At 47.0% G+C, this 71889-nt stretch overlaps 1 protein-coding gene across 2 annotated transcripts; it reads left to right on the plus strand.

Moving 5' to 3' along the window:
- Nucleotides 1-21246: 21246 nt before the first annotated feature.
- MED10 (mediator complex subunit 10) lies at nucleotides 21247-32669 on the plus strand. Of its 2 annotated transcripts, none has more exons than XM_054018196.1 (5): nucleotides 21247-21410; nucleotides 22405-22488; nucleotides 23776-23878; nucleotides 26984-27090; nucleotides 27475-32669. In XM_054018196.1, the coding sequence occupies exons 1-4, from the start codon at nucleotides 21289-21291 to the stop codon at nucleotides 27077-27079; spliced, it is 405 nt and encodes a 134-aa protein (XP_053874171.1). In that variant the 5' UTR covers nucleotides 21247-21288; the 3' UTR covers nucleotides 27080-27090; nucleotides 27475-32669. The 2 variants fall into 2 exon arrangements, with proteins under 2 accessions (XP_053874171.1, XP_053874172.1); XM_054018197.1 differs by having other exon boundaries at nucleotides 21248-21410; nucleotides 28223-32669.
- The last annotated feature ends 39220 nt before the right edge of the window (nucleotides 32670-71889 follow it).

Genomic DNA, 71889 nt, shown 5'->3' on the forward strand with positions numbered 1-71889 from the left:
TGGCCATGGGGAAGTTCAGGCTTGAAATTAGACGAAGGTTTCTGACCGTCAGAGGGGTGAAATATTGGAACGGCCTTCCGAGGGAAACGGTGGGGGCGACGGACCTGTCTGGTTTTAAGATTAAGTTAGATAAGTTTATGGAGGGAATGGTTTAATGATAAAACATAGTAGGCAAGGAAAACCAAGCAATGGTACGTAAATAGTATAATGGCCAACAAGGGTCAGGCTAGAGACTCTTGCCTACATGCTCGGGGTATTACTGATCGCCATATTTGGGGTCGGGAAGGAATTTTCCTCCAGGGTAGATTGGCTGAGCCTCTGGAGGTTTTTCGCCTTCCTCCGCAGCATGGGGCAGGGATCACTAGCAGGAGGGTCTCTGCCGATTGAAGTCACTAAAACACAGGATTGGGGAATTCAACGGCAGAGTCCAGGGAAGGGTCTTGTGGCCTGCAGCATGCAGGGGGTCAGACCAGATGATCATAATGGTCCCTTCTGACCTTAAAGTCTATGAGTCTATGAGTCTATGAGACTGTTGAGAAGGCTTTTACGAGGTTTCTCATCCGGGCCCTCTGTTCTGGGCAGAAGTGTTCCCCCATCTGTACAGGGTCTGAGGCCAATGTGGTGGGCACTTGAGGCCCCAGTTCTGGCTTAGTGGGTAAAGGGGCAAGAAATAAACCTTCTTGCTCCTTCAATGATTTTTAGAAGGTGAACCTGATATACCTGTGGGGGTTTCCTCTTGTTGGGCTGCCTAATCTCATAGTTAACTGGCACAACTTGGTGAACCACTTCATAGGGTTGTTGCCATTTCTCAAGTAACTTGCACTCCAGACTTGGGAGCAGAAGGAGTACCAAATCACTCAGTTTAAATACATGCACACATGCCCCTTTGTTGTGGGCTCACTCCTGGGTCTGTTAAGCATCGAGGAGTTTTTCTTTGGCAAAGGCTCCCAGGGTTTCAAACCTTTCCCAGAGCTTCAGCACATACTGTAGGACATTCTCAGTCCAAGGAGTCTGCCCTTCATGCATCTCTCAGACCAGATCGAGAATTCCCTGGGGTTGTCTCCCATACAAGAGTTCAAATGGTGTGAACCTAATAGACAACTGGGGGACTTCCCAATTAGAGGGGAGGGGATCAGCTGATTCCAATGACAGAGGTCCAAAGGCATAAACCATTTTTAACATCTCCTTCAGGATCTCGTTGAATGATTCAACCAGATCATCAGTTTGTGGATGATAGACCAATGTGCATACATTCTTTATTTTTAGAAGATCACAGACCTGTTTCAGCAGCCTTGATCCATGAGGATCTCCTTTGGTACCTCTACTCAAGCAAAGACTTTCAGCAGTTCTGCAGAAATCATCTTTATATTGGTGTTGCACAGTGGGATTGCTTCAGGATAGAAAGCAGCATAATCGACTATTACGAATATGTGTTTGTACTTCTCTGCACTTCTTTCCAAGGGGCCAATGAGGTCTATTCCAATCCTTTCAAAGGGGACATTGACAATGGGGAAGGGGATGAAAGGGGTTCTTCCTTCTTCCCGCCCCCCCCCCCCCCCCCAGTCCCCTGCATTGGTCCTACTAGTTGGCATTCAGGGCAGGAACACCACAACTTTTTAACTTTCTGGTGCACTCAGGCCAAAAGAAGCTATCTAGGCTGCCTTATTCCAACAGGGGGAGGCCCAATCCAGAGCTTCTCCAGTAAGCAAACTGATCACTAGTCCTACCGTGGGATACATTCAAGGGCAGAGCTGGAAAAGGAGACAGCATTGGTTCAGGAACTCCCTGAAGTCATGGAGGTCCCCATTAAAATGTTCAGTACTGCAGGGCTCAGTTCAGAGGAAAGTGGCTTAGCCTAGTCCTGAAATACTGAAATTTCCTCCTGGGAGCATAATAGCTGCTCATGGAGTGTGTGATTTTCCACTAGGAACTGCACCACTTGGGACTGCAGCAGATGGTTCTCAGTTTGATGTTGCATGACCCGCTCCTGGGGATCCAGTACCCCATGGGTCCGGTGGTGATGGTAGACCTGTCCCTTCCATATTCGTGTTAAAGGGTCCCACAGAGGGGGTCAGAAGTGGGTCTGGGAAAACAGATAGAACCCTGAACAGGATTCTGAATTACTCCTTTTGGCCCAGGATTCCACAAAAAATTAAAGACTTCTGCAAATCCTACCGCAAATGCCAACTAATAGGACCTAAAGGAGTGAGAAAATTCCCTCTTGTCCCACTCTCTTTGACAGCATCCCATTTGAAAGGGTCAGGATGGACATTATTGGGCCCTTAGAAAAAAGTGCAGCTAGGTAAAAGCACGTATTTGTTATAATTGATTTTTCACTAACCGCTATCCTGATGCAATCCCACTGTGCAAACCCAATTAAAAGACTATTGTAGTGGAACTGCTAAAAGGCTTTCTCAGAGTAGGAGTACCTAAGAAGATCCTCACTGATCAAGGCACTGTTGACCTGAATTTATGGGCTAGTTTATTATGGCTCACCACTGATTTGATCAGAAGATATTTAAGGTTCTTGTCCCAATTCAGGCTACAGGGATAGAGAACACAGAGAGTTCAATATCGTGAGAGGACTCTCGGGATGTATGGCAAGGACATTTATACTGAAGACAATACCAACTTGTTAAGGTCTTTATTAAAATGAATGAAAGAAGAATACATGTTACAAAACATAGAATCACAAAGAAGTAATACAATTCTATGACCCCTGGTGGTAAATATCTATTCTAAAAGACTATTTAAGATAGCATACTCACACCCTTCCCTGAAAACCTGGTAGTAGGAGACAGAGAACCAACCTCATCTCTGGCATGCCCTAGGAACTGATTGTTCAGGCTTCCCAAAGTGGTAGGGATTAGGTTTGAGTGTTGAGTAGCTAGGCTGTATTGCGAAGCTGAGCTGATAGCTCGATAGAAGATAGGAAAAAGCGACCACGCTGCATGGTTGTTTGCCCTCTTATAGGGTCCCGGTGCTGCCCATTGCCAGAATCTAGGCCCAACCTACCATGCCCAAATCTTATTTCCTCACCCACATACATCTTTGGGTACACTTACTCTATAGGTTAACATATTATGACATATACTCATACATATTAGTATTGATCATCTCATTCCCGAAACCGTTACCCGTGGCCTAACTCATGACTTCCATGTCCTGCAGTGTGCCCTGCGGTTACCAGTCTGCTACAGATCTAAGGTAAACAGATTCAGTTCTTTGTTCAGTTCTTTGTTCAGTTCCCCAAAATAAAGGGGGGTGACCGGTAGATCATTTATCTATGCCAAAGGTTGCAAACACTCAGACTAACTCTAGCTAATCATATAGGATACAGGCCTGTAGGTTACTTGCATTACAGCCAACTATTATGGATAAATCTTATGAACAACATAAACAAAACCCAAGAAAATACTATGATTTGCTAATAAGAAGATATGATAACAAAATAATATGAATCAAACCAAAAGAAAACATATTGTGCAATATAGCAAGCTAGTAAACTGGCCTTATGGGCTACAGCACCAACCTTACATCTTAGGGGCTGAAAGAAGTATACAATCTACTAACAATAAAGTCTTTATGTCCGTCTATCTATGACCCACAAATGGATGATCTGGTTGGACAATTCAACCAGACCCTGAAAAGAATGTTAAAAAAAATTATTGCTCAGGATCCCTGACATTGGGCTCAGCTGATCCCTCTTCTGTTATTTGAGAAATTCCCCAGTCATCTACTGGATTCTCCCCATTTGAACTCTTACATGAGAGACAATGCCAGGAAATTCTTGACCAGGTCCAAGAGATGTGGGAGGAACAATCTCCTAGGAAGAGGAATGTGATAAAGTATATTCTGAAGCTTCAGGAGAGGCTCAAAATCCTACGGTCCTTTGCCACAGAAAACCTCCTTAGTGCACAACAGGCCCAGGAGCAAACCTATAACAAAAGGGTGTATTGGTGCATATTTAAGCTGGGCAATCAGGTTCTTCTTCTACTTCCAAGTATATAGTCTAAGTTACTTGCCCTAAATGTCAAGCCCATACAAAGTAGTACCCAAAGTTGGGCCAGTAAACTACAAAATCAGGCAGCCCAATAAGAGGAAATTAACCTAGGTCTACCACGTTAACCTTCTGAAGCCATGGAAGGAGCAAGAGAGGTTATTTATTGCTCCTTATCCCCCTGAGCCAGACCCAGTCCCCAGGTGTCCACTTCATTGGACCCAGACCCTATACAGATGAGGGAACACCTCTACTCAGAACAGAACGCCTAAGTGAGAAGCCTTGTAAAAGTCTTCTCAACAGTGTTTGTCTCCCACCCAAAGTGGACTCATCTCATGCAAAACCTATCCAAACATAACCTGGGTACCTTGTCCAGGAGAACCTATGGTCATTCCCTTCAAGAATATGGGAGGCCATGAGGCAAGAGGTCCATGTGATGTTGGAAACAGAGGCCATTGAAGAATCCCGCAACAAATGGTGAAGTCTGGTTGTAAGCCAGATGGCAATATCCAGATTTGCATAGACTTTAGAAAAGTCAAGCCATCTCCAAATTCAATGTTCACCCATGCCCCGAGTGGAAGAACTACTAGACTGGCTAGCTGAGACCTGATATATTACCATGTTAGACCTAACCAAGCGATATGGCAGATCCCATTCACATCAGAATCACAAGAGAAACCTGCCTTTGCCATGTCGTTTGGCTTCTATCATTTTAATACTACGCCCTTTGGCTCCATGGTGCCCCAGAGATATTACAATGGCTCATAAATCAAGTTCTTCAACCACATAGCTCATATGCCTATTTAGATAATGTGGTCATCTACAGCTAACATTGGGAGGAAAATCTAGTACAAGTTGCTGATGTACTTCAGTCCCAGCCCTATGGACAAAGTCCAGGCCCTCAAAGCCCTACCCCAACCATGAAGAAACAAGTTTGGGTTTTTTGGGGGGTTCATAGATTACCCCTGCTGATTTCTGCCAGGGTTTTCAGCCATAGAAGCCCCCCTCACAGACCTATTTAAGGACAGTAGCCCCAAGAAGGTTCACTGGTCCAAGGCCCATGAAAAGTCCTTTCAAGAGTTGAAAGCCTACCTGTATGAAAGCCTACCTGTTCTGTCCCAGCTGCTCAAAAGAGTTCATTTTGCAAAGCCTAAGAAGTGGGACTAGGTGCAGTATTGTCCCCGAAAACAAATGGAGAGGAACACCCTGTACTATATTTGAGCTGCAAACTGTTCCCTCAGGTGTGGGCATATATTCCGTGATAGAGAAGGAAGGATCCACCATGAAATGGGCCTAGGAAATCCATTCAAGCTTACAACCGATCATGCCCCCTTAAGGTGGTTAAATGCCATGAAGGACATGAACCCCCAGTTTATGTGCTTGTAACTGTCCCTCCAGCTGTACGCCTTTCAAATTCAGCACAGAGCAAGAAAAGCTCTCCAAAATGCTGATTTATTTCATGGAAAGCATGGGAGAAGGGGTCAATCAGCTGGCCCCAGTTCCCAGATGCCCTCTCAAGGGCAAGAGTGTGCAATGGGTACACAAACCCCACACTGGAGAACTAGGGTTAAGGAGCTGCTCTGGGCTCAGCCAGCACGGCCCCACCATATCTGGAAGGCATATACAGGCTGGAGGAAAAGCTTAAAAGGGGAGAACAGCTCACTTGTGAGCAGACCTAGGAAGAGAGCAGACCTTCAACCCTCCGCGCATGAGGAAAGGGCAGCCTGAAGGCCTCTCCCTGAGAGAAGGGTGGGCCAGTTCCTGATACACCCTGAGAGGGAGTAATTTCCCACTATCTCTTATTTATTCAGTTCATTTGCATTAATTCCTTCTGCTTTTTGTTCATGGACTACCCTGGAAGGGGACAGACTTGAAGTGACCTGACCAGAGGGCCAAGTCACAGGAAGAGGCAGGTCACAGCAGAGGTGGTGCAGCCACCAGCAGATCCCCCAGTAGAGAGAGAACTACTATGCTATGCCCAGCAATGAGGAGGCGCCTGCAGTAAGTTGACCCCTTCACAGTGTCCAATCCTTTTTGAATCTTGCTAAATTCTTGGCCTCAAAACATCCTGTGGCAATGAGTTCCACAGTTTAATGATGCATTGTGTAAAAAAAGTATTTCTTTTTATCAGTTGAATTTGCCACCTTTTCATTTAATTGAATTTTCCTTTGTTTTTGTGCTATGAGTGGTGTTGCCAACTCTCGTGACTCAGTTGTGATTTTAGCCCCTGCTGGAGCCAATTTCGTGATGCTGTGAGAAGCTCCAGTTTTCATGGGATTTTTCAGCCCTACCCGTGGAAAAAACATCCACTGATTGGCTGCCTTCCTGGGAAAGAACAGCCTGTCAGAGCTGCTGCAGGAGATAGGTTTAGCTCTCCCTCCTCTCCTACCCCAAAACTGTGGGCTCCTGAGGAGGGAGGCAGAGAAAGGGAACATTTTCACAGAAAGACTCCAGCAGCTCCAGTGTCTCTTTGCCCTCCTCTCCAATCCTCCTGTGAAAAATGTGTTGGCTCCTTTCTGCTTCTCTCCAATTCAATCCCGCAACTCCAGGTCTTAGAAGGGAGTGAAGAACCCATGGAGCTGTCTGCCTCCTTTTAAGCCTGGGAAGGCAGAGAAGAGGAAACCTTGGCAATGTACTGCCCCAACCTGGCTGAGGTGCAGGGTGAAGAACCCCAGGAGCTGCAGGAGGAGCAGATGTGTGGGACAGAAGAGGTGTTGAGGCAGGTAGAATTGATGTGTGTTTGCGGGACAAAGTTGATAGCTGATGTGGAGCCAGGGGTGGAGGTGCATAATTAAATGTTGCTGAGATGGGGTTGGGTGCACACATAATTAATTAATTAGAATATTTGCTTTTGATGGAAGAATTTAGAGAAAACTACACAAGAATAACCCCATGAACTTTCACTCCCTCCAGAGCCCATTGTGTGGGTATTTCTGCAAGAGTGGTCGATTGGGCCATAGCAATTAGCAGTGAGTTTTCACTTCTCAGCATTTCAAATGGCAAAGTTTTATTGTAGAAAGAAGCCACTGGCTATATTGTATGCTTCCTACTTTCATTAGTTTCTGTAGAATAGAGAAACAGAGATATTCTAAAAAAAATATGAATAACAATAACAAAGGAAAAATACAAAGGTAAAGTAAAAGTAGTGCAAAGAGCTACAGTGTTATCCATAACAAAAGGAAAAAACAGGAATATTGTCAAACTATGATCACCTGGTATTTGTAAATGATGCTAATTATTATATAGTATTGATTTTTGTTCAGGAGAAATAAAAGTATTTCTCAATATTAAGTTATTTACTTGATAAATTTAGAATGCTCAAAGCCAGTGCTAATTTACAGAAGGTAAGAATTATACATCTTATTATTGTTCACAACTTTTTGTAGCAAAGGCTACATTCACAAAAGGCCATATGTATCTAACTGTTTCAATTAAATTTTTTTAAATTGTTTATTGAAAGTGGAACATCTTCAACTGGAGAGACCGAGGGAGCCCTGCATCCGACTATCCCATTGTCCAGTGGTTAAAGCACTAATCTGTGATGCTATAGATCCCTGTTCAAATCCCTTCTTCCCCTTAGGTGGAGGGGGGACTTAAACCAGGGGTCTCCCACATCCCAGGTAAACACACTAAACACTGGGCTAAAAGTTATGATGGAGGGCCCTCCCAGCTTCCTGCTGAAATGGCATAGGCACCTAGCACTAAGAGAAGGAGGTGTTTCCCTGCAGTACAGACTTAGGGGGTTATCTCCAAGAGAGACGTTGGACTTAGCGCATACCCATCAGCTTGGCATATCCCATTGGCTAGTGTAGGCAAGGAGCCGCCTACAGCATACTGGCTTTTGTGAATCCCATGAGGAGGGGGCTACCTCTTCCAATTAATTGTATAGGGATACTAGACAGTAACTCAGGTTTTGTGAATCCCAGTGATTTTTCTAGGTTCCTAAAAGTTAGGCGTGGCAACTTTTTGGCACCTTGGTGACTGTGGTTGATAATTGTTGACTTGCTTGGAGTAAAGATGGGAGTGTATTACTGAGCGGGTGTGTGGGGCTGAGAAGTTGATGCTAGGATTTACTCTATATTTTCTGGTTTTACTGGTTTACTGTAGGCTATTTCCTTTTTAGCAATCTGAACTAATTTTAACAAATTTGTTTGTATTGTTGAACTATGCTGACATGGTAAAAGTTTCGTAAATATGATTAAGGTTTGTAAAGTTTAAAGTTGTCCACAAGTGCCCCCTGTACTTTGCCCTTCATACCCTCACTGTTCCTGTCACAAGAGTGTCACAATAAATTTCTTAACGTTTGTGAGATTGAACTCAATTGATAAAAACTCAAATTGATGAGGTACTCTCCTCACAGTAACTCTCCTGAGTAACAGCTCCCACTGCTCCCTCCATGGTCACTATGCTGTTTTGAGGGGGAAGATAAGAAGGTGGAGCTGAGAGGAGCATAGTTCCCACTGCTTCTCTGGCAGCCATCCCAGCTGAGGAACAATCTGGGGTCTCAGTCTCACAAATCTAGGTGGTTCATCAAGCTGACTTACAGAGAGGAGAGAGTGGACATGATGAGGAGGCCCATGGGACATTTATGGAAGTTGGGATCTATGAAAGGGGCTATGGATGAGGATGCGGGAGAGAGAAAGCAGAGACCAAGGCTGTGTCTACACTAGAAACTGTGGTGGAAGTGAGTTACATCAGCGTACAGCTGCCAAAGTTTGTATACCCTTTGAATGGTGTATACTTACCAGCTTGCGCTGGAGCTGCACGTATTCACCAAGAGTGCTTATGCAATGAGCCCAATGGAGGGGTGTTCTAAATCAGAGCAATAAGGAGAGGCAGAGGCCATCTAGAGGCCAAATTATGTTTTATCTCAATCAGCTGGGGTAAAGTTGAAATAAGTTAAGTGGAGAATAATCAGAAGTAAATCAGAGTTAGTTGTTTTAGCAGCAATTCCCACTTAGACTTAGATTGTAAACTACTAGAACTATTACTCTTATCTACTGTATATTAATTATTATCTTAATTAAACTCACTTTATAGGTAACAATGTACATGTATAAAAAACATAATTTTGAATTAGAAAATACAATGCACTAGAATATAAACCCCACTGCTATATGTTCACTTTTCAGTTTCACAGTTTTCAGCATCTGTCACCCCAGAGTCTGGAGGAAAGGTTCTTAGGATGTTTTGTTATATCTTCAGCTATCCTTTTGTACAATATTTGTTTACTCTTTTGAGTTCCAGCATAAATAAAGACATATTCCTTATGTGTTGGTTTCTTGATTGAACAATTATTCCTTCACTCCTTTCTGGCTTACATCCTCTTTGTTCTCTGACAATTTCTATATTCCTGTCGCTTCTCATTCTCATATACCTTAATATGCTGTCCAGAAGTTTTGTTTTACAGTCCTAATTATTTTCTTACTTTCGCTCCAGCTTATTTCTTCTTTCTTAAGTCTGTTTCTCTTTAATTACAGTTTATATTTTATTATGGTTTATTTCTTTCTTGCTTTACTTTTCTTACCATTTTCTGTTTTTCTAATAATTTCTTAGCTTACTTAGAGACTCAAGTTGTTTTTCCTCTTGTTTAACTGTACTGTTCTTCCTTTAACTTTTTCCTCTTTTCCCTGTATACCACTGTCTTTCCTCTTTCAAGGATGAGGCTATCCCTACTTTTCCTACTAAATGTCTTTGCTGTCCCTCCTGAACTGGACTTTCTCTCTTTCAGCTCTGACAATGCAACTTGCCCCAGGGACCCCTATCCATTGGCTCCCCACTTACTGCATCCTTTCTTTTCTGGTGCTGCTTGCTGCCTGGCTCTCTACTGCACCTTCTCTGTCTCCCCCAATGCTGCGCAGCCTCCCTCAAGACTTCACCAGCTGTTTCACCAGCTGCCTGTTTGGTATGTTCACAGCAGCACTCTGGAGGCTGAGGAGGAAGCGGCCAGCTGTTCTTCCCTGTTTCCCCCTCCCCCCCAAATAAAAACCACCTGTCCTGTGTTCGAGCTCACCCTATTTCAACTGCCCTATAATCCCTGGAGTTCTCTGGGCCACTCCCCACTCCAGAGCAGCTGTTCTGTGCTCCCCCCTTTAAAAAAATCTTAACACCATGAGGCTGCTTTTGAGAAGCCAATCTGTGCTGTTCCCATTTCTTTTATGGTCCAACAGCTGCCAGTACAGGTCGGGCATTACACTTGTGTTGATGTAAATTGCAGGGGTAGGGATCCCAGGGTGTCATGTTCTGCTGTTCAGTGCAATGCCTTTTGGGACACTTCTGCAATGCATTGTGGGATAGTAATGACTCACCCAGGGCTGTCTGGGAGGTAGGGTCAGGTTCCCAGCATGTAACCTTCTCCATCCCATAATGCCATCCTTATCTCATAATTTTCACTCTTTTAAAAAAAATCCCACAAACCCACATGGAACTTCTCAGTGTCTGCCATCTCTGACAGAAGCACTGAGTCCACAGAATTCCATACTATTCTTATGAATGTTGCAAATACAGAGCACACACTTCTCCTGGATTTGCAGACTCATAGGTTTATTGCAACACCCATGGACATGAGAAGGACTTTGAGGATACTTTTCTAAGGGACATAGCAAAAACCAATTCAAGGTTGTTGTTGGTGTTCATAGAGCAGCTGCAGACAGTTCAGTGCCACTTCCGGGCCTGAGAAACAAGCACGGACTGATGGGATGACATTGTAATGCAGGTTTGGGATGACAAGCAGTGGCTGCAGAACTTTTGGATGCAAAAGTTCACATTCCTGGATCTGTGTGCTGAGTTTTTGCGAGCACTATAGAACATGGACACCAGAATGAGAGCTGTATTGACAGTAGAGAAAAAAGTGATGACTGCACTCCAGAAGCTTGTAATGCTAGATTGTTACCAGTCAGTGGCAATCATTTTGGAGTTGGAAAATCCACAGCGAGGCCACTGCCATGCAAGAGTATAGGGCCATTCATTGTCTCCTGTTATGCAAGACTGTGACTCTTGGAAATGTGCAGAAAATAGTGGATGGATTTGCAGCAATAGGGTTGCTGAACTGCAGTAGGTTGATAGATGGCAAGATATTCCTATTTTTGCACCAGCCCACTTTGCCACAGAGTACATAAATACTTTTACTTTTGCATGGTTATGCAAGCATTGGTGGCTCACCAGAATGCTTCACTGATATCAATGTGGCCAGCTCAATGAAAGTGCACAATGCTTGCATCTTTAGGAACACAGCACTGTTCAGAAAGCTACAAGGAAGGACAATCTTTCCCAAGTGGCAGATTGTCGTTGGCAATATTGAAATGCCAATAGTGATTCTGGGGGATCCAGTCCATTCCTTGCTCATGAAGCCACACATTGGCCACCTCAAGAGCATCAATAAAAGATTCAACTACGTGGTCAGCAGGTGCAGAATGACAGATGAATATGCTTTTGGTAGATTGAAGGGACACTAGCAGTATTTACTTACAGAATGGGATCTCAATGAGAAAAATAACCCAATGCTTCTAGCTGCCCATTGTGTTTTGCATAATATCTGTGAGGCAAAAGGGGAAAAGCTGCCGCCAGGGTGGAGGTGAAGTGGCTATCTGCTGACTTTGAGCAGCCAGACACAAGGACTTCTACAAGAGCCCAATGTGGATCTATGTGGTTAATGGAGGGTTTGAAGTATTTTAATGGTCAGTCATAATAGTGTTCTATGCTGGAGTGCTACTTGGCCTGGAGGTTTTGGTGCTGCTAAGACAGGGGTGGGCAAACTACTGCCCGCAGGGCCGGATCCGGCCTGTGAGCCGTTTTAAGCCTGCCCGTGATCTCCTACTGGGGAGTGGGGTCAGAGGCCGCACCACACGGCTTGGTGCCACTTGGCTGGGGTGCTGGGTCAGGGGCTGCACCACGTGGCTCAGCCTGCTCTGGCACTCCAGCTGGGATGCTGGGTCGGAGTCCAGACCAAGTGGCTCGGCCCCACTCCACTCTGACTGGGGTGCAGGGTCGGGGCAGCACTATGTGGCTTGGCCCTGCTTTGGCACTCCAGCCAGGGTGCTGAGTTAGGGGCTGCTCCGGCGCTCCAGCCAGGGCGATGGGTCACGGACTGCACCATGCGGCTTGGCCCGCTCCAGCCAGGGCACTGGGTCGGGGGCCGCACTATACGGCTCCCAGAAGCTGTGGCACGACCCCGCACTGGCTCCTACGCACTCCAATGGCCCCCTCCTATGCTCCAATGAGAGCTGCAGGGGCGGTGACTGTGGACAGGGCAGCGTGCAGAGCCACCTGGCTGTGCCTCTGTGTAGGAGCCAGAGAAGGGACATGCCACTTGAGGTAAGCGTCGCTCAGAGCCTGCACCCCTCAGCCTCTCCCCACGCCCCAACCCCCGGCCCCAGCCCTGATCCCCCTCCCACTCTCCAAACACCTCAATCCCAGCTCAGAGCACCCTCCTGCATCCCAAACCTCTCATCTCCAGCCCCACCCCAGAACCCACACCCCCAACCAGAGCCCTCACTCCCTCCCACACCCCAACCCCAATTTTGTAAGCATTCATGGCCCGCCATACAATTTCTATTCCCTGATGTGGCCCTCAAGCCAAAAACGTTTGCCCATCCCTGTGCTAAGAACTGTGTAGTGCTTGCTATACATTTATAAATAAAACTGGGTATTTTCCTGAAGCTATGAATTCTGTGGTGCTTAATGTGCATTTACAAGTACTGTTTGCTTTGACTACCACTATTCATTCTGAAATATTTGTTGAGAACTAATAAAGATAATTTGATTCTCAAAAAATAGTACTTTATTGAGTGAGAAAACCAGTGCAGAAAATCGATGTGCAAAAAGCCCCACCTCAGGCAATGCCATACAACTTTTTACTATAATTTATCAGGGTGAAAATTTAAAATTAGCAAGCAAGTAAACATTGATGCCCATTTGAGTAAAAAAAAAAAGAAAGCAAGCTAGGGAACAGGAGCGGCTAACAGGGGAGTTTTGCGAAGAAGTTCTCCGTGTGAAGGAGGAGCAATTACATGACCCTTGGGTTAAGTTTGTTGTCTTTAGTGTGTGTGTGTGTTTGTTTTTGTGGTGTGCTTGCTGCTTGACTGAAATAGACCACGTAGTCTGTTTGTTTGGGGGACCATGTGCTGATCATGTATGTGCTGAGCCTTGTGGCCTGCTAGACAAGGCTGAGAGCTTCTTAAGGAATCGTTGATCCCTAAGCCCTTTAGTACCCATCAACACTTAACCAGGGGGTGGGGCTACTCAGGAAGACCAGGGATTTAAAAAGCCCGCTCCTAAGCAACCAGAGGAGCTAGGGAACAGGAGGAGCTGCTAACTGGGGAGTTTTGCGAAGGAGTTTACAGGGGACTGTGACAGGGGGCTAGATACACTTACCATTCTTTAAACTTAAAGCCAAAAACACCCCCTGATAAAAAGAAAACAACAACAAAGGAACAAGCTTCAGGAGTAAAAAGATAATGCACGAGAAGTCCAACAACAGAGTAGGGGCTATCCAGTTTATTGCACCCAATGCAGCATATATGATTACCTGCCCTATGGGCAGGTGACGTATGTGTGCATTTGGTGCAAGGAGCTCCTGGCCCTCGGAGACCATGTACAAGCTTTGGAGACGAGAGTGCCTGAACTGGAGGAGCTCAGGGAGACAGAGAGATACATAAATGAGACTTTCGAGGACACAGTAGAACGGTCCCACCCCTGGTCTGATAGCCTCTGTGCTGTTGAGGAGGATGAAAGTTCAGGGAAGGAGAACATCCAACTGGAGCAGAGGGAAACGATCCCATAGTGGAGACCCTCCTTCCAGATGATGTTGTGGTATTCTCTCGCGCTGAGGATACCTCTCCAGGGGAGGGAACCCTCTGCCATGTACATTGGCCAAACCGGACAGTCTCTACGCAAAAGAATTAATGGACACAAATCTGACATCAGGAATCATAATACTCAAAAACCAGTGGGAGAACACTTTAACCTGTCTGGTCATTCAATGACAGACCTGCGGGTGGCTATATTACAACAGAAAAACTTCAGAAACAGACTCCAACGAGAGACTGCTGAGCTGGAATTGATATGCAAACTAGACACAATCAACTCAGGATTGAATAAGGACTGGGAATGGCTGAGCCATTACAAACATTGAATCTATCTCCCCTTGTAAGTATTCTCACACTTCTTATCAAACTGTCTGTACTGGGCTAGCTTGATTATCACTTCAAAAGTTTTTTTTCTCTTACTGAATTGGCCTCTCAGAGTTGGTAAGACAACTCCCACCTGTTTATGCTCTCTGTATATGTGTGTATATATATCTCCTCAATATTTATTCCACTCTGTATGCATCCGAAGAAGTGGGCTGTAGTCCACGAAAGCTTATGCTCAAATAAATTTGTTAGTCTCTAAGGTGCCATAAGTACTCCTGTTCTTTTTGTGGATACAGACTAACACGGCTGCTACTCTGAAACCTGTCACTAGATTTATTAGGAACTCGGGAAACTTTTGGGAAAGGGGGAGCCTATACAGGAAGGATAGGTTTCACCTAAACCAAATGGAACCAGATTTCTGGCACTTAAAATTAAAAAGGTCATAGAGCAATTTTTAAACTAAAGGCTGGAGGAAAGCAGACAAGGTGCAGAGGAGCACGTGGTTCAGACAGAGATATCCCTTAGGGGAGGATCTATTAATGGAGATCTCAATGTCCTAGTAAGGAGGAGAGTATGGAAGATGATAAAATACAGGTAGGAACTGATGAAAAACAGTCAAATGAAAAAAAGTCCCATTCAATTACGTCATGTAATGGCAGACAGCTAAAAGGAGACAAGTTTTTAAAGTGCTTATATACCAATGCTAGAAGTCTAAATAATAAGATGGGTGAACTAGAGTGCCTCATTCTAAATAAAGCTATTGACATAATAGGCATCACAAAAACTTGGAGGATAATCAATGGGACACAGTAAAACCAGGGTACAAAATATATCGGAAGGAGAGAACAGGTTGTGCTGGTGTGGGAGTGGCACTATATGTGAAAGAAAGCGTAGAATCAAATGAAGTAAAAATCTTAAATGTACCACAGAATCTCTATGGATAGTAATTCCATGCTTGAATAATTAGAACATAGCAGTAGGGATATATTACCGACCACCTGACCAGGATGATGATAGTGACGGTGAAATGCTCAGAGAGATTAGAGAGACTATTAATAACACAATAATAATGGGGGATTTCAACTATCCCCATATTGATTGGGTACATGTCACCTCAGGACGGGATGCAGAGATAAAGTTTCTTGACACCTTAAATGACTGCTTCTTGGAGCAGCTAGTCCTAGAACCCACAAAAAGAGAGGCAATTCTTGATTTAGTCCTAAGTGGAGCACAGGATCTGGTCCAAGAGGTGAATATAGCTGGACTGCTTGGCAATAGTGACCATAATATAATAAAATTTAACATCCCTGTGGCAGGGAAAGCACCACAGCAGCCCAACACTGTAGCATTTAATTTCAGAAAGGGGAACTACACAAAAATGAGGAGGTTAGTTAAACAGAAATTAAAAGGTAAAGCGCCAAAAGTGAAATCCCTGCAAGCTTTTTAAAGACACCATAATAGAGGCTCAATTGAAATGTATACCCCAAATTAAAAGACATAGTAAGAGACCCCAAAAAGTGCCACTGTGGCTACACAACAAAGTAAAAGAAACAGTGAGAGGCAAAAAGTAATCCTTTAAAAAGTGGAAGTTAAATCTTAGTGAGGAAAATAGAAAGGAGCATAAACTCTGGCAACTGAAGTGTAAAAATATAATTAGGAAAGCCAAAAAAGAATTTGAAGAACAGCTAGCAACAATTTTTTTAAGTACATCAGAAGCAGGAGGCCTGCTAAACAACCAGTGGGGCCACTGGACAATCGAGATGCTAAAGGAGCGCTCAAGGACGATAAGGCCATTGTGGAGAAATTAAATTAATTCTTTGCATCGGTCTTCATGCTGAGGATGTTGTAGGACTGATGAATGAAATAGTTTTTAATTGTTCACTTTATTAATGTAACTTCATAAGTAAAGTTTTATGAATGAAACAATATTCATTCATAAAACCGGTTACCCCAATAACTGGCTAATTAACAGCTAAGATGCTTGTTAAGAGCCATAGCTGTTCAGTCAGCTGCCTTTGTAAGTTTCACTATCAATCCAATTCCTGCTTAAATCACTGAGACTTGCACTGTTTCAGTACTGTAATTTCTGTTCACCATTTATTACACTTGCCTACAGTGTAACTTCTGTTCACAGTTTGCCATCCATTATACTTGTCTATATTGTAACTTCTGTTCACTGTTTGCCATATTGTAATTCAAACCCCATTTTGAAACGCTTACTCCATTTTGTAAGGGCTTGCTGCAACCTTCATTTTTGCAAACCCTGCTGTAACCTTATTAGTTTAATTTAGATGTGTGAATGAGGTATGTATGGATGATGGAATCAACCTCCACCCCCAGCCTGTCCTGATTAAATAGAGTTCAAACACCAACAGCTGAAGATGCAGACAAGAGCCCTAACAAAGTAAGAAGAATCCACCCTAAAAAGAAAAGAGAAGGAAGATCAAAGCCAGGTCCGAGGCTGAAAGTCATATCTGCAATTAACAGGTGATCAATCACCAAACCCAAAGGCAGCGTGACACAGCAAAACCTATAAACTCTGGATTCAAACTAAAGCCTACAAAAAGGATGGGTGAAATGGAAAACTTTGGAAAAGGGTAACATTCTGCTGCCAACATGGAAGGGTATCGGTGCATGCCCAACAGAGACCCAGCTTGTCCTTGTGCCCGGCTTTCCTGGCCAGTTAGCCGCCACAAGCTACGAACCCAAGCTGCAAACTCAAGCAGAACTGGTAACTATGCAGCAGCTGCAGAACATCTAATGGTGTGTGTGTGTGTGTGTGTGTGTGTGTGTGTGTGTGTATTAGGTATAATGTGTGTGTATAAGAATTAAAATATTAGTTATTGGTCATACATCAAATTGTTATCATAATAAATGTGGCATCTTTATCTTGTCCCCTTTAATAAGATCCTGCTAGTTTTCATTGGTACAACATTTTGGTGGGGAATTGCGAAAGGGGGAATATTGGTAAAATGCCTCAGTTATTGTAAACATTGGTGTGCACGCCACCAAGTAAACTTAGCATAATACAATCTGGTTAACCAAACCTGCTGGCCTCCGAATAGGTAGCAAAAAAAATAACAAATATAAGCTACAATTTCAGAATCTAGGCTGTGTCACTCGCTAAACGATATCAGGAGCGACAAAAAAGTTTAAATAAGCTTTTAAAAATGTTCAAAAAACGGTGCATACACCCTCAGTCGTAGCATGCCTGAGCATAAGAGGAGAACTTAGGGTTTCTCACTCTGCCCCTAAAAAGGGTTTTTATATTTGGTGTATGAACCCTCGGTGGTAGATGCCCAAGCAATACAGAGGGAAGCTTAGCGTCTCTCCCTCTGGCCCAGAGTGGGTTAATAACATAAGATACAAATCTTGTTCTGTTAAATCAAACTCTGAAGGATATAGGAGTTTGGGCAGTGTAGTGTGGTTTATGTTTGTTTGTTTTGTTTTTTTGTAAGTAATATTGTGGTAATTTCACAATTTTAAATAAAATGTTTAAGAAACGGAACCAGCAAGGGTGGGGGCTAGTTGGAAAGCCCACCCTCCTTGCTAAATTGGTAGTGAAACAAGGCTTGTGCCTATGGAAAGGAACTGTTTATTGGAAAAAGTAGGATTGGGCCCAGGCAAGCAACAGATAAAGAAACTGGAAAACAGGTTGGGTACAAAGAGTTAAAACAGCACTCTCAAATCTTACAGCAGCAGTAACATCAGGAAAAAAAACATTTGAGACCCCAGAAGGGGGCAGACCTTTGGGACCCCTCTGGAAATTGGGAAGGGGGATATTTGGGTAAATTCCTCCTCGCAGGGCCAAAATGCCATTGAAACAGTTAACAACAGTGCCTGCTTCTGCCTCAGATCTCCAGGCCATGGCAAAATGGCTGGAGATTTTAAAACAAAATTTTTTTTCTAAATGAAGTGTTAACGTCCTTTTACTGAGAGAAAGGGAGGATTTACACTCACAAAAAATGCACCACTTAATTAGCATTTGTGCAGTCCCTTCTTGGGGCTCGGCTCCGGCCCGGCCCCCGCGGCTCGGCTCCGGTCCGGCCCCCGTGGCGTGGCAAGCCCCGCCCCCAGGAATCAGGCCGCGTTCCGGCCGGAGCTCCGGCCAGGGTCGCGGGGCTTGAGTCCGGCCCAGAGCCGAGGGGAGGGGGCTGGGCCCGAGCTGAGCCGAGCCGCGGGGGGCGGGCCGGGCCGGAGCCAAGCCGCGGGGGCTGGGCCGGAGCTGCTGAGGCGGGGGGTGCTCGGCGGGGGGGCCAGGCCTGGCCGCAGGGGCCAGGCAGGAGCCAAGCCGCGGGGGCCGGGCCGAGCCATGGAGACCGGGCCGGGGCCGAGCCACAGGGGCCGGGCCCGAGCCGCGCCGCGCCACGGGAGCCGGGCCGAGCCGCGCCGCACCGAGCCGCGGCGGCCAGACCGGGCCAGAGCCGAGCCGCGGGGGCTGGGCCGGAGCCGAGCCGAGCCGTGGGGCCGGGTCGGGCCGGAGCTGGGCCGGGTCAAAGCCGCTGAGGCCGGGGGTGCTCGGCCGGGGCCGGGCTGGCGCACTCGGCCAGAACTGGGGCCAGAGTGAGCTGCTTGGCCGGGGCTGGACTGGGCTGCGCTGCGCCTCCCTGGAGGCCTTCTGGCGCCCCCCGCCACCCCTGCTTACCTGGTGCTGCCTGCCTGCCCCTGCTTCTTTTCAGACGTCCCGCGAACCTCTGATTCGCGGGAAGCAGGGGAGGGAGAGGAGAGGAGCAGGGGGCGGAGCGTTCAGGAGAGGGGAGGAGGGAGAAGTGAGCTGGGGGCCGGGTGGAGAGCTGCGAAAAAGGGGTAAACAGTGAGGTGGGAAAATTTGCAGATGAAACAAAACTACTCAAGATAGTTACGGCCCAGGCAGATTGCAAAGAGCTACAAAAGGATCTCTCAAAACTGGGTGACTGGGCAACAAAATGGCAGATGAATTTCAATGTTGATAAATGCAACGTAATGCACATTGGAAAATATAATCCCAACTATATATATAAAATGATGGGGTCTAAATTAGCGGTTACCACTCAAGAAAGAGATCTTGGAGTCATTGTGGATAGTTCTCTGAAAACATGCACTCAATGTGCAGCGGCAGTCAAAAAAGGGAACAGAATGTTGGGAATCATTAAGAAAGGGATAAATAATAAGACAGAAAATATCATATTGCCTGTATATAAATCCATGGTACGCCCACATCTTGAAAACTGCGTGCAGATGTGGTTGCCCCATCCAGGGGTGAAAGTAAGTCTAGTGACTTACTGGTATGCTGGGGCCAGCTCTGGTCCCCGGAAGGGGTGGGTCCTAAGGTGGAAGGGGTGTGGCTGAGGGAATCAGAGCCAGCCCCAGCCCACCCTGTAAGGTAAGTGCCCCCGCCACCGGGGTAGCAACAGCAGCCCGGGGTTCCAGGGGCTATTTAAAGGACCGGGGCGGCAGAGGCAGCTGGAGCCCCAGGCCCTTTAAATAGCCCCTGGAGACCCCTGCTATCCCTGGGCGCTATTTAAAGGGCCCGGGGCTCCCCTACTTCTACCGCCCTGGCCCTGTAAATAGCCGCGGGAGCCCTGGGGAAGCGGCGGGGCTCCCGCAGCTATTTAAAGGACCAGGGCGGCAGAGGCAGCTGGAGCTCTGGGCTCTTTAAATAGCCCCTGGAGCCCCCCACTACCCCTGGGCTCCGGGGGCTACTTAAAGGGCCCGGGGCTCCCCTGCTTCTACTGTCCCAGCCCTTTAAATAGCCGCTGGAGCCCTGGAGTAGTGGCGGTGGGGCTCTGGCGGCTATTTAAAGGGCCAGGGTGGTAGAAGCAGCGGGAGCCCCAGACTTGTTAAATAGCCCCACAGCCCTACCCAAGGGCTCCAGCCATGGGGCTCTGGTGGCAATTTAAAGGGCCTGGGGCTCCAGCCCCTGCTGGGAGCCCCAAGCCCTTTAAATTGTCCCCTGGGGAAGCTGGGCTGCCCCGGTATGGCAAACCAGCTCTTGCAGGTACGCAGTACTGGGGCATATCGGCTTATTTTCACCTCTGGCCCCATCTCAAAAAAGATATATTGGAATTGGAAAAGGTTCCGAAAAGGGCAATAAAAATGATTACGGGTATGGAACGCCTTCCGTATGAGGAGAGATTAATAAGACTGGGGAATTTTCAGCTTGGAAAAGAGACAGCTAAGGGGGATATGATTGAGGTTTATAAAATCATGACTGGTGTAGAGAAAGTAAATAAGGATGTGTTATTTACTCCTTCTTATAACTCACGAACTAGGGGGCCACCAAAAGAAATTAATAGGCAGCAGGTTTAAAACAAACAAAAGGAAGTATTTTTCACCCAACACGCAGTCAACCTGTGGAATTCCCTGCCAGAGGATGTTATGAAGGCCAAGACTATAACAGGGTTATAAGATAAAAAAGAACTAGGTAAGTTCATGGAGGCTAGGTCTATCAATGGCTATTAGCCATGATGGGCAGGGGTGGTGACCTTCTGTTTGCCAGGAGCTGGGAATGAGCAACAGGGGCTGGATCACTTGATGATTAGCTGTTCTGTTCATTCCCTCTGGGGCATCTGGCACTGTCCACTGTCAGAAGACAGGATACTGGGCTGGGCTAGATGGCTCTTTGGTCTGACCCACTATAGCCGCTTTTATGTTCTTCCTCGCTCTGTGACTCCTGAGCACGGGTGTGAAGAACTGACAGAGTTGCAAGAGCACAGGATGCTATGGGACAGCTGCAGGAGGCCTATTACTCTTGACACAGACCAAGCAGTGTCCACACTCCCATGGCATCATCCTCAGCATGGCAACCACGATGCCACGCCCTCAGTCAGGTGGTTTCTCCACGCACATAAAGAGTTGGGGAGGTTGACCAGACCGTAGCTAGGCCCACACCTGGCAACTCCCCCTGAGCTCGTCTTCGGTTCCAGGGCCGAGCAGTTGCCCACCCTCCCAGGGACGCTTTCCCCTAAGGCTGGGCTCGGCCTCCTTCTGTCCCTGGGGGGAGCCGAGCCCCTCGCGCCACTGGGCGAGTCCCCGGGGCTGGGCCACCGCTGCCGGCAGAGGGTCCCGGGTCGGGGGCAGAGTGCCAGCGCGGGAATCCCGGCTTTGCCCCGCCCCTGCCGCTCTCGGGCGCGCGACCGGAAGTGGCGGCTGACCCGGAAGTGGCGGCGGCGCAGGGCGATGGCGGAGAAGTTCGACTCGCTGGAGGAGCAGCTGGAGAAGTTCGTGGAGAACATTCGGCAGCTCGGCATCATCGTCAGTGACTTCCAGCCCAGCAGCCAGGCCGGCCTCAACCAGAAACTGTGAGCCCCCCCCCCTCCGCCCCGGCCTCGCGCCGCCCCTCTCCGGTTCAGTGGCCCCCCACGCTGTGCGGCTGGGTCGGAGGGTGGCTGAGCCCAACGGAGCAGCGCCAACCCCTTGCAGGCGCTGTGGGGCCTTGTGGGAAGCGGGTGTGGGGGCACTTCCCGGAGCAGAGCCGGCCTGTAACAGTCTGTGGGTGGGGTGGGGAGAGGAGTGCCGTGGTGCCTCCTAGCCTGCAGGCGCTGTCTCGCCTAGGAATAGTGAGGACGGGTCTGTCCGTGATGGACCAGTGTACAAATTTCAAGTAACACCTGTCACGTGGCATGGTGATCAACAGAGAGTAGGTCTCTAACATGCAGTTGCATTGTTGTGTGAAGAGCAATTAGGGTGACCAGACAGCAAATGTGAAAAATCGGGACAGAGGGTAATGGGTAATAGGAGCCTATATAAGAAAAACACCCAAAAATCGGGACTGTCCCTATAAAATCAGGACATCTGGTCACCCTAAGAGCAATACTTATGTCTAAATAAACTGTAAACTAAACTTTGAAGAATGGTATATTAGCAGTGATTCAACAAGATGCAGTGGTGCCAAGTGTGCAGTCCCACAGGAAAATATACTGATTTCCAAACGTGTTTGTAGTATGTTCAAATCTGGGACATGCGATTGCAACAATAATCTGTTTTGTGACTGCCCTGGTGGGATTCATGATTACAATTTACCTGTTTGGAAGGGACTCATATACTCAGTATGATGTGTTATGTACCGAAGACCTAGATTTAGAAGTGCCTTAGGAATCCAGGGCTACACGTGGAGAAGGTGCCATGAGAACCTCCAGGGAACCTTTCCATTGCCTTGTTTATTCATGCAGTCTCTTGTAGGCAGTAACCCAATAATCGTGAGATCAGTTATGCATTGTAGCTGAGAAAATATAGAAGGATGTCTGTAACTAATTTGGGACTGGTTTTATAGCCACGTGATTTTTCTCTTCCCAGGAATTTTATGGTTACAGGCTTGCAAGATATTGACAAGTGCCGACAGCAACTTCACGATATAAGCGTACCTTTAGAGGTTTTTGAGTAAGTAATTTTACATCTAGGGAGCAACCTCCACACATCGTCAAATTGAAGAGACAGTTAATCTTGTAGTGTTAGACATTTCCACTGCAGTTTTTGTTTTGTAAATTTGACTTTAAAAATACTTTTTCCTTCAAATTCTTTTGGAATAATTCAAATTATGAATTATCCATCTATTTTCACAACTGTTTATTTTGTCCTTTATGTTTGCATAAAATTGCATAACTCAAGGCTTGGAAAGCTCTTATCTAATTCAGTGTCTTGGTACTGTACATAGCTTTCCATCTCACTCTGGTTCTTTATTCAGGATTCAAATCTTGCTTTCGATTACAAGTGACAGTGTTTGTTTTTTTTTTTATCAGAGCCCCTGTTTTTGTACACCATAATCACTGCATATATTTACATAATTGGCAGTCAGCTGTTAATTGGCCCAAACTAGATCAGTAAGAGTATAACAGGTGAATGGCAGAGCTATGTGAGTCAACTTATATTGTTCACTGAGTTAGCACATTAGTCATCCAATTTAATGAATTCTAAATTGCCTCAAATGTGACAAGCTGAGAGATGTGTATAATATTGCTAATTGTAGATGGCTAAACCAGGTGGTCTCAAAACTTTCTTATAGTTCAGTCCACATTTTAATAGTTTGAGACAATATCTTTCAATTTATTTCAATCACACAACATTCTTGTGGCTACTAAAGTAATTGTTTCTATGGCATAGTAAAATTAGGGAAATACTTATGCCCTTTTAGCACTTTCTAATAAAGTAAGTGTTACCTTTTTTAAAAGAAGTCAACATACCTCTCCCCAGTTCTGTCTACTCAGTTCCTCTTGATCTTCTAGCTGCTTTATTCCTTTCTCCCTGTATACCACTTTGCTACGATTGTCACATCACTTTGCTTTACTCACTGCCGGTCCATTTGCTGATGGTGACTCCTGTTTCTTCTCTAGCTTTCATGTACTTACTGGTGGTCTGGAGAGAGTTAGCTAGTCACATGGTACTGATTCCCAGCACATTCTACAACCCTCTAGACTCTCCACAAGGGAAAGTCTGGACACTTAGAAGCAGCTGGCCATTGAAAACCAGGCAGGTGCTCCTTGGATCACAGTTTGGGAGCTGCTGGCCTAATCCACATATTAGAATGCATGCTTCAGATGGCGGAATACAAAGCATGCTTGTTTATTACTTTTACTCAGTGTAATTGAGCTTTTCATTGCTGTATTTAGTGAAGATGAGGAATATCTTAGCCTGCATGATACACTTACATGGCATCTTTCATATTTCCAGATACATAGATCAAGGCCGTAATCCCCAGCTTTACACTAAAGAGTGTTTGGAAAGGGCTTTGGCTAAAAATGAACAAGTAAAAGGCAAAATTGACACTATGAAGGTAAGATGGGTTTAATGTATTAAAAGTATAATTGTTCTTTATAATAAGAATAGGAACCATATTTAAGTATTTGTAAGCCTTGTCATCTTGTTTGTTTGTGATTATCAGATTTTCTTCATAAAATGGGTTGCACTGGGGCTTATTTTGAATCTATTTGTTTTAACTGATGATGCTGCAGCCTGTCTTTTAGTTATGGTCTCTAATTCTATGGTAAGGTTAAATACAAAATCAAGCTTTCATTTCTTTAGCCATAACATACATCTAATCTAATCTTTATACAGTCTGTTCATAGAGCTGCCACCTCTTGTAAAGTGCTTTGATATCTAATGATGGAAAGTGTGCTGTGAGAGAGCTAACTGGTTTTGTTACTACTACTATTCCATAGACACTGAATGTGTGTAATTTCCTAAGTATGGCTATGGCGTGCACATTAACCATAAAACAGTTCTATGAATAGAAAAACATGAAGGATACTCTCTAATTATCTCTTTCTAATAAAGTAAGATGCTTTCTGTTGTTTGATATCAAGTATCGGGGGTAGCTGTGTTAGTCTGTATCTACAAAAACAACGAGGAGTCTGGTGGCACCTTAAAAGACCAACAGATTTATTTGGGCATAAGCTTTCGTGGGTAAAAATATCACTTCTTCAGATGCATAGACTATCGTTGTTTTTGTTATTTGATAGTTACCCTTGTATGACCCAAATAGGTCACCAAAATTCAGGGTTCTGTGGGTTGTATTGGTCAGGAGAAGAAACTGATGATGGAGCTGGATATCTTCGATGCAGGCCTCTTTATTTACAAAGAATTTAGAGAGTCATGTTTCCCCAAACACAGCAGGAATCAAACGGGAGAGAGTTTCTTTGCTCACAGTTCCAAGCCTCTTTCAACCAGCGCTCAGCCCAAAAATCTCTCTAGGATTTTATTATGCTCCCAGGCAAGCCTTTGTCCTTGACTTTCTGCTCTTTTGCTGATTTTGTTGTGTGTCCTTGCTGCTTCCCTGTCTCATACACCGCTGCTAAAGCAATACTTAGCAAAGCCTCTCCACCCACATGTGCCTTACATGTCTCCATGTTTTGGCTGTAGGCTGCTATTGTTCCACCTTTCTGGTTTTGTAAAGGAGTTGAATATTTCTTCCACTTTTCCTGAGTGAAGGACCGCTTTAACAACATCAGTTTCAACAAGGTTTAACCCAACCCATAACAGTATTTTCCCCTTGTGTGATGCTAAAGGGATTAAATCAAAACAAAAAAACCCACAACCCTCTTACTCCATGAGTGGAGGACAACTAAGTTTTAGCAGTAACAGCAGTCTGCACTTATTCCCCTTAAATAGAAGCATTGTTATGTTTTCCAAATCTTGTTTGGCCTCATTGCATTTGGAACATTGGTGTGTAGATAAGTTATAGATGTATAACAAACTGTTTTTTATTAATTTTGTTGTTAGGTAAGAAATTTTACTATCTTCAGTGGGAGATGAGGCACACAGTGGCAGATATTAAATGAAAGTTCAAGTTGATGTTTTTAAAAAAAAAAAGTGTTTGACTTACAGTTCTCGAATTAGTAGTTTCTTTTCAGTAAGATCATGGGCATCCTATTACATAGTGTTTAATCAGCCTTAGGAGTTCATTACTGAAAGATAGTGAGACAGTTTATCAAGATTCAGGAAAAAAAATCGTCAGCTGAATAGCTAGATTTAAATAGGCAGAGGACAGCAACATGTATGCTACGAGACATATTTATCTCCAGGTTTCAGTGGTCTGTCTTCATCCTCATGACTTGTAGCCTTACATACTTGTCTAAGTGCGTTCTTTTTATTCCTTCTGAAGTGCTGGGTATAAGATGCTCCTTTTGGGTAGAATATCAGACTTGGTGAACCTCTTGTGATCTAGCATAATAGCTTTATGTTTAACTATACAAGTTGTATTTCTGATGGAGTGGGTGTGACTGGAGCATGCTGTAAGCTGGCTATATTGGACACCATAGCACAAGTTAGAGAAGCTCCTAGGCTGCTCTAACTGTTTCAGGGTTGGGGTAAAGATTCAGGAAGCCATAATGGGTTGGTTCTCGGCATCTTTCCCTCCCTTACTAAAGATTCCTTACCCTTGTCCTGGTGATTGGGGGAAGAAAACCAGCCATGCTTTGCTAGGTGCTTCCCTGGTCTCAAGCAGTATCAATCAAACTTCTATCCTTTTCTCCCTGCAGTTCCCACAGCCTGGCAGGGAAGTCAGAACTATTCTCTCCTTCCCCTATGGTGTAGCAAGCAACTAGTGGATGAGTTGCTGAGATGCTGCATCAGGCAAGGGACAGCAGTTGGTCAGAGGAACTTGGCTCATGTCAGAGTTGCTCTTGGGGCTTGAAGAGAAGAGCTAGGCAGCACTAGGGGAAATGGTGGAAAGGGGGCTGATTCAGGCCTCTTTCGGTATGCCTACACTGGAAACTTCAAAGCGCTGCCGTGGGAATGCTTCCGCGGTAGCGCTTTGAAGTGCAAGTGTGGTTGTGCACGAGTGCTGGGAGAGAGCTCGCTCTCTCAGTGCTCTTAGTAATCCACCTCCACGAGGGGATTAGTTCCAAGTGCTCTGAGTCTGTCTACACTAGCGCTTTAAAAAGCTCTAACTTGCTGGCTCAGGGGGGTCAAAAATCACCCCCTTAAGCATAGCAAGTCTGAGCACTGTAAAATCTAAGTATAGACAAGCCCTTAGTTTAAAAGCTTCAGGACATGGTTCAGCACATTTTCAATTAGTAAGTGCCAGTTTTCTTCTTTAAAATGATAGACTCGGGGGGCCACAAATTGGACACCACTGCGCCAGAGCTTATCAAGAGTCCAGTTTCCTTATGTTTCTTGAATGAGTTTGATTGCTAGTTTAGTTTATAGAAAATACAAAATACTTGAGTTTGACTCGGCAAATAGATTTCAGGCAGTTACTATGAATACGGGTCTTGTAGGACATGTTTTTCTGACTTGACTACCATTCAGTGGGGGTCAGGAAATGGTAGACCTGGTTGACTATTATTTGCAAATATTTCAGTGAATAACTTATTCTGTTCGACTGGCTCCAGTAAATGGCCAATTTTTTTTAATATTCTAAAATCTTTTTTCATTCTAGAAATTTAAAAGCCTATTGATTCAAGAGCTGACTAAAGTCTTCCCAGAGGACATGGCCAAGTACAAAGCTATTCGAGGAGAAGAACCTCCTCCTTAAGACTGCCTTTGGTATGTTCTAAGATGCCTAATATTTTCATGGAACTGATAATCTCCTGTTGTGAAAATTGTTGAGCTCACTGGACAGAGGAAGAACTTAAGTCTTCCTACTAGGTGTGTTCATGTATGTCGTGGTTATTGGCTGTGAGGGAGCCTGATTACAACTCAATTTTTTTTTTTTTTTTTTTTGGAAGCCATAATGTTTTCCTGCAGACTTGTCTAAAGATTGCATTTGAAACTTCCTGTGCTAATGTGTTCTTTCCACAAAAGTTGTTTGAGGCATGTGTGTGACTTGCAAGCTATTATACATTTCCCACAAAGTACACTTCTAGTGACACAGTTCCTCCTCTACCTTGGTGGGTCCCGGGCTTATTGGCAATTTTGCTTGCCTTACAGATTCACCATGTGGGTCGGGAAACAGCCCAGAGACCTTCCCCTCTGGTAGAAGCCACAGTCCAGATCAATTCCTCCTGTGTCTGATCAGGAGTTGGGAGGTTTGGGGGGAACCCAGGCCCGCCCTCTACTCCGGGTTCCAGCCCAGGGCCCTGTGGACTGCAGCTGTCTAGAGTGCCTTTTGGTACAGCTGCACAACAGCTACTTCCCTATGGCCTCCTCCCAATACCTTCTTTATACTCACCACAGGACACTTCTCCTGGTGTTTGATGCTTGTACTCCTCAGTCTTCCAGCGATATGTCTTCACTCTCAGCTCCTAGTGCCTCTTGGTCCCAACTCCTTACATGCACACCACAAACTCAAGTGAGGTCCTTTTTAAACTCAGGTGCCCTGATTAGCTAGCCTGTCTTAATTGATTCTAGCAGTTTCCTGATTACTCTAGTGCAGCCCCTGCTCTGGTCACTCAGGGAACAGAAAATTACTCATCCAGTGACCAGTATATTTGCCCTCTACCAGACTCCTGTATCCCACCGGTCTGGGTCTGTCACTCTAACTATAGAATGATCAAGTGCCAGACTGTGGATAAATACACTTCTTTTGGAAGCTAGTTATACTTGATCATTAAAATAGGCTGTAGCCTATCTCATGCGGGGGGAGTAAGAATTGACTGCTATTATCTGACAGTTTATAAAAGCATAACTGGACAAGACTCTTTGCTAAATTTCTGCTGAAATGGAAATCCATTGCCAGGTGCTGTACTTCCATGTAACTTTGTCAACCACAACCAAAAAGTCCCCTTCAGACCTGTGAATGGAAGGACAGGTGGCTGATGATGGAAAAATTGAATTTTCAAGGATGGCCTCCCATCAGTGCTTTATATTTTGTACAGCATTTGATGCAGAAACCTTTTATTAAGTGTATTGCATTTTCTTTGGGCAAAATATATAATAAACATTTTGAAGTGAATTTTGTAGCTAGTTCTTCTAGTATGTTTCTGTTCATTCCATCCCAATATATTTTTCAAGAAAATAGAGAAAGCTTGAACAAATTAGCACAAGGCTCAGAATAATAGAAATCATGTTAGCATATCTAAATCTTTTGAGAAGTCGTAGATTAGACTGAATTACACCTGAAAATAACTTATTACTTGGGATTATCTTTGTTTTTAACCAAAAATTTTAAAAATCTCTCATGGTGGTAGGTAACTTTCTTGATTAGTGGTATGCATTTAAGTGGTCCCAACTAGGTTTTGAAACTAGTTTCATTTGAGATTAATAGGTCATGTAGTTAAATGTTCACCGCTATTGTTTATTGTAGGTGCTCCTTCTTGCAGGAAAGATTAGTTTAACAGGATCACCATGCAGTGCTGTACTGTACATAGTGAAAGGCTAGCTTCACAGTGGAAAAGGCTGAAAACGTCCCTACTTTTACTGTGTTAGGGAGGCATTCAAATAGTAGCAGATATGCCTTTTGTTATAATACTTAACATTTCACTGATGTTGGTCTGTATATTGAGATTTAATTTGTTTATTTAAAATCTTGCTGAATTATTTGATCGTACTTGTTACCGTAAAGCAGCTCACTTACCAACAGCATAAATAGAGAATACGAATGTTATGTTTGCATTTGGTTCAAGTCACTTATATAACTCATGAATGCCACACTTGCACATGCATGTATTCTGTATATGCTATGAGCTTTACAGCAACTGTTCTAGCTCCTGTTTATATTTAATAAAACTAGAAACAGCAATGTTGACAGTACAAGTTTTCTTAATTAACAAAAGAGATGGTAAGAATATAGTGAGTTAAGAGTCTGTATACTTACTGCAATCTGGAATTTATACTGCCTTAAGTTACATTCATTTATTTTTAGCCAGATCATCTTTCTTGGTTTATCCTTCCTCAAATAGTTCTATTATCAATCTGAAACAAATAAGTTCCCTTTCAGAATTCTTTTCTAATCAACCATGATAAGTATTTGCTTTCTCACTATAGTTAGCGACTGTCTTATGTTTAAAATTTATTACTATAAATATCTGCTTTGTTTAATTTCAGTCAACTTACACATTTACATAAAACTAATAATTTAGGGAGTGTCGCCATTTTGAAATTACACCTGAATCCAGTTTTTAAATCAGAACTGAAATCTTTCAGTTTGAACTGTGTTATCAAAGATGCAATGGATCCAACTCTGTGTCATTACCTCTTGAATTTTGAATCTATTTTGGTTTATAAAACTCTGTGGTAAAGAATATAAACATAAAATAATATAGAATATAAACACAATCTTCCACTTACCTCCAAGGAACACTGTTGTTGATCATGGAGACAAGCAGTATGTTCTCCCAGTCCCCTGGAAAGACTTGTTTAATTGTTTTCCTTATTCTTGCCTCACATGCATTAAAAATGCCCTGTAAGAGAAAAATGTGATTTATGGTATATCTCTAGCTAACCAATGATCTGACCATTTTGTCACTTACTCATGATGTTCCCTATTGGGATCAAAATCTAGTTTTGTATATACAAATCATAGAAGACTAGGGTTGGAAGAGGCCTCAGGAGGTCATCTAGTTCAACCCCCTGCTCAAAGCAGGACCAACCTAAATCAACCCAGCCAGGGCTTTGTCAAGCTGGGCCTTAACCTCAATGGATGGAGATTCCACCACCTCTGTAGGTAACCCATTCCAGTGCTTCACCGCCCTCCTAATGAAATAGTTTTTCCTAATATCCAGCCTAGACCTCCCCCACTGCAACTTGAGACTGTTGCTCCTTGTTCTGTCATCTGCCACCACTGAGAACAGCCTAACTCCATCCTCTTTGGAACGCCCCTTCAGGTAGTTGAAGGCTGCTATCAGATCCCCCCCTCACTCTTCTGCAGACTAAATAAGCCCAGTTCCCTCAGCCTCTCCTCGTAAGTCATGTTCCCCAGCCCCCTAATCATTTTTGTTGCCCTCCACTGGACTCCCTCCAATTTGTCCACATCCCTTCCGTGGGGGGGGGGCAAAATTGAACACAATACTCCAGCTGTGGCCTCACCAGCCCTGAATAGAGGGGAATAATCAGGGGTCTGTAACATCTCTTAAGTGTTTGTTTACCTAGTTACTGGAGAGGTCTGCGTTTTCTAGTACCATCCTCGCTGGTCAGAAATGTGCTTACTTGGTTAGCTAATACCTGGTGTGTTGCTATTCTGCCAAGGCCAAGCCTACTTTGGTTCATACCTCCAAGGCTTACAAGAGTAAATCTGAAAAATGATTTAAAAGTAAATAAATAAAGAACATCCTGAATTCTAGACATTGACTTGTCTTTCAGCCTTGGCAGAAGGGGTGGGTTGTTTGGCAGCATTCATACTATGAATTCTACCAAGAAACCTGTTTTGCCTAAGGCAGAATAAATTGGAAAAATAAAACAAGCTTTTTAATCAAAATATAAAATATTGCTGTTTGAGGGAGACAGGCTAGCCTACATTTTTAGACACCTTTAATATTAAAATCTTGTACAACTTTTATACTTTCAAACATTTAATGATATTGGCCTGTGAAAGGTGTGATTTATTTGGTCCACTCCTTCCTTCAAGATCAATTAAATAGTGGAAGTTCTCCATGCATTGGGCAGGCTGTTTCTTTGTATACCATCAGTAATTGCTTCCAAAATAAACAAGGATACAGATTTTAAAAGAAATCATCATTACACCTGTCAGGGTGTGGTGCTTTATTTTTCAAGTCATTGTTTGGTAATTCTTTCTGAAAATTTTATGTTCTGTTTGTGCTGAGTTAACTTTTTGAATGCTTTTGTGCTTATTCAGATAAGAGTAATAGTTTATTCTTTTCTGATTCTGCCTGCCCTGTTCCATGTAAAATTCAGTTGAATGCAATAATGCTTCAGCAACTTTTGTCTTTGTGCATTTCAAATGAAAATTTGAAATTCCCACCCAAAACAACCTACATTAACACAGGAACAGGCATCTATACATGATAAGTAGTCTAAGGCTACATCTACACTACAGTGGGGGGGTCGATTTAAGATATGCAAATTTAGCTATGCGAATAGCGTAGCTGAATTCGACATATCACAGCCGACTTACCCCGCTGTACGGTTGGTGGCAAAATCGACCTCTGCAGCTTCCCGTCAACGGCGCTTACTCCCACCTCCGCTACTGGAGTAAGAGCGTCGATTCGGGGATCGATTGTCACGTCCCAATGGGACGCGATAAATTGATCCCCGAGAGGTCGATTTCTACCCGCCGATTCAGGCAGGTAGTGTAGACCCAGCCTAAGTCTTCTGTCTTTGTTTCCATGTTCAAAGTACTCTTGCTTAGCATACAATTTATTGATTAATTTATTGAAGTTTTATTGATTAGCATGATGAGCAACTAACTTCAAAAACAAAACTCTTAATTTGAAAAATAGGCCTGCCTAAACTTTTGCATGTAAGGAAATGAACAATTAAGCTGCCCACACAAATGAGTTAAAGTACAGAAATGCATATATCATCACAACTTAGTGTAATCAAAATTTCAGAACAATTCCCTTATCCAGGAGGTGTAACTTGAATTTGAAAGCAAGGAGGTTTTTTGTGTGAAGTTACAAGCTGGGAGGTCAATATGGCCTGAGCTACAGAGAAGCGAGTTTTATTTTGTTGGTGTTTTATGTAATCGCCTCCAACCAGGGTAGATGGCTGGATTGGTTTAATCACCAATTAAAATCAGCAAGTAGAAAATCTTGATATAAATGAATTGTAATCATGTTTTCCATTTGTATTTTGTAGTTATTTTCCTAAGCGTTTTTCATTGATTTAATTTAAAACTAAATGCAGTTTTTACACTAGATTTGACACCACTTTTGTTAACCAGGAGGATACATTTAACACACATTTGTTCAGATTCTTGATTTCTGCATTTTTATTGAATTTACTAGACAATTAACTTTTTACTTGTGATTTGTATCAAGCTTCATTTGGATGGAAACTGGAATTCAATTAAATTGTACAGACAGCATTTTAAGTGTTTATTAACTAACAAATGTACTGGATACATACAACCGATGAAACAAAGTGTTTCTGTACATCAGAGCTGAAAGTACTGACATTTTGAAACAGAATATTAGCATTAACTCCATTGTAAAGAGTGAAAATGATGTATGTATTTTGTGCACTACATGACAAAATGTACCATATTTATAAACCTTGACTTTAAGTTAGCTGTTTTTCCCCTGGATCTGTGTATTTAAAAAAAAAAAACAAAAAACCAAAAACCATTTTTAACTCATTACTTAAAGTTTGTGAAGCGGTCTCATTGATTCAGTATCTCTTGTACAATAATAAGTTTACATATGGCAAGACTCTTCTCCCTCTCCCCCTCCCCCCCCCCCCCCTGGTATTTGAATGCTTATGTAGATGTGTCCTACCTGCTAGATAGGGGCTCCTCTGTTAGGGCGTCTCAGTAATAATGTAAATATCTACCATCACTCAAACATTGCCCCTTCCCCCTCATCTCAAAAGACCCTCTCCCTTGGGGTATTACTTCTGGGGCAGAGATTGGCATGTGGCTGGAAGGAAGGGGTGGCATATGACTCCACTAAGAATGCTGCTCTTCCCTCCCCTTCCCCCCCCACACCTTGCTGTCCTCTACAAATTGGTGTCTGTCCCAGCCCTCTATGGTCACTCCTGCTTTTGGAGAGGTCTATCAGGGCAAGTTTCAGGGTGGGATGACCTGTCTGGAAGTGTTGTGCTCCCTCTAAGAACTCCTCCCACTGCTCTATACCAATCCAAGCAGATTCTAGCCCCATAGGACATTCTGGAAGGGAAATGTGTACCAATCAGAATAGGTATTGCACAAGTAGCTAGGCCAGATACTCCGCCCTCTGGAATTTAACAACTGACTGGTCAGCAGCATTACCCCTGGCAGTCTATTCCACGCAGCAAGGAGCTATCTTGTTTCAAGGTTGTGTTTTCAGAAATCATGGAAATGCTGAGAAGAAACATGGCAGCCTTTTACCACCCCTGTGAAAACTAGGAGATTCGTTTTAGCTCTAAGGGTGCTAAATAGCTCACAAAGTGCTACATTAGCAACAGTTTTGAGGAGGAGGGAGTGGCCACGGGTATCCCTTTGGCCTAACTGTTGGCTGGGTACACTGGAACCTGACAGCAAGACCCATGCTATTGAGAGTCAGACTGCGTGTGATGCCCGCCCACCATCTGAGCCTATGGAGGAAGGCAACCAAGCTTCCTTGGAGTCACCATCGGACAAAATGAATGAAGAAGATGTTGCTCTGGTAAATAAACTATACAAGTGGAAGTTAGGGGGGGTTGTAATGGGGTAGGAAACGACCTGCGGTTTTGTAAATCTAAAATAGGATTTAAAGCTATTTATTTTTTGAAAAATCTGGGAACAGTTTGCAATCACCTTTCTAGAGGCCTTTGAGAATACCCTAGGACATCCTGGAACAGATTCACTCTCAGTGGGCATATTATCTCAAATCAGCTGGGTGGTTTTTTTTTTTTTATGCCTCCAACAGAGATCAAGAGGCAACCCTGGATAAGAACAAAATGGAAGAATGAGCCAGCTTGGACCCATGAATGGTGTGGGTTCACAATGTCCATTTCCACAGCAGGGACTGTAAAAATGTTGTGTTAAACTACGTGATTAAAAGATTTTTGTTTAAATTTGATTGTGACCCCTCCATACTAGTGTTTGTAAAAGAATTTACAACCACCAGCCATGTGTACACAGGAGGCTCTGTTAAAGAAAATATTACATCTCCAGGGAAGCTTCTTTTTCAAGCAGCCAGAAACATAGTAATTCTCTGAATAGAAGACAGGTAAAAGGTTCGATTTCAGAGCAAGATGCTTACACATACCAGTACAAATACATTTTTAAAGAAATAAGACTTACTTCAGATGTGATGCATAATTGCAGGCAGTGGTTTTAAGTGGATATGCAGCAGCTCTCCAAACACAACAGTGCTTTTAAGTACATCTTAACAGTGATAGACATTCTATGTAAATATGCTTGGGCCTAAAAGACAAGATGGGTGGTGAAATATCCAAGGTCTTTATAACTATTTTCAAGGACAATTGTGTACCTTGAAAATTACAAACCAATTGGGGGAAAGAATTTTTAAACAAACCTTTAAGCAAATTGTTAAAGTAACATGTCTACCAGTTTGTTACTAATGAAGTCAAAGCAGGGGTTGTGGAGTGGTTTAATGAAACTTTAAAATCGAAGACTGGGATATATATTACAACCAACAATACTTTTCACTACATTGATGATGTGTTACTAGAGTTTATAAAAAGTTACAATCAAAGTTTTCAAAGAACTACATGTATCAGACCTTTTGATGTTAACCCCTCAAATTCTCTAAAAGTATGGAAAATGGTTTATGGAGAATGTTTTAAAATAAATCAGATTGCTTCCTCGTTTAGAGAAGGCCACTGTATTTAAAAACAAAAGGAGCTTTTGAAAAAGGCTATGAACAAACTTTTATCACTGAAATATTTGTAGTGGATGAAGCCTTAACCATGGGCCAGAGAATTGTATACCAATTAAAAGATTATGGAGGTGACAGTTACTGGATTTTTTTTTTACCCTGAAGAATTACAAAAAGTTAACCCACAACAGGATAGGATTTACAGAATTGAAAAAGTCCTAGCAGAGAAAGAGAGGGTGAGGACAGAAGTGGCTACTGGTGAAATGGTTGGAGTGGCCTGATAAATTTGTTGGGTGGAACACATTTTCAACTTTGACATTTAGTTGCAAAAGAAAATAATTATTTCTGTAAAGAGAGGAAAAAATGAATGATGGGAGTTTTTATATTGCTTTGTGTAGCAATTCCAGCTATGAGTTTTTTCTTCAAAACAGTAGCTTGAACTTTGCAGTACAGCAAGTTAAGCCCTTGGATCTTGCAGAGACCTCGGAGGATAATGGAAATACAATACCCCCACAGCTGGAGCAGTGTCAATGGAGCTACCCCTTCTGAAATTGGCTTTGGAGAGAAAAAATGGAGTTTCAACCTGTGACAAGGCTGTTACTTGACCATACCCAAATTACTGGATTATATGAATAATACTGTGGCTAATCATCCAGGGGAGCTACCAGAGGTGGTCATGAAGTATGACCTTGCAGGTACAAAAGTTAGACTTAAATCCTCTGATGTTGCTTATGCTTTTTCTATAGGCAGGGAGCTAGCTAATATACAGTAACTCCTCACTTACCGTCCTCCCGCTTAACATTGTTTCAAAGTTACGTCGCTGCTCTATTAGGGAACATACTCGTTTAAAGTTGTGCAATGCTCCCTTATAATGTCGTTTGGTTGACTTTACAAGGGAACAAGTTCCTCTTCTCCACCTCTTTTCCCCCTCACTTCCTCCCTCCCTCCCAGCACTTCCGCTTAGGACTTTCTAGGACAGAGGGAGTGAGTGGGGAAGCTGCCCCCCACACCCCACCTGGCAGGGCCACCCAGAATGCAGGGGCTTTAGGGGCTGCAGGGCCCTGGGCTAAGGGGGCTCTGGCCTGCAGCTCTAAAACCCCTTTCGGAATGCGGCCCTGCGAGCACGGGCTAGAAGACTCAGGAGGAGCAAGGGCAGCCGTGTGGCCAGTGGCTGAAGAGAAGCGGCTCTTTCCCCTTCAAAGCCGTCTGGAGAGAAGCGGCACGTTGAAGGGGAAAGCACTGCTTCTCTCCGGCCATGCGCTGCCCCTGCTCCTTCTGAGTCCTCCGGCCCGTGCTCGTAGGGCCACATTCCGAAAGGGGCTTTAGAGCTGCAAGCCAGGGCCCCCTTAGCCCAGGGCCTTGCATCTCCTAAAGCCCCTGCGTTCCAGGTAGCCCTGCCTGCGGGGGGGAGGGGCAGCTCCCAGAATCGCATCTCCCAGAATCGCAGCCATGGGGGGTGGTGCTGCGCTGCGCAGAGCCACCTGCACACCCCATGCACCAAACAGGAGCTGCCTCAGGTAAGTACTCTGCACCTCCTGCCTGCCCCAGCCCTGAGCCTCCTCCCACACCACCACCCTGAGTGCCCTCCTACACCCTAACTCCCTCCCAGACCCGGCACCTCTACCCTGAGCCCCAGGGGTAAGCCAGGGGCACCTCCCCACCACAGTACAGTACTGTACAGTATATGATGCCTTTTGTCTGCCCCCCCAAAAATTCCTTGGAACCTAACCCCCCACATTTACATTAAATCTTATGGGAAAATTGGATTTGTTTAACATTGTTTCATTTAAAGTTGCATTTTTCAGGGACGTAACTACAACATTAAGTATTGTATTGGGTTTGTAAGTTACTCTATTGGGTTTGGCCCCCAATTGCAGTGTCAAAAAAAGCCCCTTCTCAAGAGAGATTACAGGGGGTTTCAACTCCATGTATCTATACACAGACATTGCAGATCACCAGTTTGTGGGGGACTTTACATTACGCTGCGTCCCCATCTGAGGAAGGATCAAAGAGTTTGTCACCATCATGTATGATAAACAGCATTATATCACAGTCAGTAAACATCACATCAATATCATCACCATTGAAATAAAGACAGACTCGAACAGGCATCACATTATGCTTTTGGCAAAGTGATCATCAAGCTGCACCTACTCCTGGAGAGCGAAGTGTTTTTAAAAAGCAAAATGCTATGTGGACCTGAAAAATTACAGAGATCCAACCATCTACAGAAACTTCACAAAGCCTGGGCTCGATAGGCCCTTCCTGGATATCATGGGGGGAATGTTCTGTAACTCATTTAAGAAGAACAGGAGTACTTGTGGCACCTTAGAGACTAACAAATTTATTAGAGCATAAGCTTTCGTGGACTACAGCCCACTTCTTCGGATGCATACAGAGTGGAATAAATATTGAGGAGATATATATACACACATACAGAGAGCATAAACAGGTGGGAGTTGTCTTACCAACTCTGAGAGGCCAATTCAGTAAGAGAAAAAAAACTTTTGAAGTGATAATCAAGCTAGCCCAGTACAGACAGTTTGATAAGAAGTGTGAGAATACTTACAAGGGGAGATAGATTCAATGTTTGTAATGGCTCAGCCATTCCCAGTCCTTATTCAATCCTGAGTTGATTGTGTCTAGTTTGCATATCAATTCCAGCTCGGCAGTCTCTCGTTGGAGTCTGTTTTTGAAGTTTTTCTGTTGTAATATAGCCACCCGCAGGTCTGTCATTGAATGACCAGACAGGTTAAAGTGTTCTCCCACTGGTTTTTGAGTATTATGATTCCTGATGTCAGATTTGTGTCCATTAATTCTTTTGCGTAGAGACTGTCCGGTTTGGCCAATGTACATGGCAGAGGGGCATTGCTGGCACATGATGGCATATATCACATTGGTAGATGTGCAGGTGAACGAGCCCCTGATGGTATGGCTGATGTGATTAGGTCCTATGATGATGTCACTTGAATAGATATGTGGACAGAGTTGGCATCGGGCTTTGTTACAAGGATAGGTTTCTGGGTCAGTGGTTTTGTTCAGTGATGTGTGGTTGCTGGTGAGTATTTGCTTTAGGTTGGGGGGTTGTCTGTAAGCGAGGACAGGTCTGTCTCCCAAGATCTGTGAGAGTAAAGGATCATCTTTCAGGATAGGTTGTAGATCTCTGATGGTGCGCTGGAGAGGTTTTAGTTGGGGGCTGAAGGTGACAGCTAGTGGTGTTCTGTTATTTTCTTTGTTGGGCCTGTCTTGTAGGAGGTGCTTCTGGGTACTCGTCCCCTAACGCCCCTACTCTACTTGCACTACATTGATGACATCTTCATCATCTGGACCCATGGAAAAGAAGCCCTTGAGGAATTTCACCATGATTTCAATGATTTCCATCCCACCATCAACCTCAGCCTAGATCAATCCACACAAGCGGTCCATTTCCTGGACACTGCTGTGCTAATAAGTGATGGTCACATAAATACCACCCTATACCGGAAACCTACTGACCGCTACACTTACCTACATGCCTCCAGCTTCCATCCAGGACACACTACACTATCCATTGTCTACAGCCAAGCTCTAAGATATAACCGCATTTGCTCCAATCCCTCAGATAGAGACAAGCACCTACAAGATCTCTATCAAGCATTCTTAAAACTACAATACCCACCTGCTGAAGTGAAAAAACAGATTGACAGAGCCAGACGAGTACCCAGAAGTCACCTCCTACAAGACAGGCCCAACAAAGAAAATAACAGAACACCACTAGCTGTCACCTTCAGCCCCCAACTAAAACCTCTCCAGCGCACCATCAGAGATCTACAACCTATCCTGAAAGATGATCCTTTACTCTCACAGATCTTGGGACACAGACCTGTCCTCGCTTACAGACAACCCCCCAACCTAAAGCAAATACTCACCAGCAACCACACATCACTGAACAAAACCACTGACCCAGGAATCTATCCTTGTAACAAAGCCCGATGCCAACTCTGTCCACATATCTATTCAAGTGACATCATCATAGGACCTAATCACATCAGCCATACCATCAGGGGCTCGTTCACCTGCACATCTACCAATGTGATATATGCCATCATGTGCCAGCAATGCCCCTCTGCCACGTACATTGGCCAAACCGGACAGTCTCTACGCAAAAGAATTAATGGACACAAATCTGACATCAGGAATCATAATACTCAAAAACCAGTGGGAGAACACTTTAACCTGTCTGGTCATTCAATGACAGACCTGCGGGTGGCTATATTACAACAGAAAAGCTTCAGAAACAGACTCCAACGAGAGACTGCTGAGCTGGAATTGATATGCAAACTAGACACAATCAACTCAGGATTGAATAAGGACTGGGAATGGCTGAGCCATTACAAACATTGAATCTATCTCCCCTTGTAAGTATTCTCACACTTCTTATCAAACTGTCTGTACTGGGCTAGCTTGATTATCACTTCAAAAGTTTTTTTTCTCTTACTGAATTGGCCTCTCAGAGTTGGTAAGACAACTCCCACCTGTTTATGCTCTCTGTATATGTGTGTATATATATCTCCTCAATATTTATTCCACTCTGTATGCATCCGAAGAAGTGGGCTGTAGTCCACGAAAGCTTATGCTCTAATAAATTTGTTAGTCTCTAAGGTGCCACAAGTACTCCTGTTCTTTTTACGGATACAGACTAACAGGGCTGCTACTCTGAAACCTGTCATTTAAGAAGGGAGCAGCAATTATTAAACCCCACATAAAACACACACACAAAACATAGCCAAAAATTTAGTAGGCCATGTCTCCTAAGCTTCTCTGGATAAGGCAGGTGGTTACCCACTTGGCTTTACAGGATGGCAAGATCTAATGTATATTAAAAGAAGACTTAAGAGAAAGAGAGGTGTGATGCACAGGGTGCCCAAAACCCTTTAAAAAGAAGGGCTTTGACATGCAGGGGCAGCCATAAGTGGAAGAACAAAAGGAAACCTGGGAGAAAGAGAAAACACTGTCCACCTGATAATTAACATGGCTTTTTAATCAACATGGCTTTTGTTCACTGTGGATCTGAAGAGTGCATCAAATTCAAACTAAACTTGTTTCAAATAGCTCCCACATAGGCCGGCATTGAGAAAAGCATATAAATTGAGGTACCGCCTCTGTTGGTTGTTACAAAGAATGCCCCACTCATGTTTTCTATAGCTGGGAATGTCTTAGATCAGTGGTTTTCAAACTTTTTTTCTTGTGACCCAGTTGGAGAAAATTGTTGATGCCCATGAGCCAACATAATTGTATCTTTTGACTAGAGTTTTTGTAAAATCATAATATTGCAATACATTCCAGCTTAACCCACTTTACATAACTAACCCTATACAAAGCCATTACTTTTAAACAAAACCCTATAAAGGTGATCAGGTTGAGTTTCACTTACTTAAGGTGACTGGTGGGCCTGTTTGTTCCTCGTGATCTCGTTCCAGTCAGGATCACAGGATGAAAGGGTACACGCATATCAGGTCCATTGTTCAGTCGGTTTCTTTCTTTGGTTTTTAATCTTGTCATAGTGGAAAATTCCACTTCACACATGTAGGTTGTTGTGAACGGCAGTAGCAAGAGCACACTTACTTTACTTAGCAGTGGATATTCTTTGGAAACACTGATCCAAAATGATGACAAGTTTATTGACTTGTGTTGTGTTTTCAGAGTGTTATCACAGGTGAGATGCAGCACTTCATTCTCTTATTCAGGTGTCAGATTTAGCTCCATTGTTGCCTCAGGGTTTTCAAAAGCAAAAGGATCTTTCACCCAGTGTTTTTCATTCAGATATTCAAACTTGTTTGTTGAAATAGCAACTAAAAGTGTCAGAAAGAGCAGCGAGATGTAACTGTATGATAGTTTTCAATTCATTCACTTTTTCCTCACTGGTGTTTTTCTCAATGTGTTGTAACAGTGTTGGGAACATGTAGTAGCTGGGCCGATTACTGTTCAGACCTGCTTGCCACAGTGCCAATGACTTTTGAATTACTTGTATCTCTTCACAATGTTGAAACAAATCATTGGATCTTCCTTGTAACTTCAAGTTTAGTTCATTTAAAATCGAGAAAATGTCAGCAAGGTATGACAACTTTATTAACCAACTATCATAGTCAAACAAAGTTGCCAAACTAGACCGTTTCACCACCAAAAGAACATGAGTCTCGTTCCTGAGTTCGTATACCCTAGTAAGCACTCAGCCACCTTACTTCAGTGTGAAACAGTAAATGCATGTGTTCTGCTCCCATGTCTGAGCATAGCGCTTCAAAAAGCCTGCTGTTAAGTGAGCTCCCTTTAATGAAGTTTACGATTTTGACTGCTTCCTGGACGCCAAAGCTTTGCGGTGAATGAAACAATGATTCCAAACAATGTCATTGCCAGCTGCCTCTCAGATTTTTTTCACAACTGCACTGTTCTTTACGTCAGATTTGCTGCACTGTCACTTGTTATTCCATTCCAGTTTGTATTTTCCAACTATGCAGTCATTCAGTGCGGCAAATATCTGTGCCCCTGCTGTATTCGTTGGGAGAGTCAGACAACACAGCAAATCCTCCTTAAAATCATCTTGCCATATGTACCATAAACTAACAGCGTTGCGCAATCTGAAATATCAGTACTTTCATCAAGTTGTATAGCAAAATCCCTGACTACAATTTGAACTTCCAAATTCTCTGCAGTATCATGTATTCGCCGAGACACTGTGTTATCACTGAGAGGAATACTTTTCAATTTTTCAGCGGACTTTCTCATCAAAAATGTCCACACCCTATCCACGCATGCTGGAAGAATAACTTTTTCAGCAACTGTTTGGGTCATTTTCGCTTTTGCCACACGATATGCAAATACGATGCCAGTTGTGCTTTATCATTCAAGGTGGTTGACCACTGAGAACATGACCTGATAAGTTCCCATTGCTTCCTTTGAAAATAGTCCAATGGTTTATCCGCAAGTTCTGTATGTTTTGTTTCTAAATGTCTCCTCAACTTTGATGGCTTTAAACTCTTGTTTGCAAGTACTTCAGTGCAAATAACACATTGGGGCTTTGGTTCTTGGTTTGCTTTAGCACAATTGAATAAGCCATATTTCAAGAAATCAACACTAAACTGCCTCGGTCATGATTTTTTCTTTTTAGTTGGCTGTTCAGATGAGTTGGAAGCAGTCTGTTCGATTTTACTGCTAGAATTTTCTGTTGTGCATAGCTTACTTTCACTTTCCCTCACAGATGTTAATGGATTTGATGGCTGTGTTTCCGAACTTCTTTTTCTTATTACAAAATGCTCCATATTTTCCAGCTTTTGGGGGGTTTATCCAAAATCATGCAAAAATCTTAGTTTCCACACAGCAGTGGTTCCAATTTTAGTATATGTGCTGCCGAAGCGAGCACACAGCAGTGGGTGGATCAGAAAAACAATTTAGGGGATTATACTCAAACTGCGTGTAGTGCGTAACACGTAGTAAGTGTAAGATGTAGCTCTGTGCAAATACCGGAAACACGATGTTATGCATGTATAATTGTAATGTTATTCTAATGGTGGTGTAATCAGTGTTCCCTCTAATTTTTCCTACTCATGTGTGGAACTAATCTTGTTATTTGCATCAATATGGAGGTGATGTGTGACAAATCACCTACATATTGGTGCACATAACAAAATTAATGGGGGTGAGGAGTTTGGAGTGTGGGAGGTGGCTCAGGGTAGGACAGAGGGTGGGGTGCGAGGGTGAGGGCTCTGGCTGGGGGTGAGGGCTCTAAGGAACTGGGGATGAGAGGTTCAGGGTGCAGGAGGGAGCTCAGGGCTGGGGCAGAAGGTTGGGATGCGGGGGGGGGGTGAGGGATCTGGCTGGCAGTGCGGGCTCTGGGGTGGGGCCAGGGATGAGGAGTTTGGGTGCAGGCAGGGTGCCCCAGGGCTGGGGCCAGAGGATTCCCCCAGGGCTGGGGCCAGAGGATTCCCCCAGCCCTCTCCCTGCTGGCAGCAGCTAGCTCTGGGGGAAGGGGCCCTCTCTCCCCCTGCTGACAGGCAGCATAGAGTTCCGGGGGAAGGGCGTCTCTCTCCCTGCCGGCAGCAGCAAGCTCTGGGGCCAGGGGAGAAGCCCGCAGCAGCCCTGGAAGCCCCAACTTGCTCCCATCCCCAGTTCCCACCCACCCTCTACCTCTCTCCTCTCCAGGTCCTTTAGAGCTGCTGCGTGGCAACGATCATTGTAATTTGAATCAGCAAGGCGACCCAGTGCCTGCCATTCCGTGACCCAGTACTGGGTCGCAACCTGTACTCTAGAGCAGTGTTTGGGTTTGCCACAGCTTGAAGTGAGTGGGGAGTCTGTGCTGAGCTTTTCCAATTTTGCTCCTATGGTGGCAGCTGTTGTTGTTGGTGTGGGGGGAGGCGGAGGACTGGTGCAGACCCCTTCCCCCCAGTCCATCTCTCCCCCTTTAGCTACCACCACTGTTGCTGCCCCATCCACCACCACAAACATTGCTAGAGGCCATTTTCCACTCTGTGGCCTAGCTGCTCGCCTCCTCCCTCTAATAACCTGGGTTTTGCAGCAGCAAGCAAGCTTTGCTATCTGAGCACTCATGGGCGCAGTTTTCTTCTACATACTCTTGGTTTTGTCCTCCCTCTCCCAGCTGCATTTTGTTGGTGGGTTTCCTCCCCCCCCGCCTTGCCTGCCGGACCCCCCTTGCAGCAGTTTGCCTCCTTTCCCCATGCTGCCTGCCCCGTCCACTCCCTTTTGGCTGCTCTGTTTGTTCCCTTTCGCCCCGCCCTGGTTCCCTAGGGGCTTCTTTCTTTGTTTGCCCTGCCCTAATCCCAGGACGCCAGTTTTTTTGCTAGCCCCACCCCTAGTCTCATAGTTTGGTTTTCTTTCAGCCCTCCCTGTTATTGGTCCCCCAGCTGTGGTTACCCCACCCCTCCCTTCTTTCCTATCCCCTGCTGTTCGCCCCTCCCATTTGGCCCAGTTTGCTTGTCCACCTGTGCACCTTTCTCTAGAGCTTGTGATTCCCTTCCCCTTTTTACTTGTCTCCCTCACTGCTTTTCACCCCCTTATGTTAGTTTGGTTTCTTTCCTCCCCAGTGCAGCCAGAGGAGCCAGTTCTACTATCTTGTGCTGGAGTTTGTGTCCCTTGGTTTCCTGTGTCCTTCTCTGTCCCCCCCCCCCCCGCCCCGTTTCCAGCCTAGCGGGGAGGAGAAGCGGCCTCCTTTCCCCTCCCTCTCTCCCCTTTTGTTTCATAGAATCATAGAATTTTAGGGTTGGAAGAGACCTCAGGAGGTCATCTAGTCCAACCCCCTGCTCAAAGCAGGACCAACACCAACTAAATCATCCCAGCTAAGGCTTTGTCAAGCCGGGCCTTAAAAACCTCTAAGGATGGAGATTCCACCACCTCCCTAGGTAATCCATTCCGGTGCTTCACCACCCTCCTAGTGAAATAGTTTTTCCTAATATCCAACCTAGACCTCCCGCACTGCAATTTGAGACCATTGCTCCTTGTTCTGTCATCTGCCACCACTGAGAACAGCCTAGCTCCATCCTCTTTGGAACCCCTCTTCAGGTAGTTGAAGGCCGCTATCAAATCCCCCCTCACTCTTCTCTTCTGCAGACTAAATAAGCCCAGTTCCCTTAGCCTCTCCTCATAAGTCATGTGCCCAGCCCCCTAATCATTTTCGTTGCCCTCCGCTGGACTCCCTCCAATTTGTCCACATCCCTTCCGTAGTGGGGGGACCAAAACTGAACACAGTACTCCAGGTGTGGCCTCACCAGTGCTGAATAGAGGGGAATAATCACTTCCCTCGATCTGCTAGCAATGCTCCTACTAATACAGCCCAATATGCCATTAGCCTTCTTGGCAACAAGGGCACACTGCTGACTCATATGCAGTTTCTCATCCATTGTAATCCCCAGGTCCTTTTCTGCAGAACTGCTGCTTAGCCAGTCGGTCCCCACTCTGTAGCAGTGAATGGGATTCTTCTGTCCTAAGTGCAGGACTCTGCACTTGTCCTTGTTGAACCTCATCAATTTCATTTAGCCCAATTTGTCTAGGTCACTCTGGACCCTATCCCTACCCTCCAGCATATCTATCTCTCCCCCAGCTTAGTGTCATCTGCTAACATGCCGAGGGTGCAATTCATCCCATCATCCAGATCATTAATGAAGATGTTGAACAAAACCGGCCCCAGGACCGACCCCTGGGGCACTCTGCTTGATACTGGCTGTCAACTAGACATCGAGCCGTTGATCACTATCTATTGAGCCTGACAATCTAGCCAGCTTTCTATCCACCTTATAGTCCATTCATCCACTCCATACTTCTTTAACTTGCTGGCAAGAATACGGTGGGAGACCGTATCAAAAGCTTTGCTAAAGTCAAGATATATCACATCCACCGCTTTCCCCATATCCACAGAGCCAGTTATCTCATCATGGAAGGCAATCAGGTTGGTCAGGCATGACTATTCCTGATCACCTCCCTCTCCTCTAGGTGCTTCAAAATGGATTCCTTGAGGACCTGCTTCATGATTTTGCCGGGGACTGAAGTGAGGCTGACCGGTCTGTAGTTCCCTGGGTTCTCTTTCTTCCCTTTTTTAAATTTGGGCACTGTATTTGCCTTTTTCCAATCATCCGGGACCACCCCTGATCACCACGAATTTTCAAAGATAATGGCCAATGGTTCTGCAATCACATCAGCCAACTCCCTCAGCACCCTTGGATGCATTAGATCTGGACCCATAGACTTGTGCATATCCAGCTTTTCTAAATAGTCCTTAACCTGTTCTTTTACCATTGAGTGCTGCTCACCTACTCCCCATAGTGTGTTGCCTAGTGCAGCAGTCTGGGAGCTGACCTCATCTGTGAAGATCGAGGCAAAAAAATCATTGAGGACTTCAGCTTTTTCCACATCATCTCCCCAGTGGTTGTTCCTGTCCCTCCTCCTGCATGGCAGGTGTTTTTGAGGTTGGGACCTCCCCGAGTCCTCCTGTTGACCTCCCCCAGCCTGTCCCCTGTCCACCTCTATGATAGCTTTCCCGACCGCCGCTGCCAGGTCACCCACCATCTCTGCCATTGAGACACCAGCCATGGCAGGCACAGGTAGGGACTCCATGGACTCCGCTGCTGCTGTGACCTCTGCCAACTCCATCTCCGGGGGAAGCCTTTTGGCCGGTAGGAAGGACCGGGGAACAAAGAAGGGTAAGAGCCCCGCCTGGAAGGTGCAACCACCAATGGCGGAGGCTCTACCTCCTGCTGTGGCCCTGCTGTCTGCTGCGGCCCCCCTCCTTCCTCTCCCATTGTTCCCTCCACCTTCTCGGGGGTCAACCATTTCCCAGCCCCCAGAGCATACGCCCAGGTGGCTGCAACCCCTCCGCTCACCGCCTTGCCATCTGACTCAGCCACCTCCCGGAATACCATCCCTAGTGGCTGGGGCCCCTTCCCCACCCTCACCACGAAGCATGGTGTGTGTTGCTGTGACGGTGCCCCCCATAAGGCTTTATGGAATATGCTTATGATTGTATATGTGACATAACTGGAATATGTTTTAGGCTACATATGCCATGTAACATATCATGCCATGTAAAGGTTACGATGTACTGAATGTATTCATCCTATTTATATGCACGTATCATTTTTGTATTCAAAGTTATGAATATTGACTGTGTACTGTATTGATTTTAACTAGCCTAGTAGAGCATTAGGTCAGCTTCTTGAGCAAAGTGCAAATTAAGTGCCCAATCAAAAACCACTTAAGCCAAGAATGAACTTGAAGATGCCAATCCACATCTGAGCCTTCCCAGGACTGTGGCTTGGCTGGTAAAAATTGAGTCATGCATGGATATGTGACTTGCCCATGTGACTCCAAAACTCCATCTTGGAGCTGGACTTTGCATAGGAGTAAGGAGGGGGTCTCCACCCACAAGAGAAAGTCTACTTAAACCCCTGGGAAACTCCTCCATTTTGTCTTCAGCTGGCTAAAGAGAGAGCCTCTCCACCTCCAAGAATACCTGAAGAAACTGGAACAATGGACAGTAACTACAGGGGTTTGAGTGATTGCTGGACCCAGACTAGCAGAAGTCTAGTCTGTAAAAGGATGCTTACTGGAACAGGTGAGGTTTTATTTGTATTCGGTTTCTTAAACATAGATTTGCGTGTTCTATTTTATTTTACTTGGTAATTCACTTTGTTCTGTCTGTCACTACTTGGAACCACTTAAATCCTACTTTCTGTATTTAATAAAATAACTTTTTACTTATTAATTAACTCAGAGTATGTATTAATACCTCAGGGGGAGGGGCAAACAGCTGTGCATATCTCTCTATCAGTGTTACAGAGGGCGAACAATTTATGAGTAAAAGGGATTTATTTGGGGTTTGGACCCCGTTGGGAATTGGACATCTGAGTGTTAAAGACAGGAATGCTTCTGTAAGTTGCATTCAGTTATACCTACAGCTGTTAGGGGATGTGGTTCAGGTTAAAGCCCCTCTCCAGCCACTACCCATAATTGAGGTCCCATTTCAGCGAGTAGCTGTGGATATTCTGGGTCCTTTCCCAAAGAAGACACCCAGAGGAAAGCAGTATGTACTGACTTTCATGGATTTTGCTACCCGATGGCCGGAAGCAGTACCCTTAAGCAACACCAGGGCTAAAAGTGTATGCCAGACATTAACAGACATTTTTGCCAGGGTAGGTTGGCCCTCCGACATCCTTACCGATTCGGGAACTAATTTCCTGGCAGGGACCATGAAAAACCTGTGGGAAGCTCATGGGGTGAATCACTTGGTTGCCACCCCTTACCACTATCAAACCAATGGCCTGGTGGAGAGGTTTAATGGAACTTTGGGGGCCATGATACATAAATTCGTAAATGAACACTTCAATGATTGGGACCTAGTGTTGCGGCAGTTGCTTTTTGCCTACAGGGCTGTACCACATCCCAGTTTAGGGTTTTCACCATTTGAACTTGTGTATGGCCGCGAGGTTAAGGGGCCATTACAGTTGGTGAAGCAGCAATGGGAGGGGTTTACGCCTTCTCCAGGAATTAACATTCTAGACTTTGTAAGCAACCTACAAAGCACCCTCCGACACTCTTTAGCCCTTGCTAAAGAAAACCTCAAGGATGCTCAGGAAGAGCAAAAGGCCTGGTATGATAAATATTCCAGAGAACGGTCCTTCAAAGTAGGAGACCAAGTCATGGTCTCAAAGGCGCTCCAGGCCCATAAAATGGAAGCGTTGTGGGAAGGACCATTCACGGTCCAGGAGCGCCTAGGAGCTGTTAACTATCTCATAGCCTACCCCACCTCCAACATAAAGCCTAAGGTACACCATGTTAATTCTCTTAAGCCCTTTTATTCCAGAGAATTAAACATTTGCCAGTTTACAGCCCAGGAAACAGATGACGCGGAGTGGCCTGAAGCTGTCTACTACCAAGGAAAAAAGGATGGTGGTGTAGAAGAGGTGAACCTCTCCACGACCCTTGGACGTCTGCAGCGACAGCAGATCAAGGAGCTGTGCACAAGCTTTGCACCAATTTTCTCAGCCACTCCAGGACGGACCGAACGGGCATACCACTCCATTGACACAGGTAATGCTCACCGGGAGTCACCTCATGCCAAAACTGCTATACAAAGGGAGATCCAGGACATGCTACAGATGGGTATAATCCGCCCCTCTAATAGTGCATGGGCATCTCCAGTGGTTCTAGTTCCCAAACCAGATGGGGAAATACGCTTTTGCGTGGACTACCGTAAGCTAAATGCTGTAACTCGTCCTGACAACTATCCAATGCCACGCACAGATGAGCTATTGGAGAAATTGGGACATGCCCAATTCATCTCTACTTTATACTTAACCAAGGGGTACTGGCAAGTACCACTTGATAAACCCTGTGGTGGGGCGATTACCCCACACCTAGAGAGACTGGGCTGCGGCAGGCCTAGGCGCCTGCGTAGACGCGCGGCCAATCAGGAGAGGGCTTACTGGGAGCCAATAAGAAGGCAGATTGGAGCCAGCCAATCAGGGCCCGGCTTAGCCATATAAAAGGCTGCCCAGAGCAGGAGCAGTCAGTCGGTCCCAGGCCTTCAGAGGGGAAGGTCTGTCTCCAGAGCTGGGAGGCCAGCACCACGGACAGCGCAGTGCAGGCCAGCCTGAGAGAGTGGGAGAAGGCCCTACTCCATAGCCTGCTAGGCAGCAGGCCTGGGAGGAGGAGGCCTAGCGTAGTGAAGGGCTGTTGGGGAAGCGGTCCAGAGGGATAGTCAGAGGAGGAAGGAGAAGAAAGACAGTGAGACTGTCACACGAGGGCCTCTGGACCGGGACTCAGAGTAGTGGGCGGGCCTGAGTCCCCCCCCCCCTTTTCCCCCCTTTGTTTGCTGTGCTGCCCTACGCACAGCCACGGGCCGCAGGGAGTGGCCGGTCAGAACCACACCAGATCCTAGACGGTGAGGATCGGACTCGAAGGTGTGGGGCTGTTGGTTACCCCCGCCCCCCCGGAGGGGGTGTGATTGGACAAAGGAACACTGTCGGAGGGCAGTGCTCCGGAACAGGACGCCGACGTCAGGAGCAACGCAAGTCCGTGCACCCCACAGAGGCGAGACGACAGGCGGAACACCACCCAAAGAGGGCGCTCTACTGGCGCAAAACTAATTCCCCGAAGCGGCCAGGAGGAGGCGCCACAGCGGTGAGCTACCGACCCTGTCACACGTGGTGGAGAATGCGGGCATAGCGGTCCGCCCCTGATACGAGGGGCCAGCGCCAAGACTGCGGACTATTGCCCAGAGCAGTGTCTTGCGCAGACAGACGGTCGACCCAGATTGTGGGTACAGACCCGGACCCACCAAAGGGGTCCAGAGTGAGGGGATTGAACCGGGAGTAACCCGCTGAACCCCAACCTGGAGGCTGAGAAGTTATTAAAATGGCTGCTAGAAAAGCAGCAAGAGCAGTCGGCCCAGCAGCAGCAGATGCAAATGCTGCAGCAGATGACCACTCAGCAGCAGCTGCTGATGACTCAGCACCAAGAGAATCAGCAGCAGCTCCTCCGAGAGTTGGCCACCCAGCAGCGGGTGCAGCAGGAACATTTGGTGCAACAGATGGCCGCACTGTTACGGCCGGCAGGAGGCACCCCTGTCGCCCCCATGGGAACCGGACTGGGGGATACCCCAGGGGCCCTACCGATACGCCTCACCAAGATGGGGCCCGAGGATGACCCAGAGGCCTATCTGGTCACATTTGAGCGGGTGGCGACTGCTGCCCGGTGGCCCTCAGAACATTGGGCCACGTTACTAGCCCCTTATTTGACGGGGCAGGCTCAGGCCGCATATCGGAGCCTCGACCCCCGGGAAGCACTCGAGTACGCCCGAGTCAAGGCGGCCATCCTAGACCATACCGGCATTAGCCCAGAGACCTACCGACAGCGTCTCCGTAAAGAACAAAATCCTCCGGGGGCCCGACCCCGCGCCGTGGCCCAACGCATCCGGGACCACTGCTGGAGATGGTTGGACCCAGAGGGCCTGACGGGACCCCAGGTGGCGGAGCTGGTAGCCTTAGAGCAGTTCACCCAGATCCTACCCCCGGGAGGGAGGGCCTGGGTGCGACGGCATCGACCGGCCACCCTCTCCGCAGCAGTGGCCTTAATGGAGGACTACTTATCCGCCGAGGGGGCAGAGACACCACCCCGAGCAGCCGAGAGCCTTGGTCGCAAGGGCGGCGCAGAGAAGGGGAACCCTCGTGGGACGGGAGCCTCTGGACCACTGGCAGGCAACAGCCATCGGCACCCGAGACCTCCCAACCCTGAACCCCGACCCAAGTTATTGCCGGTGGCGACTCGAAAGGAGCAACAGCCCCCGGAGCGAACAGGCCCCCCCGGAGGAGGCCCAAGCCCGGCCGAAACCCGAGAGAGGTGCTGGGGCTGCGGTCAAGAGGGACATTTCCGGCGAGATTGCCCTTTTATGGACTGCAGCTACGGGCAGGCCTGGATGGCCGGACAACGGGCACGGCAAAAAGGGGTAAGAAAATTGATAGTCCCGGTCCAGGTTGAAGGGAACCCCACCAATGCCCTCGTAGATTCGGGGTGTAGTCAGACCCTCATACGAGAGGGGCTGGTCCCGAACCTCAATCTTTCGGGGCCCCCGATCTACCTGCAGTGTGTGCATGGAGACATCCGCCAGTATCCCACAGCCTGGGTCAAGATGGGAGTAGGCGGCCGAGAGGAGGGTCTCCGAGTAGGAGTGGCCCCTAGGCTGGCCTACCCGGTGGTGTTGGGACGAGATTGGCCCGGCTTCGGAGAGGTCCTCCTAAGATATCAGCCACCCAAGCCCCGACCAGACAGGACTATAGCACCGGGAACGGGGCTGCTTGGGAGCAGGCTAAGGGATGACCCCGGCGAGGGGACCTCCTCGACGGCGGAGACCCCTGCGAGTTGTCCGGGAGACAGACTCCGTTCGGTGGAGGACGCCCGGGTAGAGTTAGAGCGCGACGGGGACTTCTTACGTGAGCAACGGGAAGACCCAACCCTAAGCCGAGCCTGGGAACAAGCCACCAACCCTGCTGTTGAGGGGGACGGGACGGTACGGACTCCGCAGGGCCCCCGCTTTGAGGTATGGCAGGACCGCCTGTACCGAATAGCGCAGGAACCCCAGACCCGAGAGACATTCCGCCAGCTGTTGGTCCCCCGGAGACTGCGAGCCGGCCTCCTCCACTTAGCCCACTCAAACCCTTGGGCCGGACACCTGGGACGCGAGAAGACCCTACAGAGGGTGGCCCGCCGGTTTTTCTGGCCAGGCATCCACCGGGAAGTGGCAGACTTTTGCGCCTCGTGCCCAGAATGCCAGCGAGCCGGACCGAAAGGGGTAGCTCCTGCACCCCTGGTACCCATGCCAGTCGTGGGGGTACCCTTTGAACGGATCGGGATGGACCTCGTCGGCCCCCTTGAGCGAAGCAAGACAGGGAACCGCTTTATACTAGTAGTCGTGGACTACGCAACACGCTACCCCGAAGCCGTTCCCTTAAAGACAGTGACAGCACCGACCATTGCGGGTGAACTGGTAAAGATTTTCGCCCGGGTTGGGATACCCGGGGAAATATTGACGGACCAGGGCACCAATGTGTCCTCCAAGTTAATAGCCGAGCTATGTCGCCTCCTCCATATCCGGACCCTCAGGACATCGGTGTACCACCCGCAGACCGATGGCTTGGTAGAGCGGTTCAACGGTACGCTAAAAGCCATGTTGCGGAAGTTTGTGGAGGAGGACCCCTCACATTGGGACACCTTGTTGCCGGCCCTACTGTTTGCAATAAGAGAGGTACCACAGGCCTCGACGGGGTTCTCGCCTTTCGAGCTCCTATATGGCAGGCAGCCCAGAGGAATACTGGACCTCCTGAAAGAGGAGTGGGAAACACAGGAAACGCGGGTACTTGGGACCACACAATACGTACTACAACTCCGGGAGCGACTCCAAACATTAGGGGCCTTCGCCCGTGAAAACCTGGAACGGGCCCAGGCCGGTCAGGAGCGCCTCTATAATCGAGGGGCTAGAGGGAGGAAGTTCGCCCCAGGCGATCGGGTGCTGCTTTTACTGCCCTCTTCCGAGTCGAAACTCCTGGCCAAATGGCAGGGTCCCTATGAAGTGATCCGACGAGTGGGACCAGTCGATTACGAGGTCAGACTACCTGGTCGACGGAAAGAGACCCGCATTTATCACGTTAACCTTCTAACGGCCTGGAAAACCCGGGAAGCCATGTTCATTGGCCCGTCCACCCCAGATTCGGAACTTGGACCCCTAGCAGGGGACCTTCCCGACCCCGGACCGGCCACGCTGGGGTCAGGCCTCAGCCCTAGACAAAGGGGGCAACTACAACGGGTGGTAGAGAAGTTTCCGGACGTTTTATCGGCCCGCCCGGGCCGGACGACTTTAATGAGTCATCATATCGCCACCGACCCCGGGAAGAGGGTGACGGATAACCACCGGCCGCTGCCCAAGAAAATGTGGGATACAGTGCGACGGGAGGTAGAGACGATGTTAGAGATGGGAGTGGTAGAGGAGTCAACGAGCGAGTGGCGAAGCCCTATCGTCCTAGTGCCAAAACCAGACGGGACGACTCGGTTTTGCATCGATTTCAGGAAGGTCAACGCTATATCCCGTTTTGATGCCTATCCAATGCCGAGAGTGGATGAACTGTTAGAGCGCCTCGGAGGAGCCAAGTACCTGTCAACTTTAGATTTGACTAAAGGATATTGGCAGATCCCACTGACGCCAAACTCCCGAGCGAAGACGGCCTTCCCTACGCCTTTCGGCCTCTTCCAGTTTGTAAACATGCCTTTCGGGTTACATGGAGCGGTGGCCACGTTTCAACGTTTGATGAACAAGATCCTCCAACCCCACGACCAATACGCGGCGGCGTACATAGATGACATCGTGGTCTACAGCCTTGACTGGGAGAGCCATTTACACCACCTGGCAGCAGTGCTACAAGCCCTCAGAGCGGCCGGCCTAACAGCTAACCCGGCGAAATGTCACTTAGGCCAAGAAGAAGTGACCTACCTGGGATACACGGTAGGAGGGGGAAAACTAACACCCCTGATTAGCAAGGTACAAGCCCTCAGAGATGTACCCACCCCCACGACGAAGAAACAAGTGCGTCAGTTTTTGGGATTAGCTGGGTACTATCGTCGTTTTGTACCAGACTTCGCATCTATAGCCGCCCCCCTGTCAGACCTAACGAAGAACTCCCAACCTCGACAGGTACAGTGGACTACGCAATGCGAGCGAGCCTTTAACACGCTCAAGGAACGGCTCACTCAAGAACCAGTACTACGACACCCCGACTTCACGAAGGAGTTTATACTACAAACAGACGCTTCGGAAGTCGGCATAGGTGCAGTACTCTCCCAGGAAGTAGACGGGGAGGAACACCCAGTACTGTATTTAAGTCGGAAGCTGTTCCCCCGAGAAAGACATTTCTCAACAATAGAGAAAGAGGCCCTGGCGGTACGGTGGGCTATCGACGCCCTCCGTTACTATCTGCTAGGGAATAGTTTTAAATTAATCACAGATCACGCCCCTTTGCGATGGATCCACAGCATGAAAGACACGAACGCTAGAATTATGCGGTGGTACCTTGCCCTCCAGCCTTACAACTTCCAGGTGCTACACCGACCGGGTAAGGCCCATACTAACGCCGATTTCTTCTCCAGGCTAGGGGAGGAGGGCGAAGAATCGGGTCAAGGAGGGGGATCTTTAGCGCAGGGGGTGGTCTGCAAGGGGGCGGTTAAGCTCCCATCCAACTGCCGAGGCCCTGAACAGTTAGCCCTAACGGCAGAGGATCCGTCACGCTTGTACGGGGTGTGTCTCAAATGCACAGAGAGTGCGAGAGGAGGGAACATACCCCAGCCTAGGCAGACGGCCGTGGGAGGAGAACCCTTGCGGGAAGCCCTGGTGGAGGACCAGCCCACACTCCTGGAACCGCCGAGGACTGCGACTTCTCCAGGTCAAGAGGGAGCCTCACTGTGGGAGGGACCAGCCGAGGCGGTGAACCACGAGACCCGTGGAGAATCAGGAGACCCGTGGGACACTCCAGCAGCGGAACAGATAGGAGGCAGCTTAAGGGAAGAGACGGACTGGTACGTCGGACCCGGTAAGCCTCAGCGTGTTTCGGTGGGATCCCCCCGCTGAGACGGTGGATAAGCCGGGTTGCCCGTTGGCAAAGACTAATTTCCGGGACTTTGGGGCCAGTAGGCCATAAGGCCCAGTGACAAGGGCTAAGTTTCTAGACTTTGAGCCGGTAAGCCGAGCCGCTGCGGGACAAAGGTTGCTTTCTGTGCTCTAGGCCATTAGGCCGGTTAGGATACCCCCCCCCCCCGGGAGGGTTCTTAAGGGGGAGGGTGTGTGGTGGGGCGATTACCCCACACCTAGAGAGACTGGGCTGCGGCAGGCCTAGGCGCCTGCGTAGACGCGCGGCCAATCAGGAGAGGGCTTACTGGGAGCCAATAAGAAGGCAGATTGGAGCCAGCCAATCAGGGCCCGGCTTAGCCATATAAAAGGCTGCCCAGAGCAGGAGCAGTCAGTCGGTCCCAGGCCTTCAGAGGGGAAGGTCTGTCTCCAGAGCTGGGAGGCCAGCACCACGGACAGCGCAGTGCAGGCCAGCCTGAGAGAGTGGGAGAAGGCCCTACTCCATAGCCTGCTAGGCGGCAGGCCTGGGAGGAGGAGGCCTAGCGTAGTGAAGGGCTGTTGGGGAAGCGGTCCAGAGGGATAGTCAGAGGAGGAAGGAGAAGGAAGACAGTGAGACTGTCACACGAGGGCCTCTGGACCGGGACTCAGAGTAGTGGGCGGGCCTGAGTCCCCCCCCCCCTTTTCCCCCCTTTGTTTGCTGTGCTGCCCTACGCACAGCCACGGGCCGCAGGGAGTGGCCGGTCAGAACCACACCAGATCCTAGACGGTGAGGATCGGACTCGAAGGTGTGGGGCTGTTGGTTACCCCCGCCCCCCCCGGAAGGGGGTGTGATTGGACAAAGGGACACTGTTGGAGGGCAGTGCTCCGGAAGAGGACGCCGACGTCGGGAGCAACGCAAGTCCGTGCACCCCACAGAGGCGAGACGACAGGCGGAACGCCACCCAAAGAGGGCGCTCTACTGGCGCAAAACTAATTCCCCAAAGCGGCCAGGAGGAGGCGCCACAGCGGTGAGCTACCGACCCTGTCACAAACCCGCTAAGGAAAGGTCAGCCTTCGTCACCCAGGCAGGGGTGTATGAATTCAATGTACTCCCTTTCGGGTTGAGAAATGCACCCGCCACCTTCCAAAGACTTGTAGATGGTCTCCTAGCAGCATTGGGAGAATCTGCAGTTGCCTACCTTGATGATGTGGCCATTTTTTCTGATTCATGGAGAGAACACCTGGAGCACCTGGAAAAAGTTTTCGAGCGCATCCAGCAGGCAGGACTAACTGTTAAGGCTAAAAAGTGTCAAATAGGTCAAAACAGAGTGACTTACCTGGGGCACCGGGTGGGTTGAGGAACTATAAATCCCCTACAGGCCAAAGTGGATGCTATCCAAAAGTGGCCGGTTCCAAAGTCTAAGAAACAGGTCCAATCCTTCTTAGGCTTGGCTGGATATTATAGGCGATTTGTACCACACTACAGTCAAATCGCCGACCCGCTGACAGACCTAACCAGAAAGAAACAGCCAAATGCAGTTCAGTGGACTGATGAGTGTCAAAAGGCCTTTAACCAGCTTAACCATCAGCAACACTCATGTCTGACCCTAGGTCTGGGTTTCCAGCAGGCTAGCAGGTCTGGCTCAAACCAGGCAGGGCACTGAAGTCCTAAGCTGCCAGGGCAGGAAAGCAGGGGCAGAAGTAGTCTTGGCACATCAGTTGGCAGCCCCAAGGGAGTTTCTTTGATTCTGCCCATCACAGTTGCCTCCTGGTGTTAGCCTGTGTCAAGGCTGCTTCCCCACTTTGAACTTTAGGGTACAATGTGGGGGCCTGCATGAAGACTTCTAAGCTTAACTACCAGCTTAGCTCTGGTCCGCTGCCACCATCTCAAAGCTAATTCCCTTCCCTGGGTAGCCTTGAGAGACTCTTCACCAATTCCCTGGTGAATACAGATCCAAACCCCTTGGATCTTAAAACAAGGAGAAATTAACCATCCCCCCCTACTTCCCACCAACTCCTGGTGGATCAAGATCCAACCCCCTTGGATCTAAAAACAAGGAAAAATCAATCAGGTTCTTAAAAAGAAGGCTTTTAATTAAAGAAAAAGGTAAAAATCATCTCTGTAAAATCAGGATGGAAACTAAGGGTACGTCTACACTTACCGGAGGATCCGGCGGCAGGCAATCGATGTTCTGGGATCGATTTATCGTGTCTGGTTAAGAAGCGATAAATCTATCCCGGATCGATCCCGGAAGTGCTCGCCGTCGACGCCGGTACTCCAGCTCGGTGAGAGGAGTACGCGGCATCGACGGGGGAGCCTCCCTGCCACGTCTGGACCCGCGGTAAGTTCAGACTAAGGTACTTCGAATTCAGCTACATAACATAGCTGAATTTGCGTACCTTAGTCCGAAGTGGGGGCTTAGTGGGGACCAGGCCTAACTTTACAGGGTAATCAAACTTAAAGAGCCCAGAGGAATCCCCTTTAGCCTTAGGTTCAAAGTTACAGCAAACAGAGATAAACACTCTAGCAAAAAGGTACATTTACAAGTTGAGAAAACAAAGATAAAAACTAACACGCCTTGCCTGGCTGTGTACTTACAAGCTGGAAATATGAGAGACTTGTTCAGAAAGATTTGGAGAGCTTGGATTGATGTCTGGTCCTTCTCAGTCCCAAGAGCAAACAACCACCAAAACAAAGAGCACAAACAAAAGCCTTCCCCCCACGAAGATTTGAAAGTATCTTGTCCCCTTATTGGTCCTTTGGGTCAGATGTCAGCCAGGTTACCTGAGCTTCTTAATCCTTTACAGGAAAAAGGATTTTGGAGTCTCTGGCCAGGAGGGATTTTATAGTATTGTACACAGGAGGGCTGTTACCCTTCCCTTTATAGTTATGACAGCCTGTGTATCCGTTTTCAAAAGCCACAGGGCAGGCTTTTGAACTCTTCTGTGACAACTTTCTTGTTGTGAATGACTTTCTGTGTTTTCTTAAGGGGCTTTGTCTATATCTGCCACTGATTTTTGTTCATGATACAGGGTTGCTGCACCTCTGTCTTTTTAGGGGTGTTCTTTCCTAAGGCTATGCTATAATCCAGGATTAGATCTTTCAAACTGTCAAAATCGATCTTTTCACAACTTGCTACGTTCAAGGTAATCCCTTTGACTTTCATACAGCTTGCACCTGAACATTTTTGTACCTGCTGACAGTTTGCACCTTAATATTTTTGTACCTGCTGACAAAAACTCCATGATGTGTTGCTCTGGTGGGATTTCTCTAAATACAGTGAAACCCCGCTATAACGCGATGATTGGGGTCCAAAAAATTCAATCGCGATAAATACGGGGTCGTGGTATAGCAGGGTTACGAAAAGTTTACCATTTCAAGCCGGTCAGTTTCAAGCCGGTTAATTTCTCTTGGGCAGATAGCAGGGGAGATGTGCAAGGGGCAGAGGAAGAGTGAGGAGCAGCTGGGGAGGAGAATGGCTTTTCCCGCCAAAAGGAGAAGCAGGGGTAAGGGGGAAGAGGCAGTGGGGAAGACACATTCCTTTTTTTGTTTTTCTTTGGCGGCACTCCGGCCAGTGTGGTTTTTTTTTTTTTTTTTGCATGCTTGGGGCGGCGGGAGCCACCTTATGATCGCACTATATCCGAATTTGCATTATCGCGGGGTGCATTATAGTGGGGTTTCCCTGTAACACCCCCCCAGAGGGATTCCAGTCTCCCTTCCATCTCACAAATACCACCGAGTTTGTGTCATGATATAGGCAACACTCTTGCAACCTGTTTAGCAGGTTGTATAGTTTTAAGAGGGCATAAGTGGTGGTGAAACAAGCTATGAAGATGTTTATATTGCCAGAGACTGTATAGCATTCTTTTGCATACTTCCAAGAACACAGGCTGTTTCATCATCAATAAACTCATAAGATGAAACCTCATAAGTGGGGGGAAAATAGATACTGACAGAATTTATGAGGGTCTCTCACAATGTTGGTATTAGGCAGGTTGTTCTTTGGTGAAATTTACCCCACAGAGAATTAAAAAAAACAGTTTTAGCAATATAGCACTTTGCAGGGTTCACTATGATCTCACGTTGGTGGATATGTGTGACTTCTTTCTGGTAGAAATCATTAATATACTTATTTTGTTTTTCTTCATCCATGCATGATTTAGGATACCCTAAAGTCTCTTCTTTCTGATGGAGGTGTGTAGCAAGGCGGTGGGACATCCCACAGCCCCGCTGAGCGCCGAACCTCCCCTAATCACAACGTGGGCTGAGCCACCAGGTCCGGCGCCCGCCCGTCCGAGGTCACAGCCCGACCCGGATGTATAAAAGCTCACCTGCAGAGCTCAGTGAAGCCCAGGCCGGGGGAGAGAGCAGACGTCTGTGGCTGAGCTCCTGCTTGAGAAACAGCCGCAGGCCGCGACCGGCCTGCTAAGTCACCGGGCCGGTCGAGCCTACCTCTCGCCAGGTACCCCGAGGAGGACTGGCCAAGCCTGCCCCGTGCCAGGTACCCCGAGGAGGAGCTGAGCCTGCCCCGTGCCAGCTACCCCAAGGAGGAGCCGAGCCTGCCCCGTGCCAGCTACCCCAAGGACGAGCCGAGCCTGCCCTTCGCCACCTACCCAGAGGAGCCAATGCTGGTGGAGAGAACCGACGACACCAAGACAGTCCAGGTACCATACGAGGGGGAGTGTGGAAGTAGCCCGGGGGCAGCCGGCCCCAGTCTGCCTGCTGCACTGCCAGAGCCGATGTCAGTGTGTTGCGGCCAGGATCCCCACTGACAGCAGTGAGTTTCCGTCGCTGCTAGGGCCCCGGGCTGGGACGCAGTGGAGTGGGAGGGCCTGCGTCCCCCTTGCCACCCTCTCCTTGGGTGGCAGACTCCCCCTGTTTCCCCTGGCCTAGAGAGGCTGGGTACCTGATTGTCTATTTGTTTGCTGCCCCACCCTGACCTAGGGCCTGGGCTGCCCCAAACTGACCCAGCCCCTGCTACAAGGCACGGGCCACTGCTTGACTATTTGTTTGCTGCCCCGCCCTGACCTAGGGCCTGGCTATCACAAATGGACCCAGCCCCTGCTTAAGGACCTGGGCCTTTGACAGACTGCTTGCTGCTCGCCCTGACTTAGGGCCTGGGCCGCTATAGACTTTGCCTCAGCCCTTGCTTAAGGGACTGGGTTTCGGACCCCTGCTTATGGGCCTGTCAAGGCTGTATCCCCACTTTGAACTTTAGGGTACAATGTGGGGGCCTGCATGAAGACTTCTAAGCTTAACTACCAGCTTAGCTCTGGTCCGCTGCCACCATCTCAAAGCTAATTCCCTTCCTTGGGAAGCCCTTGAAACCTTTCACCAATTCCCTGGTGAATACAGATCCAAACCCCTTGGATCTTAAAACAAGGAGAAATTAACCATTCCCCTCCTTCCTTCCACCAACTCCTGGTGAATACAGATCCAAACCCCTTGAATCTAAAAACAAGGAAAAATCAATCAGGTTCTTAAAAAGAAGATTTTTAATTAAAGAAAAAGGTAAAAATCATCTCTGTAAAATCAGTATGGAAAATAACTTTACAGGGTAATCAAACTTAAAGAGCTCAGAGGACTCCCCTCTAGTCTTAGGTTCAAAGTACAGCAAACAAAGATAAACACTCTAGTAAAAGGTACATTTACAAGTTGAGAAAACAAAGTAAAACTAAGACGCCTTGCCTGGTTATTTACTTACAAGTTTGAAATAGGAGAGAGCGGCGAACAGCAGAGGCTAACAGCGGGAGTTTGCCTGGGAGTTCGCCTGGGGAGAGCGCACTGAGGCTTTCATCTGCAGGTTTCTCCGAGTAGTTCCTGCAACAGTTGAGGAAGCTCCTAAGAGGACGGTGATATGGAAGGTGAGCGATCAGCTGTTGTAACCTGCACAGGTTGTGCCATGTTTGTCTTTCTTCCGCAGGACAGAAGCGACTTTGTCTGCACAAAATGCAAGCTGGTCTCCATATTGGAGGAGAAGGTTCGAGGGCTGGAGAAACAAGTATCAACTCTGCGTTGCATAAGGGAAAATGAAGATTTCCTGGACAGACATCAGGAGATGCTTCTACGGCCACAATGTTCTGAAGATTCAGAGCAGGCGCAGCAGGGACAGAAGGATTGTGAGGAGGTTTGGCAGCATGTGACCTCCAGAAGAAGAAAGAGGAGCGTCCATGCACCAGCAATGGAGATACAGGTGAGGAATCGTTTCCATGTTCTCTCTACAGGTGCTAATGCGGAGAGTGGACTAGATGGCCCATCTGAGGGAAGGGAGCAGAAGGAGACTCCACCGATTGGAAGGCAAAAGATGCACTGTCCTAGGGATGGGGGTTCCACGACCACCACTCCCAAGAGGAGGAGGAGGGTGGTGGTGGTCGGGGACTCCCTCCTCAGGGGGACATCTATATGCCGCCCTGACCGGGAAAACCGAGAGGTCTGCTGCATGCCAGGAGCTAGGATACACGATGTGACGGAGAGACTGCCGAGACTCATCAAGCCCTCGGATCGCTACCCCTTCCTGCTTCTCCACGTGGGCACCAATGATACTGCCAAGAAGGACCTTGAGCGGATCACTGCAGACTACGTGGCTCTGGGAAGAAGGATAAAGGAGTTTGAGGCGCAAGTGGTGTTCTCGTCCATCCTCCCTGTGCAAGGAAAAGGCCGGGGTAGAGACCGTCGAATCGTGGAAGTCAACGAATGGCTACGCAGGTGGTGTCGGAGAGAAGGCTTTGGATTCTTCGACCATGGGATGGTGTTCCAAGAAGAAGGAGTGCTAGGCAGAGACGGGCTCCACCTAACGAAGAGAGGGAAGAGCATCTTCGCCAGCAGGCTGGCTAACCTAGTGAGGAGAGCTTTAAACTAGGTTCACCGGGGGAAGGAGACCAAAGCCCTGAGGTAAGTGGGGAAATGGGATCCTGGGAGGAAGCACAAGCAGGAGAGCGCAACAGGGGAGGACTCCTGTCTCATGCTGAGAAAGAGGGACGATCGTTGAGTTATCTTAAGTGCCTATACACAAATGCAAGAAGCCTGGGAAACAAGCAGGGAGAACTGGAAGTCCTGGCACAGTCAGGGAACTATGATGTGATTGGAATAACAGAGACTTGGTGGGATAACTCACATGACTGGAGTACGGTCATGGATGGATATAAACTGTTCAGGAAGGACAGGCAGGGCAGAAAAGGTGGGGGAGTTGCGTTGTATGTAAGAGAGGAGTATGACTGCTCAGAGCTCCGGTATGATACTGCAGAAAAACCTGAGAGTCTCTGGATAAAGTTGAGAAGTGTGAGCAACAAGGGTGATGTCGTGGTTGGAGTCTGCTATAGACCACCAGACCAGGGGGATGAGGTGGACGAGGCTTTCTTCTGGCAACTAGCAGAAGTTGCTAGATCACAGGCCCTGGTTCTCATGGGAGACTTTAATCACCCTGATATCTGCTGGGAGAGCAATACAGCGGTGCACAGGCAATCCAGGAAATTTTTGGAAAGTGTAGGGGACAATTTCCTGGTGCAAGTGCTGGAGGAACCAACTAGGGGCAAAGCTTTTCTTGACCTGCTGCTCACAAACAGGGAAGAACTAGTAGGGGAAGCAAAAGTGGATGGGAACCTGGGAGGCAGTGACCATGAGATGGTCGAGTTCAGGATCCTGACACAAGGAAGAAAGGAGAGCAGCAGAATACGGACCCTGGACTTCAGAAAAGCAGACTTTGACTCCCTCAGGGAACAGATGGGCAGGATCCCCTGGGAGAATAACATGAAGGGCAAAGGGGTCCAGGAGAGCTGGCTGTATTTTAAAGAATCCTTATTGAGGTTGCAGGAACAAACCATCCCGATGTGTAGAAAGAATAGTAAATATGGCAGGCGACCAGCTTGGCTAAACAGTGAAATCCTTGCTGATCTTAAACGCAAAAAAGAGGCTTATAAGGAGTGGAAGATTGGACAAATGACCAGGGAGGAGTATAAAAATATTGCTCAGGCGTGCAGGAGTGAAATCAGGAAGGCCAAATCACACTTGGAGTTGCAGTTAGCAAGAGATGTTAAGAGTAACAAGAAGGGTTTCTTCAGGTATGTTAGCAACAAGAAGAAAATCAAGGAAAGTGTGGGCCCCTTACTGAATGAGGGAGGCAACCTAGTGACCGAGGATGTGGAAAAAGCTAATGTACTCAATGATTTTTTTGCTTCTGTCTTCACGCACAAGGTCAGCTCCCAGATTGCTGCACTGGGCAGTACAGCATGGGGAGAAGGTGACCAACCCTCTGTGGAGAAAGAAGTGGTTCGGGACTATTTAGAAAAACTGGACGTGCACAAGTCCATGGGGCCGGATGCGCTGCATCCGAGGGTGCTAAAGGAGTTGGCGGGTGAGATTGCAGAGCCATTAGCCATTATTTTTGAAAACTCATGGCGATCGGGGGAGGTCCCAGATGACTGGAAAAAGGCTAATGTAGTGCCCATCTTTAAAAAAGGGAAGAAGGAGGATCCGGGGAACTAGAGGCCAGTCAGCCTCACCTCAGTCCCTGGAAAAATCATGGAGCAGGTCCTCAAGGAATCAATTATGAAACATTTAGAGGAGAGGAGAGTGATCAGGAACAGTCAGCATGGATTCACGAAGGGGAAGTCGTGCCTGACTAACCTAATTGCCTTCTATGATGAGATAACTGGCTCTGTGGATGAGGGGAAAGCAGTGGATGTGTTATTTCTTGACTTTAGCAAAGCTTTTGATACTGTCTCCCACAGTATTCTTGCCACCAAGTTAAAGAAGTATGGGCTGGATGAATGGACTGTAAGGTGGATAGAAAGCTGGCTAGATCATCGGGCTCAACGGGTAGTGATCAATGGCTCCATGTCTAGTTGGCAGCCGGTTTCAAGTGGAGTGCCCCAAGGGTCGGTCCTGGGGCCGGTTTTGTTTAATATCTTTATTAATGATCTGGAGGATGGTGTGGACTGCACTCTCAGCAAGTTTGCAGATGACACTAAACTAGGAGGCGTGGTAGATACACTAGAGGGTAGGGATCGGATACAGAGGGACCTAGACAAATTAGAGGATTGGGCAGAAAAAAACCTGATGAGGTTCAACAAGGAACAAGGTCCTGCACTTAGGACGGAAGAATCCCATGCACTGCTACAGACTAGGGACCGAATGGCTAGGTAGCAGTTCTGCTGAAAAGGACCTAGGGGTCACAGTGGATATGAAGCTGGATATGAGTCAACAGTGTGCTCTTGTTGCCAAGAAGGCTAACGGCATTTTGGGCTGTATAAGTAGGGGCATTGCCAGCAGATCGAGGAACGTGATCGTTCCCCTTTATTCGACATTGGTGAGGCCTCATCTGGAATACTGTGTCCAGTTTTGGTCCCCACACTACAAGAAGGATGTGGAAAAATTGGAAAGAGTCCAGCGGAGGGCAACAAAAATGATTAGGGGTCTGGAGCACATGACTTATGAGGAGAGGCTGAGAGAACTGGGATTGTTTAGTCTCCAGAAGAGAAGAATGAGGGGGGATTTGATAGCAGCCTTCAACTACCTGAAGGGGGGTTCCAAAGAGGATGGAGCTCGGCTGTTCTCAGTGGTGGCAGATGACAGAACAAGGAGCAATGGTCTCAAGTTGCATTTGGGGAGGTCTAGGTTGGATATTAGGAAACACTATTTCACTAGGAGGGTGGTGAAACACTGGAATGCGTTACCTAGGGAGGTGGTGGAGTCTCCTTCCTTGGAGGTTTTTAAGGCCCGGCTTGACAAAGCCCTGGCTGGGATGATTTAGCTGGGAATTGGTCCTGCTTTGAGCAGGGGGTTGGACTAGATGACCTCTTGAGGTCCCTTCCAACTCTGATATTCTATGATTCTATGATTCTATGAGACTTGTTTAGAAAAATGTGGAGAACCTGGATTGATGTCTGGTCCCTCTCAGTCCCAAGAGCGAATGAAAACCCAAACAAAGAGCACAAACAAAAGCCTCCCCCCCCCCCCCCCCCCAAGATTTGAAAGTATCTTGTTCCCTTATTGGTCCTTTGGGTCAGATGCCAGCCAGGTTACCTGAGCTTTTTAACCCTTTACAGGGAAAAGGATTTTGGAGTCTCTGGCCAGGAGGGATTTTATAGTACTGTACACAGGACAGCTGTTACTCTTCCCTTAATGGTTATGACAGGGCCTGAGCCCCTAATCATGTGCCTGTTGTCCCAGACTGCCGCCGGACCAGAGCGAGGCGGTGGGACACCCCACAGCCCCGCTGAGGGCCGAACCTCGGCCCAAACCTACTACAAGGTGTAATTTTATGTACTCAGAAAAGAGTTTGTCAATTTTTTTTTCAATATTCCAAATTTAATAGATTTTTGCCACCACATACCTCTTTGATATCCCCCTTCAATTCCACAGTGCAGCAAATCCCCATGATGGCCCTGTCCCCTAAGTGTGGGTGCATGTCTCCTACTGCTCAATTTCTGTACAGGTACAGCATACCAGGAATGTAAGTTTGCCACCCACTCTGATAAGTAACAATGGGGAAAAGGATGTCTTATAAGGGGTGCACTTTAACTTTTGCAATTCCAAAATTATTTGTGAGGGAGCCAAATTTGTCATGAACAATTTTGGAGTGTCCAGTATTCTTTGTTTTTTTTTACAAAAGGGTACAAACTGATAAAATCATAATTGTGGATTTCTTCCCCGGGTTTAGGTTTGTAATACAGGCAAATAGCATTAGTCCTCCCCCCAATAAGAACATTCTGAGGCATTAGAAGTTGAGTCATTTGGGCTTTGTTTAAGAAATTTGAAAGCTCCCAATCTGTTTCTATCATCACATTCCACTCATGCTCCCTGAGATTTTGACTACATCCCCCTTAGATAATCAGTCATGAGCTGTTTCTTGTAATAAAAAAACCTGAAAGTTGTCCCTATTGTAATGTTCTACATTTTTTCACAATAACAAGTGACACAGCCACGGGAAAAACACCCATTACATTTGTAGGCCATACATTCCCTGTCAGTGACAGTGTAACCATCCAGAAAGTAGGGGTCTATACCCATCCTGTAATGCATGCAATATCTGAATATTTTCTTTGTGTGCAGTATACAACAGCCACTGAATAGCTGGAGTCAAATATCTCTTTTTTTGTCTGTAATAGTTGTCTGGAGGGAGAAGTGCTATGGTGTTGGACTGTAAAAAATATAAACCTATATGTAACTGTTCAGACAGATGCCAGTGTTATGTACTGGAAATCATCTATAAACAATTTTACCTTTACACCTCTGAATTTACCAGACCTTTCCCTGCAATATCTCCCACAGGCGCCAACTTTCAAACTGCCGTGGGGTGCTCAACCCCCGACTCTGCCCCAGGCCCTGCCCCCAATCCACCCCTTCCCACAAGGCCCCACCCCACCCCGCCTCTTCCTGCCCCTGCTCCACCCCCACCCGACCTCTTCCCACCCAGTTCCGCCCCCTCCCCTGAGCGTGCCACGTCCCCACTCCTCCCCATCCCTCCCAGCCTCCTTGAATGCCACGAAACAGCTGTTTGCAGCAGGTGGGAGGCACGTGGAGGGAGGGGGAATCGCTGATCTGCAGGGCCGCCAATGGGTGGGAGGTGCAGGGAGGAGCGGGAGGCGCTGATTGGGGAGCTGCCGGTGGTTGCTCAGCACTCACCATTTTTCCCCCATAGGTGCTGCAGCCCCGGAGCACCCACAGAGTCGGCGCCTATGATATCTCCCATTTGTCATTTTCATGATTTCTTCTTTGTATAGGCTGCAGACCCATGTCAAAATTTTAACATCCTGCTGACAATAATATACAAGTGCTTTCTGCAAATCAAATGTCTTATATTGGTTGTCCCAGAACTAGTCTAGACATTCTGCTATTTACCCAACATGCTGTCAATGCCATGGTGCCCCACCCGTGACATAGATCCCACATAATTTTGGTTTTTTTAAAGTATTAAAAAAAGATATGGGAAATACCTTCACAACCATCCAACTCCCATCTCCCAGGTGATAAACTTCATAGGCGAAAAGTTTAGAGTCTATGGGTATGTCTACACTACGAAATTAGGTCAATTTTATAGAAGTCAATTTTTAGAAATCAATTTTATACAGTTGATTGCGTATGTCCACACTAAGCGCATTAAGTCGGCGGAATGCATCCTCATTACCGTGGCTAGCATTGACTTACAGAGTGGTATACTGTGGGTAACTATCCCACAGTTCCTGCAGTCTCCGCAGCCCACTGGAATTCTGGGTTAAGCTCCCAACGCCTGATGGAGCAAAAACATTGTTGCGGGTGGTTTTGGGTACATGTCGTCAGTCGCCCCTCCCTACGTGAAAGCAACAGCAGGCAATCGTTTTGCGCCTTTTTTCCTGGGTTACCCGTTCAGACACCATACCATGGCAAGCATGGAGCCCACTCAGTTCACCGTCACCGCTGCTGTTGTGAGCATTGTAAACACCTCGCACATTATCCTGGAGTATATGCAGATCTGGGCTAAGAGACGCCAGCACGAGGAGGATTTTGATGCGGACATGGACACAGACGTTCCTGAAAGCACTGGCTGTGGCAATTGGGACATCATGGCGGCAGTGGGGCTGGTTGATACACTGGTATGCCAATTCTGGGCCAGGCAAACAAGCACAGATTGGTGGGACCGCATAGTGTTGCAGGTATGGAATGATTCACAGTGGCTGCGAAACTTTCCTGTGCGTAAGTCCACTTTCCTGGAACTCTGAGTTGCTTTCCCCCACCCTGAAGTGCAGGAATACCAAGATGAGAGCTGACCTGACAGTTGAGAAGCGAGTGGCGGTAGCCCTGTGGAAGCTTGCAACGCCTGACTGCTACCGGTGGGTCGGGAATCAATTTGGAGTGGGCAAGTCTACTGTGGGGGTTGCTGTGATCCAAGTAGCCAATGCAATCATTGATGTTCTGCTATCAAGGGTAGTGACTCTGGGAAATGTGCAGGTCATACTGGATGGCTTTGCTGCAATGGGTTTCCCTAACTGTGGTGGGGCGATAGACGGAACGCATATCCCCATCTTGGCACCGGACCACCTTGCCAACCAGTACATAAACCACAACGGGTACTTCTCAATGGTGCTGCAAGTACTGGTGGATCACAAGGAATGTTTCACCGACATCAACGTGGGATGGCCAGGAAAGGTGCATGACGCTGGCATATTTAGGAACTCCGGGCTGTTTGAGCAGCTGAAAGAAGGGACTTACTTTCCAGACCAGAAAATTACTGTTGGGGATGTTGAAATGTCAATAGTTATCCTTGGGGAGCCAGCCTACCGCTTGCTCCCATGGCTCATGAAGCCTGGACAGTAGTAAGGAGCAGTTCAACTATAGGCTGAGCAAGTGCAGAATGGTGGTAGAATGTGCCTTTGGATGTTTAAAAGCTTTCTGGCGCTGTTTGCTGAGTAGGTCAGACCTCAGCGCAAGCAACATTCTCATTGTTATTGCTGCTTGCTGTGTGCTCCATAATATCTGTGAGAGTAAGGGGGAGACATTTTTGGCGGGGTGGGAGGTTGAGACAAATTGCCTGGTGTCCGATTTTGAACAGCCAGACACCAGGGTGATTGGAAGAGCACAGCAAGGCGCGCTGTACATCAGAGAGGCTTTGAAAACCAGTTTCATGACTGGCCAGGCTTCGGTGTGACAGTTGTGTGTGTTTCTCCTTGATGCAAACCTGTCCCTTTTGTTGATTTTAATTCCCTGTAAGCCAACCACTCTCTCCCCTTCGAAATAAAGTAACTATTGTTTTGAAACCATGAATTCTTCCTTTATTAATTAAAAAAAAAAAAAAAAAAGAGAGAGAATTGACAAGGTAGCCCGGATGGGGTGGGAGAGCAGGGAAGGACAAGGCCACATTGTTTATTGTAGCCACACTAAAAATCAAACTGTTTGAATGACAGCCTTCTGTTGCTTGGTCCATCCTCTGGAGTGGAGTGGCTGGGTGTCCGGAGCCTCCCGCACCGCGTTCTTCGGCGTCTGGGTGAGGAGGATATGGAACTTGGGGAGGATGGCATGCAGTTATACAGTGGATGCAGCCGGGGGCTGTGCTCTTCTTGGCTTTCCTGCAGCTCCAACAGATGCTTCATCATGTCCGTTTGCTTCCCCATTAGCCTCAGCATCGCATCCTGCCTCCGTTCTTCGTGCTCACTTAATTCTTTCCTGGGCTCTGCCACTGAATGTCTCCATGCACTAAGCTGTGCCATATCAGTGTGGGAGGACTGCATGAGCTCAGAAAACATGTCATCGTGAGTGTGGTTTTTTTTGCCTTCTAATCTGCGATCTCCTCAGGGACGGAGATGATGGGGGAGCATAGAAACATTTGTACCTGGGGGGAAGATAAAAAGGGTGAATAAAATTTAAGAGGATACATTTCTGAGAACAAAAGGGAGACTCTTTCACAGTGAATCAAGCAATTCACAGCAGACAGCACATGTGCTTTAGGTACAAGGTCACATTTTGCCTTTTATATTGAGCGCTTGCCAGTATGGTGACACATCACACACGGCTGGGCAACAGAATTCAGTTTCCAGGCAGCTATGGTAAGCCAAAGGGTACACGGGTTTGGCTTCTAAAGCCTTGATAATATGTGAAAATGTTTTCAAACTTCAGCGCCCTCCTTTCCCAGAGCAAGCAATAGCTTGGGTTTCACATTTAAAAGGAGGGGCTGTGGTTTTCGGGTGGATGTGCAGCACACACTTCCCCCACCCCACCGTGTGGCTATCCTCTAGGATGATCCCTTCTCCCTTCCCCCCTGCTGCATGGCTATTCTCTGGGATGATCCCTTCACCCCTCCCCACCACCGCGTGACTATTCTTTGGGATGATCCCTTTTAGCCAAGCGCAAACAGCCCAGCATGAATGGGGTCCTTTTACTAGTCCCTTACAAAAATTCCCCTATTTCAACCAGGTGACCATGAATGATATCACTCTACTGAGGCTAACACAGAAAGATATAGACCGAATGTTGCTTGAATGTGACCAAAACCCAGGACCATTCACTGCCATGCTTTGTGCTGCAATGATTCCAGAATACTTGCTACTGGCTTGGTGTGGTAAAGTGTCCCACCGTGGAGGATGAAATAAGGCAGCCCTTCCCAGAAACCTTCTGCAGAGGCTTTCAGAGTACCTCCAGGAGAGCTTTATGGAGATGTCCCTGGAGGATTCCTGCTCCATCCCCAGACATGTGAACAGACCTTTCCAGTAGTTGTACTGGCCGCGAATGCATCCCAGTTCTTCAGGGCAAATCAAACATGAAACACTATTGCTTTTAAACCCTGTACTGTAGTTACAAATGTGCACTCACCAGAGGTGCCTTCTCCGGCTTCAGGGTTGGGGATCCCACCTTGGGAGGGTATTGGCTACAGGGTGAAGAAAAGTTCCTGGCTGCCAGGGAGAATGGATTCATCGCTTGCCTGCTGCGCATTCTCCTCCTCCTCCTCTTCCTCATCCGCAAAATCCTCCTCCCTGTTGCATAAGATTCCCCCCTTGCAGGTGTCCATGGACAGTGGTTGGATAGTGGTAGGGTCCCCACCTAGAATGCCATGCAGCTGGTCATAGAAGTGGCATGTATGGGGCTCTGATCCAGAGTAACCATTTGCCTCCTTTGTCTTTTGGTAGGCTTGCTTGAGCTTCTTAACTTTCACATGGCACTGCTGTGTTCTTCTGTTGTAGCCTCTGTCCAACATGTCCTGCGAGATTTTGGCAAATATATTTACATTTCTTCTTTTTGATGGGAGTTCGGCCTGCACAGATGCTTCTCCCCATACAGCAAGCAGATCCAGTGTCTCCCGTTCGCTCCATGCTGGAGCTCGTTTGTGATTCTGGGGGGACTGCATGGTCACCAGTGCTGCCACCACGCTGACCAAACAGGAAATGAAATTCAGAAGTTCCCGGGGCTTTTCCTGTGTACCTGGCTAGTGCATTGGAGGTCAAAGTGCTGCCCAGAGCAGTCACAATGGAGCACTCTGGGATAGCTCCCGGAGGCCAATAATGTCGATTTGTGTCCGCATTACCCTAAATTCGACCCAGCAAGGTCGATTTTAGCGCTATTCCCCTTGCCAGGGAGGTGTACAGAAGTCAATTTTAAGAGCCCTTTTGGTCGAGGGAACGGGGTTGGTTGTGTGGACACAGTAATTTTAAAATCGACCTAACGCGGCTAAATTCGACCTAACTCTGTAGTGTAGTCCAGGCCTATAAAATGAATGCCTAAGGACTTTAACTTTCACGAATACTATTTTACCATCATGAGTGATCAGTTCTGCACACATCTTTTCTGTCGGTAATTGTCTAACAACGAAGTGTGCATGTGACAGAATACACTCCTTTATTCACTCCCTACACACTATTGTAATCATCTTTGTACAAAGAATCCTTTTGAGATATTTGAAAATTCATAATTTGCTGATCAGTATTGTCTAAAATCTGTGTGGCAACATTGTATATGAAGTTATAAGATTCCCCTGTATGATGTTATTAACAAATGTTCCAAACCCCACAGCCCAGGCAAAAGGCAAGTCTGTCTTAAACAATGGAAGGAATGTGTGCTTTCCTTAATTTGCATTTAAGCAGTAAACAGAGTCATCAAGCAGGGAGAGAAAACAAAAGAAGCTCAAATAGGCGAGGAAAAATCAGCAGGGAACATCCTTCCCCATGGACGTTTTGTCTCCTGATACCCAGCTGGAAATGTTTTTCAAGAGGGGACTGAAACTATAAACAGGAGGGACCAATATCCCAAGGCACCCCTCCCTCTCCTCCCACCCACCTCATTCTCCACACCTGAGAAGACAAAAGGAAACAGCCATTGGACTCTACGGAAGCGGTCCTAACCTGGGAGTTTGGTCAGTAATCTGTTGGAGCATGTGGTGAGAGAGTTTTCTTTGCAACTAATATAATTTGTTAAATAGATAAAAGTAAGCATTTTATCTTTACTTTTCTTGTAACCATTTCTGACTTTTATATCTCATTACTTATATTCACTTTAAAATTTATCTCTTTGTAGTTAATAAACTTGTTTTACTGTTTTATCTAGTCCAGTGTATTTAAACTGAAGTGTCTGGGTAACTTTAAGGAAGTAAGATGGCATATCATTCCCTTAAATTTAAATGAATAACAGTCTTAATATATTTATATTGTCCGGGAGAGTGCTGGGCAGTACAGGACATATATTTCTGGATGTACATTTCTTGAAGATCCAGGGCTGGGGGTGTGTTGGGGTCACCCTGCAGTATAATCAAATCTGGTTAGAGCAAGGGTGTAGCTGACAGGCTGCAGTTACACATAGACACTCAGGGTGTGGCTTGCATACTGGACGGCTATTTGTGAACAGCCCAGGTGGGAGCTACTACAGCAAGACATTGTAAGGCACCCAAGGTTGCAGGGCAGGGG

This window comes from Malaclemys terrapin, chromosome 2 (assembly GCF_027887155.1).
Source record: "Malaclemys terrapin pileata isolate rMalTer1 chromosome 2, rMalTer1.hap1, whole genome shotgun sequence".
Lineage (NCBI taxonomy): Eukaryota > Metazoa > Chordata > Testudines > Emydidae > Malaclemys > Malaclemys terrapin.

What these genes read in the sequence shown, in the direction of transcription:
- MED10 (XM_054018196.1), top strand. Translation starts at nt 21,289, where the DNA reads ATGGCGGAGAAGTTCGACTCGCTGGAGGAGCAGCTGGAGAAGTTCGTG. An exon ending in GTACCTTTAGAGGTTTTTGA is followed by an intron (nt 22,489 to 23,775) that starts GTAAGTAATTTT and finishes TCATATTTCCAG; the next exon opens with ATACATAGATCAAGGCCGTA. An exon ending in GCAAAATTGACACTATGAAG is followed by an intron (nt 23,879 to 26,983) that starts GTAAGATGGGTT and finishes TTTTCATTCTAG; the next exon opens with AAATTTAAAAGCCTATTGAT.